The 72,089-nt window shown below is 42.5% G+C and overlaps 2 protein-coding genes across 2 annotated transcripts; one reads left to right on the top strand and one right to left on the bottom strand.

The window, feature by feature from the left end:
* The first annotated feature begins 28,172 nt into the window (after window positions 1–28,172).
* On the top strand, window positions 28,173–33,254 carry LOC127345243 (ubiquitin-like domain-containing CTD phosphatase). Its single transcript, XM_051371691.2, has 6 exons — window positions 28,173–28,544; window positions 31,521–31,665; window positions 32,232–32,346; window positions 32,420–32,483; window positions 32,578–32,752; window positions 32,844–33,254. Exons 1-6 carry the CDS (start codon window positions 28,207–28,209, stop codon window positions 33,084–33,086), a joined length of 1,080 nt encoding a protein of 359 aa, XP_051227651.1. The 5' UTR covers window positions 28,173–28,206; the 3' UTR covers window positions 33,087–33,254.
* Window positions 33,255–34,549: 1,295 nt separating this feature from the next.
* Window positions 34,550–37,461, bottom strand: LOC127345244 (uncharacterized). The gene is made up of 3 exons (XM_051371692.2): window positions 36,930–37,461; window positions 35,889–36,016; window positions 34,550–35,061 (listed from the first exon to the last, which is right to left on the bottom strand). Exons 1-3 carry the CDS (start codon window positions 37,308–37,310, stop codon window positions 34,914–34,916), a joined length of 657 nt encoding a protein of 218 aa, XP_051227652.1. The 5' UTR covers window positions 37,311–37,461; the 3' UTR covers window positions 34,550–34,913.
* Window positions 37,462–72,089: the final 34,628 nt, after the last annotated feature.

The following is a 72,089-nucleotide window of genomic DNA, read 5'->3' as shown; positions in this document are numbered from 1 at the left end:
ATAGGTGCAAAGCATATGATGCAAGAGTTTAAACATGAGCACAATAATTGCCAAGTATCACATTATCCAAGACATTTTAGCAATTACTACATGTATCATTTTCCAATTCCAACCATATAACAATTTAATGAAGAAGAAACTTCGCCGTGAAAATTAAAAGCTAAGAACACATGTGTTCATATGGACCAGCGGAGCGTGTCTCTCTCCCACAAAAGAATTTATTCAAACAAAAACAAAAACTAAAGCACACAGACGCTCCAAGCAAAACACATAAGATGTGATGGAATAAAAATATAGTTTCAGGGGAGGAACCTGATAATGTTGTCGATGAAGAAGGGGATGCCTTGGGCATCCCCAAGCTTAGACGCTTGAGTCTTCTTGATATATGCAGGGATGAACCACCGGGGCATCCCCAAGCTTAGACTTTTCACTCTTCTTGATCATAGTATATCATCCTCCTCTCTTGACCCTTGAAAACTTCCTTCACACCAAACTTCTCATAAACTTCATTAGAGGGGTTAGTACATAATCAAAAACTCACATGTTCAGAGGTGACACAATCATTCTTAACACTTCTGGACATTGCTCAAAGCTACTGGAAGGTAATGGAACAAAGAAATACACCCAACACAGCGAAAGAAGCAATGCGAAATAAAAGGCAGAATCTGTCAAAACAGAACAGTCCGTAAAAACGAATTTTTAATAAATACTTTCGTTGCTCAGATCAGAAAACTCAAAACTAATGAAAGTTGCGTACATATCTGAGGAACACGTACGTAAATTGGCATATTTTTATGATTTTTCTACCGAGAAAACAGCCCAGATTCGTGACAGATAGAAATCTGTTTCTGCGCAGAAATCCAAATCTAGTATCAACCTTCGATTAGAGGCTTCACTTGGCACAACAAAACACAAAACTAAGATAAGGAGAGGTTGCTACAGTAGTAAACAACTTCCAAGACACAAATATAAAACAAAGTACTGTAGCAAAATAATACATGGGTTATCTCCCAAGAAGTTCTTTTCTTTATAGCCATTAAGATGGGCTCAGCAGTTTTAATGATGCACTCGCAAGAAATAGTATTTGGAGCAAAAGAGAGCATCAAGAGGCAAATTCAAAACACATTTAAGTCTAACATACTTCCTATGCATAGGAATCTTGTACACAAACAAGTTCATGAAGAGCAAAGTAACAAGCATAGGAAGATAAAACAAGTGTAGCTTCAAAAATTTCAGCACATAGAGAGGTGTTTTAGTAACATGAAAATTTCTACAACCATATTTTCCTCTCTCATAATAACTTTCAGTAGCAACATGAGCAAACTCAACAATATAACTATCAAATGAAACATTCTTATCATGAGTCTCATGCATAAAATTATTACTCTCCACATAAGCATAATCAATTTTATTAGTTGTAGTGGGTGCAAATTCAATAAAGTAGCTATCATTATTATTATCATCAAGTGTAGGAGGCATAGTATAATCATAACAAAATTCACTCTCCATAGTAGGTGGCACCAAAAGACCACTATCATTATAATCATCATATATGGGAGGCAAAGTATCATCAAAGAAAATTTTCTCCTCAATTCTTGGGGGACTAAAAATATCATACTCATCAAAGCCAGCTTCCCCAAGCTTAGAACTTTCTATATTATTATCAACAATGGTGTTCAAAGCGTTCATACTAATATTACTACCAGCATGCAAATAAGATTCCATAGGTTTTTTAATTCTCGCATCAAACAATCCATGTTTTAAATCAGGAAACAGAAATAGAAGCTCATTCTTGTCCATTATGCCAAACTAGTGTAAACAAGAAACAAAAAGATGCAATTGCAGGATCTAAAGGAAATAGCTTCGAGTACTTACAACGGCGGAAAATAGCTTGGTAGCCGGGATCCGTAGTGTGAGTACCTTTTACCTTTCCTCCCCGGCAACGGCGCCAGAAAAGTGCTTGATGTCTACGTTCCCCCTCCTTTCCTGTAGACAGTGTTGGGCCTCCAAGAGCAGAGGTTTGTAGAACAGCAGCAAGTTTTCCCTTAAGTGGATCACCCAAGGTTTATCGAACTCAGGGAGGAAGAGGTCAAAGATATCCCTCTCATGCAACCCTGCAACCACAAAGCAAGAAGTCTCTTGTGTCCCCAACACACCTAATAGGTGCACTAGTTCGGCGAAGAGATAGTGAAATACAGGTGGTATGAATATATATGAGCAGTAGCAACGGTGCCAGAAAATAGCTTGCTGGCGTGTAGTTGATGGTGGTAGTATTGCAGCGGATAGTAACACGGTAAAACGATAAACAAGCAGCGATAGCAGTATTTAGGAACAAGGCCTAGGGATTACACTTTCACTAGTGGACACTCTCAACATTGATCACATAACAGAATAGATAAATGCATACTCTACACTCTTGTTGGATGATGAACACATTGCGTAGGATTACACGAACCCTCAATGCCGGAGTTAACAAGCTCCACAATAATGCTCATGTTTAAGTAACCTTATGGTGTAAGATAGATCAATAGACTAAACCAAGTACTAACATAGCATGCACACTGTCACCTTCATGCATATGTAGGAGGAATAGATCACATCAATATTATCATAGCAATAGTTAACTTCGCAATCTACAAGAGATCATGATCATAGCATAAACCAAGTACTAACACGGTGCACACACTGTCACCTTTACACACGTGCAGGAGGAATAGAACTACTTTAATAACTTTGCTAGAGTAGCACATAGATAGTAGTGATACAAAACTCATATGAATCTCAATCATGTAAAGCAGCTCATGAGATTATTGTATTGAGGTACATGGAGAGAGATGAACCACATAGCTACAGCGGAGCCCTCAGCCTCAGGGGTGAATTACTCCCTCCTCATCATGGGGGCAGCGATGGCGGTGAAGATGGCGGTGAAGACGGCGGTGGAGATGGCTCCGGGGGCAATTCCCCGTCCGGCAGGGTGCCGGAACAGAGAGTTCTGTCCCCCGAATTGGAGTTTCGCGATGGTGGCGGCGCCCCTGGAGTCTTTCTGGAGTTTCGTCAATTGGTATCAGGGTTTTCGATCCAGGGGCTTTATATAGGCGAAGAGGCGGCGCAGGAGGGTCGAAGGGGCGACGACACCATAGGGCGGCGCGGCCAGGGCCTGGGCCGCGCCGGCCTATGGTCTGGGGGCCCAGTGCCCCCTACGGTCCTTCCCGGGTGTTCTGGATGCTTCCGGTGAAAATAGGAACTTGGGCGTTGATTTCGTCCGATTCCGAGAATATTTCGTTACTAGGATTTCTGAAACCAAAAACAGCAGAAAACAAGAACTGGCACTTCGGCATCTTGTTAATAGGTTAGTTCCAGAAAATGCACGAATATGACATAAAGTGTGCATAAAACATGTAGATAACATCAATAATGTGGCATGGAACATAAGAAATTATCGATACGTCGGAGACGTATCAAGCAGCGACGGCGACCTCCTTCCGCGGCGGTTTACTCCGGCGAGATATCGAAATACGGCTACGGTTGATGATTAAGCGAGCGAGATGGTCCCTGAGATGCGCAAGAGTCACCTGAATATGCTGGTGGGCTCGGTGAGGCTTGAGGTGGCCGGAGACGAGCGCAATTTCGCCATTGCCGGCGATGTGCTGCGGAAGGGATCGACGAAACTAGCCGGCTTGAGGAAGATTCAGCACGATTCCTTCCTCCCAGATGCTCTACGGCGTCAGGCGCTCCTCCCAGAGCTCACGATAAGCTCCGGGATGGCTTGTACCGTCGGGTTCGTCATCGACGCCGGCGACAGTACGTGGAAGAATGTGAGAGATAGAGAGGTTCTGGGAAGAAATGGATGGGCGGCAAGGTGCTAGGGTTTCCTGGCGGTGCTCTAGGAATATTTATAGGGCAAGAGAGGGTCTGGTTCGTCGGCTCGCCGGCGGTACTGGCCGAGATGCGATGGCGACGGTGAGCTGCATTCGGGCGTGAATCTTGATGCGGAGGGGATAAGACGGACGCGAGAGATATAGGGTGGAGTTCCAGAAGCTTCTGCGGCGTCCAGGGCGTCCTTATCGTCGTCGAGGACGTGGCCGAGCTCCTCCTCTGCGTTGTCGTCTCCGGAGAAGAAGAAGGAGACGATGGCTTGCCTCGCACGAATTTTGAAGCAAGCCGAAATGGTATCTGGGCTGTTTCGTTGATGGGCTGGGCTGGTGACATGGGTTGCTGCTGGGCTGCGATGGCCTGCTTCGGTGGACAGGTAAGTTTCCCTCCTTTTCTTATTTCAAATTTTATTTGCTGTTTTTATTTTCTGTTTTGATATATCTATTTGAATTCAAAGTTGAATTCTGTTTTGTTTTACAGGTTCTAAAATATTTGAACACTAATACATTTTGATAATGATGCTTGCTGCATTGTTTTGTTTTTAAACGACATTTATTAATTGATTAATTTTAATTCTTATGAGACACAACTCAAAATTTTAAAATAGTTATAGATTTAGGGTTCAATTCAATTACTTTAAATTTAGGAATCAATTCTGTTTTAAAAGATCTGAAATTAAGAATATGTGAATGGTGAACATATTATATTTTGCAAGTGCTTAACCATATTGATTATTCACATATAAATTAATTATGGCTTGGGTTATTACTTGTGATCCATGATTCACAAGTTAGGATATAATATTTCATGTGGGGTGGATCCTATATGAAAGGGTTTGGGGTTTTGGGAATACTTCACTAATTGAAGTAAAAATAGGCATGAGGTATGGCAGGGTTCTTATTATAATCCAAATTAATCCATGGGTTGGAATTCAAATGTAGTTTAGGGTTTAAGTAGTGATCACCAATGTGATACACAACTAGGATTAGAATATGAGCATAAGCTTTGGTTATGTTTCACTAATGGAACATGGCTCTCATCTACAAGATTAAGGGTTGGTTTAAACAAGTAAGATGTAATACTACTCTAGTATTCTCTAGGATAGACATGGCTATGGTTAGCATCTATAATCTCTCTCACTTCTAAATGTCTTGTAATAGCCTAAGGTCCTACTCAAGATATGATGATATGATCCTCTAAATATATGGTTTGCCTAGGGATTCTACCTTGCAATATTATGTAGCTTGTTCTTCAGGAAATCTGATAAACCTTCATCTTGTGGTATGCCTCCACCTCCTAGCTTCTTCATCTTGATCCTAGCTAACTCACATGGAAGGTCTCAAGTGTTTGGTTTCCTTGTAGCATGGTACAAGATGTCCAAATGGATGAAGGGTGTGGCTCTATTTATAGGCTTGGGCAAGCTCTAGTATCATGACACATAGGTGGTGACTCTTGTGTTGGTTAGATGAGTAAGGTGCTTGGTTGTCATGCCCTCATCCATAGCAATCTTTTTAGCATGAGGTGGCATAGCTTGGAAAGCAAGTCATGTAGATATTTTCATCCCATGTGGCAAGATCATTATCCTCTCATATGATTTATTTTTGGATAGCCAAGTGGCATTTGTTACTAAATATCTTGTGGATGGTTTTATTATTGTGGATGAGTCACTATATCATATTGGATTGGATTTATATTATAATATTGATCAAAAGATCAAGGTTGAAGGTTATTCCTCAAATTTGGATAGTTGGTGTTTGATTTCACCAAGGCATGATCATATGAGTTTCAAAATACTCATAGTCAGTTTGATTCAAATAGTTTGAACTATAAATCGTAATGTAAATGGATTTAGTTTTATGATATTCCATATACTTAATAAGTTATGATTTAAATAAGAATATGTGACTTTTATGCACTTTAGACCCTGTGGTTTACCTTATTTGGTAATAAGTTTAGAAGTGAATTAATTTACACACAAAGGTATTTGCTAACTTTTAAGTGTTAATAAGTTAGGCTTCGATTCTTAAAGAATGTGTTGATATAAATCTAATTCTATTTGATCTAATCCATAGATCAAATCATCTCTACCCAAAACAAGGTTTTAGCAAAGATCACAGAGAAGTTTATAGCGCTTGACTTGATGATCTACTTCAGTTCCAGCAAGTCAAGTGAAACTTCAGTTACTGTGGTAAGTTTTATTTGAAAGCGCGAAAATTCCCCGGATTTTCTATGCATGAATGCAATGCACACTTTGGTGTTCTCTCATTTTATAGCCTCTAAACCTGGGATATTACAGCCTCTCCCCCTTAAACTGAACTTCGTCCCGAAGTTCGAACGCTCTCATGTTTCGGAATATTGAAATGTCTTGAACAAATCACCATCCTTCAACTCCATGGTGATCACACTAGATATAGTTGAATATATCCCTTGTCCAGATCTTTCCTGGAGTCTCTACCGTTTGGCACTGATACTTTCTTTTATTCTATGATTTCTTCCAACATTCTAAGCTTATAGGCTTACTCTCCAAAGGTTCTTGGATTAGGACATCTTATTGTGTTAATGGGCCTTACTAATGGTTGTGGTGACATTTTCCTATTTGGGTACTCAAAGCTTGGTTCTACTAGCTGCGGTAATCCAGCTGCGATGTAATATGGCACTATGGTGTACCAGCTGCGATGTTCAAACCTTAATTCTAAAAGATTTATTTAAGGTAGGGTATTGTTTTCCCTTACTACCATAACGAAAGTAATGGTACTTGGTAAAGTATTTATAATAGGCATGATCCTGGTTGTTTAGTCCTACGAATGGATTAGACTCATTTAGTCCATCCAATCATGGCTTCTAGTTTATGCTAGTTATCTTCCTTTTGGTTTCTTTAGGTTCCATGAAAGGAATCTTTCTAATAATCATTAGTTTTGGTATGGTCAAACCCTTCAGTCTTTTGTTTTCTTAGGCTTTGCATGTCCTTCGACATTTTCTTCATCCAACTTCATCATCTTAAACTTACTTAAGTTCTCTTGGTTTCGAGTAATTACAATTACCCACTCAAGTTAAGGTCTAACCCTTACTTCCTCGAGATATGAACCTTGGCTTCTGGTCTGACAACCTCCTGAGAGTACTTTTATATGGGTAGTTCCCAACAACCTTATAAAAATAAGATCGGACTTCCTCTCAGTTCAGACCTTTTTCTCCGTCTATCATACTCCAAATAATATCTTAATACTTTTCCTTCAGCCTTCCTCTCCCCCTTGGAGTTTACTAATGATCTTCCAACTTCCTTTCTTCTAATCATTAAACTCCAAGGTTAGAAGATTAGTCTTGGTCTAGCTTATAGTTTGTACTTTCCTAGAGTCTCATGAAGAATTCTTTGCGGTGTATCCACACAATTGTGGATATCCATTATGAATCCTCCGACTAAATATTTACCAACTACGAGATACCAGCTGTGAAATACTAGCTGCGGAATCCCCCTTTCTTTTAGGGTAAAGAAATGTTCAGGCTGTGGGCTATCTGGTACCAGCTGCAGACTACCTAGTACCAGATGTGGCTTATTGGATACCAGCTGTGGCTATGTTATGGTTCTAGTCACCATCTTCTTACCAGCTGTGGCTACTTTTATAGTTTTAGATAAGATATACCTCACTTCACATTCTTTCTCTTCATGGTTATCCTATATCAGCTGCGGTCTTATTATACCAGCTGCGACTTCACTTGTCTATTTTCTTTCTTCTAGGGTTTGTTTTGCAAGATAACCACTTGTGGATACTATGAAAATAGTATTGTAAGTGACTTCACTTGCACTCCCTTCTTCCATAATGAATATGGCTCTACTTCTACTACTCCATATTCACTATTTTTCTCACTTCCGTGATACTTCCATGTTGAAGTACTCCTTGATTAAGGATAAAAGTGAGTTTGGATTGGTCCTTCCTTTAGAGTATTGTGGTTGCTTCCCACAATTTGACTTCTTTCTTCCAGTGAACCTTCATCTTATTTTTAAAATCTTCAGAATTCGTCACTTCCTCACACGAATACCTTTACCCTCTAGACCTATAACATCAAGTAAGAGCTTGATACTGCAACATGCATTTGCATATCAAAGTCAAACTTCATGTATGGATCTAGTCAAACAATGAAAATCCAATAAAATCCAAGAAAATCCAGCTTTGTGCTTATAATACACATCCTTATATGCCTGAATATAGTAGTTGGGTAAGACATCCCTAAACATCAGGATCAGATGTGTAGTATAAAACACCACATAAGATAGGTTTAGGTTGTGATACTTAGCATAATACGTGAATTTCTACTATTTGTCTCAACATTTATCTTAATTGCACATTTGCAATGAGACAAACTTGAAACAAAATGGCCTGGGATAGTTGGAGTTAACCTAGTTTTCTTTGAAAGTACTAACAAAATAGTATACCATATATATGTGCTATTGAGGACTACTTCCTAAAATATAATTAGTTCTAACATGTCTACTCTAAACACATGATTGTTTAGAATATACCACCTATAACTCTAGGATTTCTCTGTGTGATATGCTCTAAATAAGCCTTCTTCAAATTAGGGACGATGGTTCTAACATACTTGGTACAGTTATTAGGATTTTAAGGCCTAAGCTTTCGAACTATTCCCTAAATCCTACTCCTTATCATCCTTTTGTTATCGTACTTATGATGTTCTACTCCATCATACCATGATTCTCAAGTGAATCATATATGATTACCAACTTTACCATGAAAAGTAGACTTAAATACTCCTATCACTCTTCCTTACCTCCTATGATTGACTCATCATAGACATATACTACCTTATATAACTTATCTTCCTTACTTAATATTAGTCATTTGACTTTTTAAATGACTCTTACTTAACCATACTTGTATTGGTATACTTCTTCCAATAGGATATCTTCCTTATGGTTGTATCCTCTCTTTGGGCTACCATGTGTTGTATACCCACTGTGGTCTACTACCACCCTTTATCTTAAGCTTCAATGGTGTTCTAATTATTTGGAATGAAGCAATATAGCTAATTAACTTCACTTAAGAAAGACAGATAAGAAAGATTGACTCAAGTGTGTCAGGATTATTCTCAAGTGAATACCCATCTCAAGTCAAAAGAATAGTTGGTTTAACTAAGACATCTTCCTATAGACACTACCAAAACCTATAGGTCTCCTTTAAAGGGTTTTAATCCTAGGGTCAAAGCATTTGCTCTGATACCAGCTGCGGTGACCCAGCGTACCACTGCATGGTGTAGTACACAAGTCGTTGACATAACACAAGTGAAACACCGTTCCACTCATATTACATCTCTCAGAGTGGTACAACAGAAACATATGCGAGTCCAAGGTATGTCTATAGAAGTACACACGAACTGTTTACATAAGATCCACACAGCCTCCTACTTTACAGTGAGGTAAAACTTCAAATAAAGCTCCAGAAGAACGACTCGTAGTCTATCTTATAGCTAACTCAAGTTTAAGAGCTAATTGGCTTGCTATAGAACTCTAGCTACTTAGGTGCTAGGATTAGGGAAAGGTTCCCTTTTATTTCTAGTCTAGGTTTCCATAATAGCTGATGCAGAAGTTGACTCCATTGACTTCTTTGATTGGATTCTTCATCTTGTTGCAGTTGACCTCTTTGTCTTCGAGTTCCACGGTAGTTTCTCCTTCGGTGACTTGATCTAAGAAGGGGGTTCAAATGGGATAGAATGAGTACGAGCGTACTCAGCAAGTTCATATTAGGAAATATGTGTATCATGCACTAGCTACAGCCATAGACCAGAAAGTCATAGCCAATGCAAGTTTTTGTAAACATTTCTTCAAAAGGTTTATTTTATTCTGAAAACTATGCCCGTCAGTCTTCACAGGTTGACTAGAACTTCGTGGAGTTCTGATGGCGTGTAACTCACACGTTCGTTGGGAACCCCAAGAGGAAGGTATGATGCGCACAGCAGCAAGTTTTCCCTCAGAAAGAAACCAAGGTTTATCGAACCAGGAGGAGCCAAGAAGCACGTTGAAGGTTGATGGCGGCGGGATGTAGTGCGGCGCAACACCAGGGATTCCGGCGCCAACGTGGAACCTGCACAACACAACCAAAGTACTTTGTCCCAACGAAACAGTGAGGTTGTCAATCTCACCGGCTTGCTGTAACAAAGGATTAACCGTATTGTGTGGAAGATGATTGTTTGCGAAAACAAGAAACGATGTTGCAGTAGATTGAGTTTCAGTAAAGAGATTTGGACCGGGGTCCACAGTTCACTAGAGGTGTCTCTCCCATAAGACAAACAGCATGTTGGGTGAACAAATTACAGTTGGGCAATTGACAAATAAAGAGGGCATGACCATGCACATACATATCATGATGAGTATAGTGAGATTTAATTGGGCATTACGACAAAGTACATAGACCGCCATCCAACTGCATCTATGCCTAAAAAGTCCACCTTCAGGTTATCATCCGAACCCCCTCCAGTATTAAGTTGCAAAGCAACAGACAATTGCATTAAGTATGGTGCGTAATGTAATCAACAACTACATCCTTAGACATAGCATCAATGTTTTATCCCTAGTGGCAACAGCACAACACAACCTTAGAACTTTCTGTCACATCGTCCCAGTGTCTATGCAGGCATGAACCCACTATCGAGCATAAATACTCCCTCTTGGAGTTACAAGCATCTACTTGGCCAGAGCATCTACTAGTAACGAAAAGCATGCAAGATCATAAACAACACGTAGATATAACTTTGATAATCAACATAACAAGTATTCTCTATTCATCGGATCCCAACAAACGCAACATATAGAATTACAGATAGATGATTTTGATCATGTTAGGCAGCTCACAAGATCCGACAATGATAGCACAATGGGGAGAAGACAACCATCTAGCTACTGCTATGGACCCATAGTCCAGGGGTAGACTACTCACACATCACACCGGAGGCGACCATGGCGGCGTAGAGTCCTCCGGGAGATGATTCCCCTCTCCGGCAGGGTGCCGGAGGCGATCTCTGGATCCTCGAGATGGGATCGGCGTTGGCGGCGTCTCTGGAAGGTTTTCCGTATCGTGGCTCTCGGTACTGGGGGTTTCGTCACGGAGGCTTTAAGTAGGCGGAAGGGTAGGTCAAGAGGCGGCACGGGGGGCCCAGACCATAGGCCGGCGCGGCCAGGGGTGGGGCCGCGCCGCCCTAGGGTTTGGCCACCCCGTGGCCCCTCTTCGTTTCATCTTCGGACTTCTGGAAGCTTCGTGGAAAAATAGGCCCCTGGGCTTTGATTTCGTCCAATTCCGAGAATATTTCCTTACTAGGATTTCTGAAACCAAAAACAGCAGAAAACAAAGAATCGCACTTCGGCATCTTGTTAGTAGGTTAGTTCCGTAAAATGCACGAATATGACATAAAGTGTGCATAAAACATGTAGATAACATCAATAATGTGGCATGGAACATAAGAAATTATCGATACGTCGAGACGTATCAGCATCCCCAAGCTTAGTTCTCGCTCGTCCCGAAAGGTAAAACGATAACACGTATAATTTACGGAGTGACATGCCATCATAATCTTGATCATACTATTTGTAAAGCATATGTAGTGAATGCAGCGATCAAAACAATGTATATGACATGAGTAAACAAGTGAATCATAAAGCAAAGACTTTTCATGAATAGCACTTCAAGACAAGCATCAATAAGTCTTGCATAAGAGTTAACTCATAAAGCAATAATTCAAAGTAAAGGCATTGAAGCAACACAAAAGAAGATTAAGTTTCAGCGGTTGCTTTCAACTCATAACATGTATATCTCATGGATATTGTCAACATAGAGTAATATAATAAGTGCAATAAGCAAGTATGTAGGAATCAATGCACAGTTCACACAAGTGTTTGCTTCTTGAGGTGGAGAGAAATAGGTGAACTGACTCAACATTGAAAGTAAAAGAATGGTCCTCCATAGAGGAAAAGCATCGATTGCTATATTTGTGCTAGAGCTTTGATTTTGAAAACATGAAACAATTTTGTCAACGGTAGTAATAAAGCATATGCATCATGTAAATTATATCTTATAAGTTGCAAGCCTCATGCATAGTGTACTAATAGTGCCCGCACCTTGTCCTAATTAGCTTGGACTACCGGATCATCACAATGCACTGTTTTAACCAAGTGTCACAAAGGGGTACCTCTATGCCGCCTGTACAAAGGTCTAAGGAGAAAGCTCGCATTGGATTTCTCGCTATTGATTATTCTTCAACTTAGACATCCATACCGGGACAACATAGACAACAAATAATGGACTCCTCTTTTATGCATAAGCATGTAACAACAATTAATAATTTTCTCATTTGAGATTTGAGGATATATGTCCAAAACTGAAACTTCCACCATGGATCATGGCTTTAGTTAGCGGCCCAATGTTCTTCTCTAACATATGCATGCTTAACCATAAGGTGGTAGATCTCTCTTACTTCAGACAAGACGGACATGCATAGCAACTCACATGAAATTCAACAATGAATAGTTGATGGCGTCCCCAGTGAACATGGTTATCGCACAACAAGCAACTTAATAAGAGATAAAGTGCATAATTACATATTCAATACCACAATAGTTTTTAAGCTATTTGTCCCATGAGCTATATATTGCAAAGGTGAATGATGGAATTTTAAAGGTAGCACTTAAGCAATTTACTTTGGAATGGCGGAAAATACCATGTAGTAGGTAGGTATGGTGGACACAAATGGCATAGTGGTTGGCTCAAGTATTTTGGATGCATGAGAAGTATTCCCTCTCGATACAAGGTTTAGGCTAGCAAGGTTATTTGAAACAAACACAAGGATGAACCGGTGCAGCAAAACTCACATAAAAGACATATTGAAAACATTATAAGACTCTACACCGTCTTCCTTGTTGTTCAAACTCAATACTAGAAATTATCTAGACCTTAGAGAAACCAAATATGCAAACCAAATTTTAGCATGCTCTATGTATTTCTTCATTAATGGGTGCAAAGCATATGATGCAAGAGCTTAAACATGAGCACAACAATTGCCAAGTATCACATTACCCAAGACATTAATAGCAATTACTACATGTATCATTTTCCAATTCCAACCATATAACAATTTAACGAAGGAGAAACTTCGCCATGAATACTATGAGTAGAAACCAAGGACATACTTGTCCATATGCTACAGCGGAGCGTGTCTCTCTCCCATAAAGTGAATGCTAGGATCCATTTTATTCAAACAAAACAAAAACAAAAACAAACCGACGCTCCAAGCAAAGCACATAAGATGTGATGGAATAAAAATATAGTTTCAGGGGAGGAACCTGATAATGTTGTTGATGAAGAAGGGGATGCCTTGGGCATCCCCAAGCTTAGACGCTTGAGTCTTCTTAGAATATGCAGGGGTGAACCACCGGGGCATCCCCAAGCTTAGAGCTTTCACTCTCCTTGATCATGTTGCATCATACTCCTCTCTTGATCCTTGAAAACTTCCTCCACACCAAACTCGAAACAACTCATTAGAGGGTTAGTGCACAATAAAAATTAGCATATTCAGAGGTGACACAATCATTCTTAACACTTCTGGACATTGCATAATGCTACTGGACATTAGTGGATCAAAGAAATTCATCCAACATAGCAAAAGAGGCAATGCGAAATAAAAGGCAGAATCTGTCAAAACAGAACAGTTCGTATTGACGAATTTTAAAATGGCACCAGACTTGCTCAAATGAAAATGCTCAAATTGAATGAAAGTTGCGTACATATCTGAGGATCATGCACATAAATTGGCTTAATTTTCTGAGCTACCTACAGGGAGGTAGACCCAGATTCGTGACAGCAAAGAAATCTGGAACTGTGCAGTAATCCAAATCTAGTACTTACTTTTCTATCAACGGCTTAACTTGGCACAACAAAACACAAAACTAAGATAAGGAGAGGTTGCTACAGTAGTAAACAACTTCCAAGACACAAAATAAAAACAAAGTACTGTAGGTAAAACATGGGTTGTCTCCCATAAGCGCTTTTCTTTAACGCCTTTCAGCTAGGCGCAGAAAGTGTGTATCAAGTATTATCAAAGGGTGGTGCATTCTCAGCGGGGTGTGGAGTTTTCTCAACCAGGCATAATATATTAGATACATAAGTTTTAGCATCTCCCTTTTCCTTAGTCTTAGGCGTGCTACTCTCATCAAACAAATTTTCAGGAACAAGCCAAGCATAGTTATTTTCTAGTGCATCATTCATAGCTAAGAGTTTACATGGTATTGGTGCTTTGATCTCCCCACCATCATCAATATTATTAGTGTATCTTATTCTATCCATGTCCATCTTTTCAAGGAGACTAACAAAATTAGTATGTGAACCAAGCATATTAAATTTAGCAAAGACCTTTCTAGCTTCTCTTGCTAGACCACCAAATTCTCTAAGAAGGGTTTCTAAAACAAAATCTTTCTCTTCCCCTTCTTCCATATAACCAAGTGTGAGAAACATGTGTTGGATTATAGGATTGAGATTAACAAATTTAGTTTCCAACAGGTGAACTAAATGCGCAGCAGCAATTTCATAAGTAGGCGCAAGGTCTACCAAGTGTCTATCTTCAAAATTTTCAATGGTACTAACATGATTGAAAAATTCTTCTATATTATTTCTCCTAACTATAGACCCACGTCCTACCGGTACGTCTTTTGTGGTAAAATTAAAAGGAAACATGATGAATTAAGTAAAGTAAATGCAAGTAACTAATTTTTTTGTGTTTTTAATATAGCAAACTAGATAGCAAATAAAGTAAAACTAGCAACTAATTTTTTTGTATTTTGATTTAGTGCAGCAAACAAAGTAGTAAATAAAACTAAGCAAGACAAAAACAAAGTAAAGAGATTGAGAAGTGGAGACTCCCCTTGCAGCGTGTCTTGATCTCCCCGGCAACGGCGCCAGAAAATATGCTTGATGGCGTGTAACTCACACGTTCGTTGGGAACCCCAAGAGGAAGGTATGATGCACACAGCAGCAAGTTTTCCCTCAGAAAGAAACCAAGGTTTATCGAACCAGGAGGAGCCAAGAAGCACGTTGAAGGTTGATGGCGGCGGGATGTAGTGCGGCGCAACACCAGGGATTCCGGCGCCAACGTGGAACCTGCACAACACAACCAAAGTACTTTGTCCCAACGAAACAGTGAGGTTGTCAATCTCACCGGCTTGCTGTAACAAAGGATTAACCGTATTGTGTGGAAGATGATTGTTTGCGAAAACAAGAGAACAGTATTGCAGTAGATTGAGTTTCAAAGAAAGAGATTTGGACCGGGGTCCACAGTTCACTAGAGGTGTCTCTCCCATAAGACAAACGACATGTTGGGTGAACAAATTACAGTTGGGCAATTGACAAATAAAGAGGGCATGACCATGCACATACATATCATGATGAGTATAGTGAGATTTAATTGGGCATTACGACAAAGTACATAGACCGCCATCCAACTGCATCTATGCCTAAAAAGTCCACCTTCAGGTTATCATCCGAACCCCCTCCAGTATTAAGTTGCAAAGCAACAGACAATTGCATTAAGTATGGTGCGTAATGTAATCAACCACTACATCCTTAGTCATTGCAGCAATGTATTATCCCTAGAGGCAACATCACAACACAACCTTAGAAATTTCATCACTTTGTCCCTGTGTCAATGCAGGCATGAACCCACTATCGAGCATAAATACTCCCTCTTGGAGTTACAAGCATCTACTTGGCCAGAGCATCTACTAGTAACGGAAAGCATGCAAGATCATAAACAACACGTAGATATAACTTTGATAATCAACATAACAAGTATTCTCTATTCATCGGATCCCAACAAACGCAACATATAGAATTACAGATAGATGATCTTGATCATGTTAGGCAGCTCACAAGATCCGACAATGATAGCACAATGGGGAGAAGACAACCATCTAGCTACTGCTATGGACCCATAGTCCAGGGGTAGACTACTCACACATCACACCGGAGGCGACCATGGCGGCGTAGAGTCCTCCGGGAGATGATTCCCCTCTCCGGCAGGGTGCCGGAGGCGATCTCCTGGATCCCCCGAGATGGGATCGGCGTTGGCGGCGTCTCTGGAAGGTTTTCCGTATCGTGGCTCTCGGTACTGGGGGTTTCGTCACGGAGGCTTTAAGTAGGCGGAAGGGTAGGTCAAGAGGCGGCACGGGGGCTGGACCATAGGCCGGCGCGGCCAGGGTGGGGCCGCGCCGCCTAGGGGTTTGGCCACCCCGTGGCTCCTCTTCGTTTCATCTTCGGACTTCGGAAGCTTCGTGGAAAAATAGGCCCCTGGGCTTTGATTTCGTCCAATTCGAGAATATTTCCTTACTAGGATTTCTGAAACCAAAACAGCAGAAAACAAGAATCGGCACTTTGGCATCTTGTTAATAGGTTAGTTCCAGAAAATGCACGAATATGACATAAAGTGTGCATAAAACATGTAGATAACATCAATAATGTGGCATGGAACATAAGAAATTATCGATACGTCGGAGACGTATCAAGTTCCTTTCCTGCCGCATTCGCAGTTCCCTTATCGGAACAGGGAGTTACAGTCACAATTCTTGATACCCTCTGCAGAGGTGCGTTACTTTACCCCACAAGAGATCTTAACCATGTTGCCGGCCGAGAGTATGTCCTCGTCCACACTTCCTTTGGTGTGAGGCCCAGTATAAGATCCAAGCCAATCACTGCCTTCTCCGCGACCCTGCAAACCCACCCTTTTGTCCAACCGTACACCCCCAGTAGACTTCTCCCGATAATACGGCTTTACTCACGGTGTACTCCGGACAATCCATCATAGATCGTAGAGCTTATCATCACTAATGGATGGGGATTTAAAAGGATTTCCCAACCTATTGCGGCAGTGCCTCCAACACCCCACCGGCTCTCCGATCCGTTGGCGTGCAGAAGGGAAAAGATACAGCTGACTTCCCCAGAGCCATTATAGATCTTATGGATAACGCGATATGTACGGCGCTAGAATCACTGGACGGCATTGGTAATTAATCCTAGGGTGATATAACCCATGCAATGGAACCTCCACCATATCAACACATACCATGGTTCCATTGCCCACCACATAGTCATATTCATAATTGTAAAATAATACTTTGCTTTTCAATGCATGAGTGATAAGTATAGTACTTTGCATATAGTTTGATACAAATAATCAAATGACATGAGCAAGCGATGAACTTGCCTTTCTTGACTGCAAGATTATGCAGGCAAAAGCTTCGATACGTGAGAACTCCAAATGCTGAAATACCATCATCGTTCGGTAAGGACAATGTTTAAAGAACTGGCAAAGATGCTATAATGCATAGTATGAGATGCAATCGTTCCGAGCGTAACCTAACCTCGATGATTTATGATGTATGAGTTGTAAAGATTTCTTTAGGGTTGGTTGCACTTTTAGAATGGTTCTCAAACAAGGTTCTTATTAGGGTTTGGTTATATTAGCATCGTAATCAAGTGATATAAGACATTATAACAATTACGAATGAATGCTGGTAAGCAGGGGGATAGGTACGCACGCATCCAGTGATTGACGCGTGGCTAACGTCGTTCGACTTGATAGTGGGTCAGTATTTTGTTTCGATGCAAGGCTAAGAAAACAGTGTTGCTTTTGTATTCTTGTTCACCATTTGTTGGTCTATACACTGCACGGAAAAGTTGAGGTGATGTGCTGATCCATGCTAGTGGTCTGATGCATGTCACTTAATATTCGTTTTGAGTTAAAAAAGGAAACAGGACCCACCAATCCACCATGCATGCTGACATGAGGCATGGACGACCATACATGCTCCTCCTGCTATAGCTAGCAGCGTGTCACGACAACAATCTGGCATGCCGCTCTACTTTCTTTAACGTTCGTCCGTGCCATTTGGCGCCAGTAGTTAATTTTGACGGGAGATGAATATCTTTCACGCATATCCATAAAAAGCTAGTGCTTGTAGGCTGTAGCAGCTTTTTTGTTGGAGGCCAGGGAACACTGTATTCGCTGTTGATATTTGTTGTTTTGCTAAGGACTGGATGCAGTGTAGGCTTGGTCGTACTTGCGTCCTTGCTCGTCATGAGTGCACACAAGGCAAAAGCAGATTCAACACCGTTTGGTCGCCGTCTACGAAATCAGAATCTTAAAGCAAATTCAACGGTGGATGAAGGGTGCACACCTATCCATGTGATCACCAAATCCACTCTCATAACAATTATACACATAAAGAATAGTGGTGGAATAATATGTAAAGAACAGTTGTCAATTTTTAAGTTCTATAGAACATGGTTGATGATTACTTATACTATACTTCAAAAGAATAACTTTTGAAGAACATGTTAGTTAAGAAATAATGAGTATTTCAAAGAAGAACTATGGCTTCTATGGTTTGATTGACATTCGTACTTCAAAAGAATAACTTTTGAAGAACAGGTAAAATAAGAACATGAACTACTATACCTAGGAGCTATGTAACCCTAGGGTTTACTATTTAGTTCATTTAGTTATATTAATAGAAACTAGTTGGGTTCTTAAATAGAATGGGTTTCTATATAGCAAGTATTGGTAAGGTTATTACTATGGTTTCCCATATACATCATATCAAAGGATGGTTATTAAGATGGTTCTATAATTAGCTATTAGGGTTTATTATAGTTTCATAATTGCTTTACTAAATAATCACTAATAGTTCCTAAGCTAAGTGGATTATCATTTCCTAAGTAGGGTTGAGTGGAATAGAAGCATATGTTGTGAATTGCTACACAAGGTTGATATTAGGGTTTATCATTATGGTGCTACTAGGGTTTGATGATTGAGGTTTATTCTCATGGTGTGGTAAATAGTAGTGGTGATCAATGGTACTAATCCAATTAACAAGTTAGGTTTATACCTAGGTGACACTAGTGGTTTATACCAGGTTTATTCAAAAATGAGACCTGATATGACAAGCTCATGTGAATTGGTTTTATGTTGGTGGATCATAAACATACATTCATTGGTTACCTATCAAGGTTCTACATGTAGAGTTGAGGTGGCTATGATCACATGGGCTAAATCCTTAGGGTTTTAGGTTTGCAACTACTATGGATGAACACATGAAATAATGAGATCAATGTCTTACTTAAATTAAAACTAGGGTTTCTAAATTATGGTACAACTCCTAAAATGATAATTGATAAATAGAGTTGTGGTTACTAATTACTTTCAATCAAAATTAGTAATGGTTTAACATTTTATTAATTTTTACAAGATTTAATAATTAGAGTAATTCTTATTTAGGTTTAATTAAGAATCAGGGTTTAATAATTGTTATTAGGTTTAAAGTATGTAACTTGTTAACTTAAGAATGTTTAAGTAAATAATTGTTGAGCTACCAAAATGATATTGGCTTTTAATATTTTCTAGCTTTATTGCTATTTAAAGAAAATAGTAAATGGTAATTTGCAAATTAGGGTTTATGAATTACCACTAATAATTAAGTTAATGCAAATATGATAAATAAGATTAATCCTAACATTTTAATTAGTTACTGAATAGTTAAAATTTAAATTTGAAACTTCACTAATTATTGGATTCAAATTTTATTTTAAATAAATGAAATGGCATAATTAATAAGGTTAAAAATAAATGAATTTTGATTTTGACACACATTTTTGTTTTATATTTTATTTGAATAGAGTTTATTTTTGTGAGCATTTTGATATATCATTTATCTTTTTCTGAGTTGAAATGAAATTTCTATGATTTTGCAAAGTTTCAGACATTTACTGGAATTTGAAATTAAACTAAATACTAAACTTACCGGTTCACTCTACACACAGAGAGACAGACAGGTGGGGCTACTGCCACGTTGGATGGCACGCAGGCAACGACTGGTCAAAGTGGACTGGGGCTGTTGACCGCACCGGCGTTTAACCGCCGGCGGCCAGGGCACGGTGGCGCCGCCGATTTGTGGCTTCCCGGGATGGGCTACTGAAGGTTTCCGACTCGCCTTGATTCACTGAACAAGATGGCGTGGTCGCCCTACTCAGGGGATCACCGGAGCAGCGACGGCGACCTCCTTCCGCGGCGGTTTACTCCGGCGAGATATCGAAATACGGCTACGGTTGATGATTAAGCGAGCGAGATGGTCCCTGAGATGCGCAAGAGTCACCTGAATATGCTGGTGGGCTCGGTGAGGCTTGAGGTGGCCGGAGACGAGCGCAATTTCGCCATTGCCGGCGATGTGCTGCGAAGGGATCGATGAAACTAGCCGGCTTGAGGAAGATTCAGCACGATTCCTTCCTCCCAGATGCTCTACGGCGTCAGGCACTCCTCCCAGAGCTCACGATAAGCTCCGGGATGGCTTGTACCATCGGGTTCGTCATCGACGCCGGCGACAGTACGTGGAAGAATGTGAGAGATAGAGAGGTTCTGGGAAGAAATGGATGGGCGGCAAGGTGCTAGGGTTTCCTGGCGGTGCTCTAGGAATATTTATAGGGCAAGAGAGGGTCTGGTTCGTCGGCTCGCCGGCGGTACTGGCCGAGATGCGATGGCGACGGTGAGCTGCATTCGGGCGTGAATCTTGATGCGGAGGGGATAAGACGGACGCGAGAGATATAGGGTGGAGTTCCAGAAGCTTCTGCGGCGTCCAGGGCGTCCTTATCGTCGTCGAGGACGTGGCCGAGCTCCTCCTCTGCGCTGTCGTCTCCGGAGAAGAAGAAGGAGACGATGGCTTGCCTCGCACGAATTTTGAAGCAAGCCGAAACGGTATCTGGGCTGTTTCGTTGATGGGCTGGGCTGGTGACATGGGTTGCTGCTGGGCTGCGATGGCCTGCTTCGGTGGACAGGTAAGTTTCCCTCCTTTTCTTATTTCAAATTTTATTTGCTGTTTTTATTTTCTGTTTTGATATATCTATTTGAATTCAAAGTTGAATTCTGTTTTGTTTTACAGGTTCTAAAATATTTGAACACTAATACATTTTGATAATGATGCTTGCTGCATTGTTTTGTTTTTAAACGACATTTATTAATTGATTAATTTTAGTTCTTATGAGACACAACTCAAAATTTTAAAATACTTATAGATTTAGGGTTCAATTCAATTACTTTAAATTTAGGAATCAATTCTGTTTTAAAAGATCTGAAATTAAGAATATGTGAATGGTGAACATATTATATTTTGCAAGTGCTTAACCATATTGATTATTCACATATAAATTAATTATGGCTTGGGTTATTACTTGTGATCCATGATTCACAAGTTAGGATATAATATTTCATGTGGGGTGGATCCTATATGAAAGGGTTTGGGGTTTTGGGAATACTTCACTAATTGAAGTAAAAATAGGCATGAGGTATGGCAGGGTTCTTATTATAATCCAAATTAATCCATGGGTTGGAATTCAAATGTAGTTTAGGGTTTAAGTAGTGATCACCAATGTGATACACAACTAGGATTAGAATATGAGCATAAGCTTTGGTTATGTTTCACTAATGGAACATGGCTCTCATCTACAAGATTAAGGGTTGGTTTAAACAAGTAAGATGTAATACTACTCTAGTATTCTCTAGGATAGACATGGCTATGGTTAGCATCTATAATCTCTCTCACTTCTAAATGTCTTGTAATAGCCTAAGGTCCTACTCAAGATATGATGATATGATCCTCTAAATATATGGTTTGCCTAGGGATTCTACCTTGCAATATTATGTAGCTTGTTCTTCAGGAAATCTGATAAACCTTCATCTTGTGGTATGCCTCCACCTCCTAGCTTCTTCATCTTGATCCTAGCTAACTCACATGGAAGGTCTCAAGTGTTTGGTTTCCTTGTAGCATGGTACAAGATGTCCAAATGGATGAAGGGTGTGGCTCTATTTATAGGCTTGGGCAAGCTCTAGTATCATGACACATAGGTGGTGACTCTTGTGTTGGTTAGATGAGTAAGGTGCTTGGTTGTCATGCCCTCATCCATAGCAATCTTTTTAGCATGAGGTGGCATAGCTTGGAAAGCAAGTCATGTAGATATTTTCATCCCATGTGGCAAGATCATTATCCTCTCATATGATTTATTTTTGGATAGCCAAGTGGCATTTGTTACTAAATATCTTGTGGATGGTTTTATTATTGTGGATGAGTCACTATATCATATTGGATTGGATTTATATTATAATATTGATCAAAAGATCAAGGTTGAAGGTTATTCCTCAAATTTGGATAGTTGGTGTTTGATTTCACCAAGGCATGATCATATGAGTTTTAAAATACTCATAGTCAGTTTGATTCAAATAGTTTGAACTATAAATCGTAATGTAAATGGATTTAGTTTTATGATATTCCATATACTTAATAAGTTATGATTTAAATAAGAATGTGTGGCTTTTATGCACTTTAGACCCTGTGGTTTACCTTATTTGGTAATAAGTTTAGAAGTGAATTAATTTACACACAAAGGTAGTTGCTAACTTTTAAGTGTTAATAAGTTAGGCTTCGATTCTTAAAGAATGTGTTGATATAAATCTAATTCTATTTGATCTAATCCATAGATCAAATCATCTCTACCCAAAACAAGGTTTTAGCAAAGATCACAGAGAAGTTTATAGCGCTTGACTTGATGATCTACTTCAGTTCCAGCAAGTCAAGTGAAGCTTCAGTTACTGTGGTAAGTTTTATTTGAAAGCGCGAAAATTCCCCGGATTTTCTATGCATGAATGCAATGCACACTTTGGTGTTCTCTCATTTTATAGCCTCTAAACCTGGGATATTACACTCATTGTTGTCCATTATGCCTTACTAGTGTGAACAAGAAACAAAAAGATGCAATTGCAGGATCTAAAGGAAATAGCTTCGAGCACAAACACAATGGCGCCAGAAAAGTACTGTTACCTGGAACCGGAGTATGAGTGCCTTTTACCTTTCCTCCCCGGCAACGGCGCCAGAAAAGTACTTGATGTCTACGGGTGCTTCTATTCTTGTAGACAGTGTTGGGCCTCCAAGAGCAGAGGTTTGTAGAACAGCAGCAAGTTTCCCTTAAGTGGATCACCCAAGGTTGATCGATCTCAGGGAGGAAGAGGTCAAAGATATCCCTCTCAAGCAACCCTGCAACCACAAAGCAAGAAGTCTCTTGTGTCCCCAACACACCTAATAGGTGCACTAGTTCGGCGAAGAGATAGTGAAATACAGGTGGTATGAATAAATATGAGCAGTAGCAACGGCACCAGAAAAGTGCTTTGCTGTCCAGGACTGACGTGTGGTTGATGGTGGTGATATTGCAGGAAGTACAGATGCAGTAAAACAGTAAACAAGCAGCGATAGCAGTATTTAGGAACAAGGCCTAGGGATCATACTTTCACTAGTGGACACTCTCAACATTGATCACATAACAGAATAAATAGATAGATGCTAGACTCTACACTCTCTTGTTGGATGATGAACACCACTAACTGTGTAGGATTACACGAACCCTCAATGCCGGAGTTAACAAGCTCCACAATATTCGATATTCATGTTTAAATAACCTTAGAGTGCACGACAGATCAACATAACTAAACCAAGTACTAACATAGCATGCACACTGTCACCTTCACGCTACGAAAGGAGGCATAGATCACATCAATACTATCATAGCAATAGTTAACTTCATAATCTACAAGAGATCACAATCATAGCCTACGCCAAGTACTACACGATGCACACACTGTCACCATTACACCGTGCAAGAGGAATAAACTACTTTAATAACATCACTAGAGTAGCACACAGATAAATTGTGATACAAAACACATTGCAATCATAAAGAGATATAAATAAGCACTTCACTATGCCATTCATAACAGTGAATAAGTATTCTGTGAAATATAGCATAAGAGACCCACACGGTGCACACACTGTCACCTTTACACACGTGGGACAAGGAGTCTCCGGAGATCACATAAGTAAAATCCACTTGACTAGCATAATGACATCTAGATTACAAGCATCATCATATGAATCTCAATCATGTAAGGCAGCTCATGAGATTATTGTATTGAAGTACATAGGAGATAGATGAACCACATAGCTACCGGTACGGCCCTTAGCCTCGATGGAGAACTACTCCCTCCTCATGGGAGACAGCAGCGTTGATGAAGATGGCGGTGGAGATGGCAGCGGTGTCGATGGAGAAGCCTTCCGGGGGCACTTCCCCGTCCCGGCGGCGTGCCGGAACAGAGACTCCTGTCCCCCAGATCTTGGCTTCGCGATGGCGGCGGCTCTGGATGGTTTCTCGTACCGTGGCTTTTCCGTATCGAGGTTTTAGGTCGAGGGGCTTCTTATAGGCGAAGAGGCGGCGTCAGAAGGTCAACGAGGCGACGACACCACAGGGGGGCGCGGGCCACCCCTGGGCCGCACCGGCCTATCATCTGGGGGGCCTGTGTCCCCTCTCTGGTGGCTCTCGGGTGTTATGGATGCTTCCGGGGATTCTAAGATGTCAAGCGTTGATTTCGTCCGATTCCGAGAATATTTCCTTACTAGGATTTCTGAATCCAAAAATAGCGTAAAACAAAGAATCGGCCCTTCGGCATCTCGTCAATAGGTTAGTTCCGGAAAACGCATAAATATGACATAAAGTATGCATAAAACATGTAGATATCATCAATAATGTGGCATGGAACATAAGAAATTATCGATACGTCGGAGACGTATCAGCAATTCAAAATGAGAGGCAAAAGCTTTATAAAGATTTACAACAACTTGAGAGTCAAGACCATAAGTAGCACTCATATTTCGAATTTTATCAGTATCCATAAAAGTTTCAATGCATTCATAATCATAATTTATACCTGACTCTCTACCTTTGTCGTTCTCCCAATCTTCAGCGTTCTCCTCAATCCGATCAAGAAGGTCCCTTTTAAAATCTTCTTCGCTGCGTGTAATTGATCCAGAACAAGTAGTATCCAACAAGGTTTTATCTTGAAAAGAAAGTCTTGCATAGAAATTATCAATGATGATATTACCAGGAAGCTCATGAATGGGGCATTTGAGCATTAAAGACTTCAATCTCCCCCATGCTTCGGCAATACTCTCTCCATCATGAGGCCAGAAATTATATATGCGGTTCCGGTCTTTGTGAATTTCACTTGGAGGATAGAATTTAGAATAAAATAGAGGCACAATATCCTTCCAATCAAGAGAATCCCCATTCTTCAGCAATTTGTACCAATGTGCCGCTTTACCGGACAGCGACATAGAGAATAGTTTCTTCCTCACTTCATCCATAGAGATACCTACACACTTGAATAACCCGCATAATTCATGCAAAAATAGTAAATAATCTCCAGGATGGACAGTTCCATCCCCTTCATAGCGGTTATCCATAACACGTTCAATAATTTTCATAGGTATTTTATATGGAATACTTCCAACAGGTGGATTTAAAATATCATAAGCATCATTAGAGTTATCGCATATGGGAGATAAAGTATTATCAGAGCAAATTTTCTTCCCTAAAGATGGGAAGCTAAAAAGATCATAAAAACTAGCTTCCCCAAGCTTAGACTTCTCCATAGCATTAGCAGTGATTGCGTTCATACTAATAACATTGCTACTAGCATGCAAATAAGGTTCCATAGGTTTTTTAATTTTCGCATCACACAATTCATGTCTTATTTCAGGAAATAGATTAAAAAGCTCACTGTTGTTTTCCATTACGCCTAAGTAGTGAAAAATAAAAACAAGAAACAAAAAGATGCAATTGCAGGATCTAAAGGAAATAGCTTCGAGCACTCACACACCGGCAACAGTGCTAGGAAATAGCTTAGTAGTCGGAGGATGTGAATACCTTTTACCTTACCTCCCAGCAACGCGCCTTTAAAATAGCTTGATGTCTACGCACGCTTCTATTCCTCGTAGATGTTGTTGGACCTCCAAGAGCAGAGGTTTGTAGAACAGCAGCAAGTTTCCCTTAAGTGAATCACCCAAGGTTTATCGAACTCAGGGAGGTAGAGGTCAAAGATATCCCTCTCAAGCAACCCTGCAATTACGATACAAGAAGTCTCTTGTGTCCCCAACACACCTAATACACTTGTCAGATGTATAGGTGCACTAGTTCGGTGAAGAGATAGTGAAATACAAGTAATATGGATGATTATAAGTAGTAATTGCAATCTGAAATAAAAATGGCAGCAAGCAAACATGTAACAGAACAGTAAATAAACGGTGATTCGATATTTGGAAACAAGGCCTAGGGATCATACTTTCACTAGTGGACACTCTCAACATTGCAATCATAATTGAATATAAATATCAGCACTTCATCATACTACTCTCTTATTGGATAGAGAACTCAAATTCATTGGGCAAGTGTGCAAAAGCACACCTCAAAGGCGTATTCCCAAGTACTAATAAACACCCCACACCGTCACCGTGAGCATTCATATGAGGTACTAACACACCACAATTCATAAGGGAGTTACACACGGCGTACACACTGTCACCATTACACCGAGGTCACAGTAACCCCAAAGTTCACATAATTAAGCACTTGAATAGCATATGACATCTAGATTACAAAGCTCATCATATGGATCTCAATCATGTAAGGCAGCTCATGAGATCATTGTATTGAAGTACATGGGAGAAAGAGATGAACCACATAGCTACCGGTAGAGCCCTCAGCATCGGGGGAGAACTACTCCCTCGTCATCATGGGAGACAACGACGGCGATGAAGATGGCGGTGGTGTCGATGGAGATGGCTCCGGGGGCAATTCCCCGTCCCGGCGGCGTGCCGGAACAGAGACTTCTGTCCCCCGAACTGGAGTTTCGCGATGGCGGCGGCGCCTCTGGAGTCTTTCTGGAGTTTCGTCAATTGTATCGAGGTTTTAGGTCACGAGGGATCTTATAGGCGAAGAGGCGGCGCAAGGAGGCGCCTGGGGGGCCCACCCCATAGGGCGGCGCCCCCCCTTTCGTCTGGGGGCCCCATGCCTCCCCTCCGACTCTCCTTCGGTGTCCTGGTCCGTCTCGGTGAATTATGATGTTTGGTCTTTGTTTCGTCGAATTCCGAGAATATTGCCCGAACAGCCTTTCTGGAACCAAAAACAGCAGAAAACAGGAACTGGCACTATGGCATCTTGTTAATAGGTTAGTTCCGGAAAATGCATGAAATTATTATAAAGTGTGAGCAAAACATGTAGGTATTGTCATAAAACTAGCATGGAACATCAGAAATTATAGATACGTTGGAGACGTATCACGCCTCCACCTCCCCCGGTCCAGAGCTCCGACGAGGAGGACGATGAAAGCACGAACAACGTCATCGACGTGGCCATGGACGCGAATTTCATGGCTGACGTGGAGCAGGAAGCAGAGGAGGAGCGAGCGTCCCACGCGGTGTTCGGCGCCGAGCAGGAATGCGGCAGGAAGGAGGCGACCGCAGAGGACGACTCCTCCAAATTCGAATGGTCCTCTGACTCTGACGGGCCTGGCCAGGAGGAGAAGGCGGCAAAGCAGAGGGCTTTAGTCGAGTTCATCGAGACGCTCAAGAAGACCGAGGATACCGCCAACGAGGCGCTGCGGCAGCGGCTGCTAGAGGACGCGGCGGCTCACCGAGCTGTAGTGGCCGCACGGCGAACGGAGCGGCGGGCGATGGAGATGCTGATAAGGAGGGAGGGAGGGAGGCAATGATGGAGCTGGGCCATCGGGCGAAAAGTAGCCTAGGCTTGTTTATCCTTTATTTCATGCTATTTTATGCTTTTCACTTGAATGAAAAATATTGTTGGAAAAACAATGTGGTTCGCTCCGCTGGAAACACACCCAGACGCAAACAGACACGCGGTGAAAAAATGATCATTTCATATTTGCGAGACGAGGGAAACGGACGTGCTCCGTTGGAGATGCCCTCGTTAAAGGTTTTTCTATGTCTCAAGTCAGTTGAGATTTTCTTAAGTCTAACTTATTTATAAAAAAGTGCTTGAGTTGCACTTTTCTGTTAAAAAGTGCAATTGCACTTTTCTGCTAGAAATGTATAACTGGATAGAGTCGCATTTTTATTTTACACTTTTCTGAAGTGACTAAGACTTAAGAAAATCTCAGTCAACTGATACATAGAAAATACCTATTTATTCCCTCCTCTCTTTTAATTTTTGATGATTTTGTTATGTTTTCATTTATTTTTTGAGAGATATGTTTCCATATCTAGCATACGCCTCCGCTTTCAGAGGACCCGTTACGCCTATCCACCAAAGACGCGCTCCTATTCATTCCCTTCTCTCCAAAGCTACGGACTGTTGAGGATTCAGGGTTCAGACCCCATACACCACCACTACCAGGCCCATGTCGGAGGCGTCCTCGTCCTCCTCCTCGGCGGCCGCCCCGCCCCCGGCCCCGGCTCCGGCCCCGGCTCCGGCGCTGGATCCGGAGGCGATTGCCCTCATGGCGGACGAGGCGCCGCCAGAGGAGATGACCTTGGTCCTTAAGTGGAACGGGAAGGAGTACACGGTGCGGGCGATGGGGGACGACACGCTGCTGGAGCTCAAGCGGCGCATCAGCGAGCTCACCGACGTGCTCCCCAAACGGCAGCGGCTCCTCTACCCGAAGATCATGCTCAACGACGACTCCGTCCTCCTCTCCTCCATCCCCTTCAAGCGCAACTTGAAGATCACAATGATTGGGTAAGCGCGATCCCCCCCTTCCTCCTCGTAACTCTGCCTGCCTAGTCGCTTGGTTCGGATTCAGAACAGTGCAATCGCGTAGAAACGGACTGTGGTTCTGTAATCCTCCACCGGAACGCTAGGTTTGGGCTCTGCTGAATCGACGGGAGATGCGCGTTTGGTGTGGATCGAGTGCTGATGCTATTATGGCTTTCCGATCCGAGCGGGCGAGATTTTGAGTGCTCTGTGAACCAATCGCTAAGCCCTAGCTTGTTTGATCTCTGCTGTTTGCGTCGAGATTTGAACTTGTTGCTTTGTTTCGTATGGTCTGGGATAGTGGAAGTGGCGTATTTGATGGCGGATTTAGGCATTTAATGTGGTCGTATCTGAGAAACAGGAAATGTTCGTCTATTTGACAGTTTAGACGAATGAATGGGGAATAATGTGGGTGGTGACAGCAGAAGCGTGAATTCAACTGGCGCTGATAGATTAGAGAGTATGCGGTTCTCAGCTGAGAAGAGTAAAATTACCTGCCCAGACCTTATGCCCTGTAGTTTTAATGATACTAGACGATTCCCCGCGCGTTGCTGCGGGTATTTATAGATTGATTCTAATTAAAAGTAATATAAAACTAATCAGCAAGGAAGAATATGCGTAACAGTTGTATGATTATAAACAGGTAAGAGAGCGACTGTGATCTTTGCTTAAAGGTGATGAGAGTTTTTGTACTATCAATTACGTGAACACATCTTCTCAGAATAATATTAAAAAGAAGAAAGTAATACATCTATATGAAGAGCAACGTGTTTTTCCTCTAGCGGCAGTCGTCAGTTCAAATGGTTGGACAGCAGAAATGAGCAAGAGCAAATATGTCAGCTGTCAGCATTGAAATCCAATATTCAAATGCACCGTCTCGGAGAGGATGTGCTCAGCTCTTGATTGCGTAAGATGTGGTACCTGCAACTAAATTCGCGGTGATGATGACGTTGAGTTGGCATAGCAAAACAACTAAAGTAGCCAGATGATCGGAGAAGATAACATCTAGATAAAGCCAGAGATCAATAGAAGAAGTCCACTTCGTTTTTATCTGCAAAGAAAAGAGAAGCAGAAGTCGGAACACAAACGAATGATCAAACATATATGCAATACATCAAAGAGTTTTAATTTCCTTAGCTCAATCACTTCATAAAAATGACACGGGACATGTCCGCGTCTCGCGCTGATAAAGGGAAAGAAGTTTGAGGGAGATGTAGAGCAGAGAGCGTGATCACGATGATGTACAGACCATAGATGAGGACTACCCAAGGACCAGTACCCAATACTTATACATGGTGTCATGATTAATGGACAGGGAAGAAGAGAGTAATCATGAGTTACTAAAACGTTTGGGCTTTTTCTTTATTCATGCTAGTGGAACAAATGGAAACTGAGTTGTCATGGGATATGAACGGGAGGATTGTGAGAAGGTAATGCTTTGAAGAGGAAGGGAAAGAACGTGTCTGGCCAAGTGGAGTTGGATGCGGCATAGCTGATGATCATGAGAACGCAAATCAACGGGAGATGATTAGAATCAGACGGATGTGATTATCTTAGTGATGTGGATAGGCTGCATGTGAAGATAGACAAAATAAATAACCCTCTAGTGGGGTTTTTCTTTATAAGAGATATAGATTTGGGTGTGCTGCATAAGCATCTCACTTGGACTTGGAGTATGTTTAGTCCACCCCAACCATGTGAAATCTTTGCCTTGCTGGACAATTGTTACTAATGCTTTTGTAACGAACATTGTTGATCTATTTTTCACTCTTGGACAATAACAGCTAGTTATTCTTGAAATTCTGGAGATCTGATGTTCTTCCAAGTTATGATAACATTTGGTTGGTCAGATATGCAGGCTAGCAATGCGGGCCTTGAGTCAATGTGTTATAGAGATGGTAACCGAATTTTAATGATGACGTAGGAGCAGTCTAGTCTGTTTGGATGGTTCTATGGTGGCATTTTTTTTTCTTCGGCCCCTTTGTGTGTATAACTAGTCGAATGAACAAAGTTTAGTTTGGTCAACAACACCATCAACAACATCCAAGCCTTTTTCCCAAGCAAGTTGGGCTAGGCTAGATATGAAACCCAACAGGAACACGAGGAAACCAAAACAAGGAGAGAGAGATTAGGAATAACCGGTCCCAAGCCGGATGAAGGAGGAGGGTGGTGATAGGCTTGGCGAGCCAACCTAAAAACCAGCCATTCCTATGGATATGAAAAGTTCAGTTTGGTCAGCTCCTATATATATTCTGTTTTATGGTGTTACCTACCCGTCATGTTTTCCTATACTTGCCAAATTGTTTAGCTTATGGATCATTACTGCTTGTTGAATCGTATTAAGTTGCATAAGTTTGCAATTTAGTTTTTCGTGAAGGGCTAAATGCATGCTAGTGGAATACTTATATATAGTGCACAGTGAGGCAATTGATTTAGTTCACATAGACCAATCATGAGTACAGACTACTTCCCTGTACAGCGAGCTACATATTGGATGTGGAGTGTGGATTGGTGAATAACATTCTTCCATTGGAGATGGCTATGGTGCCACTTGATTTTTTTTTGAAAAAACCTTCCAGCTGTAGGATGATTAGTGGATGGTGGAGAACGTGTATTTTGAGTGCGTGGGCATGTACCTTACTTGCATGCTTGCGACCTTTTAGTAAGTCATTTCAAGTTGGGAGCTGGATTGTTTCTTTGAGACAGAATAGTGGTATAGCTGTGAAGTATGTTGTGTGTGAGAGTGAATCTGTTCTTAATGTTACTTTATCCTTGAGCACATTACAAATTTAAGGTTCTTTTCAACAGTTCGAATTCAAATCACTCTTGTGGTGCATGGTACCTCAAGCGACATGCTTCGGTTCAAAATTTTAATTTGTGAACTATAAAATTTCCTTCTATATGGAAGGTGCCTACTGTTCTCTTCGCAGTAATTTGTCTACATGTTGTCTTTGCACTCAGTACTGTCGAAGAAGAAATATATGTGGACCAACCAGATGATCCAGAGGTAGTCGATGATCATGAATTATTCAAGAGTGAAGTTACTGCTATCAAGGATAATGAAGTCTACAAGAAAAAATTAAAAAGACGTGCAAGCCAGTATAAGGTGTATTTTCTTGTCATGTTCATTTCCTGTTATATGCTCTTCCATATGCCTGCTTGTATGGTTCTACACGTGTATCTATTGTCTTAGTTCTGATACTCATGGTGCTTTCAACTCTGTTCAATCTATGTGAGATCAGTCCAACTTCCTGCATGATTTGAGCTTTGAGTAGATTAAACATTTTTGTAAGACTTTACTGTGTGACTTGCCATCTACTAAAGCTTTGTGAGTCTTCTCGAGTAGTAGTACAATGAGTGCTTTTCTTGTGTTGCTTTACTTGAACATAGACTTGGGTAGTTTATGGAGCAACAATCTGTTAAACATAATTGTGGTCTGTATTTTCTTTATTTTGATCTACTTCTGGTAGACTGATACTGTCGAGATAACAACAGAAGCAATCAGCCAATCACTGTAGGAGTCTGTTTGGGCCTACCTAACTGTCCTGTTAAACTATTTGTAAGATGAATTTGAGGTGTGATGAAAAGGCTTTTGTGTACTGTATTTCTTCTCCTTATTTATGGTGATTCTCTAGGTGTGTTTAACATATCTTTCTCTGTCTATGCCTGTAGTTCAAGCTCTTGAATCCATGCCGTGAAGGAAAACGATTGCTTGTGTTAGACATTGACTATACTCTGTTTGACCATAAGTCTCCAGCTGAGAATCCTATGGAACTCATGCGTCCGTGTAAGGATACTTTTCCTCCCACTCTGTTGTGTGTTCCAGTCAGCAATTGTTTGATGCCATAATCCCTTCGCAGATCTTCACGAATTTCTCACATACGCATATGCAGAGTATGATATCATGATATGGTCAGCAACAAGGTTAGCCTTTTGCTACCCTTAGCTATCTGTTAACCGATCATGATTGCAGTCTGAGATGGTTATAATGATTTTAATATTGGACCCTGGAATGCAGTATGAAATGGGTGCAGTTGAAGATGGAGCAACTTGGCGTTCTTAGCAATCCCAACTACAAAATCACTGCTCTTATGGATCACTTGGCGATGATAACTGTGCAATCTGACAAGTATTATGCAAACAAAATTTTTGACTGCAAGCCTCTTGGTATTATCTGGGCTAAGTTCCCCGAGGTTCGCATTCTGTGCTTAAATTTATCAGTAATGAATGTGCTGTTTTCTGGAGGAATTATCTGATCATTGCTTGTGGCTCTTCCATACACAGTTCTACAATGAAAAGAACACGATCATGTTTGATGATCTCAGAAGGAATTTTGTCATGAATCCACAGAATGGCCTTGTGATCAGACCATTCAACAAGGCCAGTAAGAACAGAAGCCGTGATAAGGAGCTGGTACATCTTACGCAGTACCTGCTCGCCATTGCGGAGCTAGAAGATTTCAGCAAGCTGGATCACGATGCCTGGGAATCCTTCATGGAAAATGGCAAGAGACGCCGACACAGGTAGTTTCCTTCAATGTAGTGATCGGCAGGCAGAAACTTCTAGAGGACCTACCTTTTTTTGTCAAGGTCTTATCTTTTATGTACACATACTAGTGCACCGGAATCACCCAGGAAACTTAGTATCTACTTAAAACTCACTCCGAAAATATCCATATGCTTGATCTGAATTCAACTTTTTTTTGCCATATTGCACTTGTTTCTGAGGCTTCAGCTGTGGGTGCGTTTTCAGTTTCAACAGAAACTGCTAGCTCTGCGCTGTGGTTTGTTTTGTGAAGGATGCACTGTGGTGATTTGATCATGCCACGACTACCTGGCCTCCAGCTTTGCATGGGCGCGCAGTGTTTGCAACAGTTCGTAGGGTAGTAGAATCATTAGCATACCCTGGACCTCCCATGGGTTGGCTTGACTGGGCCGAGTTACTGCTACTGCCAGTGTGTTGGTGATGACTGACTGCTGAGGCTAGCATCTGTCTTACTGGCTCACCCAACGTATCATTTCGAGTATCATAATGATGCCGCAGTCTTACCAGTCTACGGCATCTGTATGTATAGGAACCAGGACAAGTTATTATGGTCCCTGGCTAGCTGTTGCCGTGTTCAGTGTCCCTCGGCAAGCCGAGTATCTTGATAAAGATGGCCTGCGTCCTGAATCTTACTCTCTCCATTCACTAATATAAGATGTTTTAGCTTCTTGTAGATCCATCTAATTTAGTATGTACCTAGTTTACTTTTAGTGTGTAGATTCACTCATTAGGATGTGTATCTAGTCCACTTTGAAATGTCTAAAACATCTTGTATTTGTGCACGGAGGGAGTACATTGGTTTTATTTCATGTTTGTTTCGAAGAGGAGTCACGCTGTTTTTGTAGATAGCTTAAACGAGGCCCTTCGAAGGATTTTATTTAGGTTACCATGTTAACCGGTGCGTTGCAACTACTACCTTCATTCTAAAGTAAGTGTTGTAACTTTTTTAGATACGGATGTATCTACACACTGAATCCATAAGGTTGCGACACTTACTTTTTTAACTGGGGTAGTACCTGATTTGGGTTAGGTCCGATGCATCGCCATCCGCGCCTTCATCTGGCAATCTTTGAGTTGTATGACCTGTTGCTCCCCAACCCCATGACAATCAGCGGAGATGACCCCACGGGCCAGGCCACGGGTGTGCTGGGATTTCAGTGAAGGGATTCCTCCAGATAACAGCGCCATGTGGACCACGGCCGTGCCTAGCCAAGCCAATGTACCACTGCGCCGCGCGTCTTGCTCCAAAACTTTGAGTGAATTACAACAGGTCGAAATCAATGTCAGTTGTGGTCTTTGGACGTATTCCTGATGCCAAACTCGTCCCTCTTAGGTTTGTATTTTTTTGGCATCTGATATATTATAGTGGCTTTGTTGGGCGTGCACAAGTATAAAGAAAACTTGAAAATATACCTGACGAACACATAAACACGCTACAGACGCACTGCAGTATAAGCATTGGTCATTTATGCAACATGACACGACGGTACAACACGGTGCGGATTACAGAGGCTGAAAAGGAATTAAAGGAGGGCAGGCTGTAGGAGGAGGGTCAAATCTAGGACACCTTTGGGCTTTACATTTTACAACGGGACGGTACACTGACTGACACACAACATGGCCGCAGCAAGCATGGTGCACGGTCATATTTTTATTGTCTTTTATACTCGGTTAAAACAGATGGCCAGATATACGGAGGGCAGTAAAATATGATCACGCAGAAACTACACACATACAACAGATTCGGCAGCAGCAAACTTTGTAAAATCCTTCGTGGAAGAAGAAGGCTTGTGTTTGTGTGATGGATGATCAAGCCAGCAGCCAGAAGTTCTTCTGCCACCGGGTGCTGACGAGGTAGCCGCCGACGCCCTTGCTCTGCTTCCTCACCGCCAGCGTCAGGCACTCCGCCTGGCTGATGCACTGCTCCACGAACTCCTCGCTGCTGCTCCGCACCAAGCTGCAACAAAGTTTTTTTTTTGTTTCAGACACACGCTCGCATTAGCTGGTCCATTGTCAGTAGCTAGTTTTGCTATGACAGGAGGCGTAAAAGGAAACCAGTAGTGATGTCAAGGTGAAAAGCATGGCTCAGTTTCCACATGACACTGCTTTACTACATTGTTATGTTGTCCCATGAAGATGGCAACAATTATAGGTGCGTTATGTGTAGGATTCATGCTTTGTTTAGTTGGCTTGTCACTAAAGGGACAAGAAAAAGCATCTGAGATTTATGGAAAGCACATGGATCTGCAGTGTGGTGTGTTGTTTTCCGTAAAGACATGGATGGACCGCTGCTATTGAACGGTTGTGAGCCTGCCTGATTGAGTCTATCTGCCCAGGAGCCATCGCTTGTGAATGTACCGGACCCGCTCATAATTCACCATAAAAGGCTTTGCAGCGAGGCCACTTCATCCACAAGATAGATAAATTTGCTGAATTGCTGATGTTTTACGCTCACTATAGGGATAAGCTTAACTATGACAACTGGTACCACTACAGATGCAAATACTATAACATGATGATGTAGTACAGATGAAGTTTTTTGTTGGGATTCAGGATCCAGGCATGAATGACTCTGAACTACCCCCATTTTAAAACTACTCACTGCAGCGCAGAGTATAGGCTGACATCATGATAGATTCTCCCGGCCGGCTGCTACTCAAAGTTGACCCTAGCCTCCCATTTTTAACACACACTCACATACTGACATACACCCAATAGTACTAGGGATAACGTAGATACAGATACAGTAATGTATGGTGTGAGACACTGAGACGAGATGCTTACCAGCTTAGCCAGCAGAAGGTGGAGGGCTTGGTTTGGCTGAGCACCAGCACGGAGGCCTCCAGCTTCTTCACCTGGCTGAGGACGGTCGCCAGCTTGGGGCCTTGGATCACCAGCGCTTCGATCTCCACCTACCAAAACCAGACATTCAACATCCCTCTTCTTCACACGCAATCGGACACAGGAATAGTTCAGGCACGTACTGTCGAAACATTTATGCAGTTGTGTGTGTACTACACTACTATACATTGAGATCAATGTTGCATTGAGATTCTGACTTTTGGTTGAAGCAAGCAAATCACGGCCGACGCTAGGGGTTGGGTTTCGTAGCTCCCTTGTTTATGGCCGGTTTAGGGGGGATTTTGCTTGGGGCTGTGGGAACCTTGGAGCCCCCACTGGCTTGTTTTTTTCGTAATCCTTTCTTTATGCGGGCTGAGGGACCTTTTGGGCAATGATCCACACAGCCATGAAAAGTGGGCAATGATTCCCTTTTCATGTGTGTGTGTTACTGATCTGATCTGTGAATATAAGAACCCATGGACGTATTCAACATTTCACCAAAGGGTTCTCTCTCTCCCTCATGTGCATGAACTCCAGGATTAACCAGGAACCAAAACTTTACACTGTTGACTACACTTGCAGGCTATCTTTGGTCCTAGCTTGCACATACGAGCTAGTAGTAAAGCATGCTTGCATTTCAGATGATATGTACTCCCAAAAAACATTTGCTCCAGGTCTAGTTTCCATGAGCTAGTGGTAAAATGAAGTATAGTGCATCATTTTCTCTAGCTTGGGGGTGAAACTAAAACCTTTGTGAAGTGAACTAGAGTACTAGCAATTCTCTTGGGCATGCCTCCAGGCGCATGCTTCCAAAAGGAGTGCCGAAAACAAGCTAGAGACACGCTCCTAACAAATCAGCAAACTGGAGTAGCAGAGCACAGGTAAACTAGCTCCAACGAGTGCACTCGGATAGCTAGCCAGAATCACACCACGGTTCTGATTTTCGTGGCAACAGAAGAAGAAGAATGGAGAAATGGCACGTACCTCGGGCCTGCAGGCCTTGCAGAGCGTGCCTAGTGAGTTTGCGAGGGAGGGTGCCATGTCGTCGTCCCCTCCGCAGTGCGGCAGGACGTGGAGCAGCGTGAGGAAGTCGCCCCTGTTGGCGACGTGCGTGAGCGCCCACATCATGGCGTGCTTGGCCCCGGAGCTGTCGTCCACCACCACCATCACCCGCTTCCGCCCCGCCGCCTCCGCCTTCCCGCCGCCGACGTACCCTCCCCTCCCCGCCTTCTTCTTCGACCACCGCCTCGACCCCCTCCTCCTGCCACCGCCGCCGCCGCCGCTGCTGTAGCCCTCCTGCGGCGTCTGCAGCCCGTTGCTGGAGCTCAGCTGCCTCAGGAAATGCTCCCCGGCGCCGCTCGCCATCTATCTACGGCACGGTGGCAATGCCGCTGGCCGTGCGCGCTCAGTCTGCAGGGGGAGTGGGTGCGACACAGTGCTCGTTAAGTGTGGAGAGAGTGGCACGGAGCTGGGCGAGCCGAGCGGTATAAAGATGGAGAGGCCGGAGGAAAGGACAAAGCCGCTTAAAGAGAGGAATCGCGGAGGATGGATGGATGGATGGACGCCTCGTAGTAGAGACTAGAGAGTGGTCACGAGCGCGCGAGCTCCACTTGTACGTACTACTGCAGAAAACAAAACAAAAAACTGAAAACCTAGAGCCTGATTAATTATGGTTTCAGAGTAGAGTAAGAGTACTTAACAGAAACAATGACGCAAATAGAATACTGCAGAGAGATTTGCTGCGCATTTCCAAAAAAGATGAGGCGCATTATCGTTTGATTCGCTCGATTTTGGACTGGATAGCATACACATTTCACATGCGTACGGGCGTTTGTTGCAATCACGGTTTCATGGAGAGAATATGTCAGGTAGGGTTCGTCGGCATATATACAAGGTTAGCTCCAAAACGAGATGGATTGGTCAATACGGCATCAATCGTAATGCACGGAGTTCTTGGCGCTACCTAAGCTAGCATACTTCCATGCTTATCGCGTATCGGCGTACGCATCATCAATTCCAAATGCTTTGTTAGTTTGTTACTCCTCCTACTCCTAGTGGATCGATCTTGTTGCACGTGCTACCCCACCTAGCACCTACATGCAATATTTTTGGGCTTAATCTGCTAGCTCGGGCAGTGAAGCTAAGACCAAGCGCTGCTCTTAGCACCTGTAAAATATACTACAGTGTAGCCTAGTTAAATCTAATTCAGGGACCAGCTAGCAAATTAGCACTGCAAATCAACACACCAACTCATGGTTCTGACAGTTCACACACTTGTAGCTGGATGCACACGCATACATGATTGTCCAATTCACTTGAGAAGGGTGTACATGACTACGTGTTGGTTGAGAGTTGAGACATGCGTGGTGTGGCCCTTGCTGCAGGGTGCAGATTCTCACTTTCTCCCTCCTACATCGTCCCTGTTCCTAGCTTCTAGACTGCTAATACAGACACTCCCTTGTGACGAAATAGCCTCAGCATTTCTTTCATGGAGGCATCATAACCGAGGGCGACGGGATCGATGCTTGGACGATCTGCAGAAGGTGACCGGAAATGGCAATCGCAATGCAATGCTTCATTCATGCGCGCCACAGCTCATCTACTGCAAGCTCTACTAAACGCCTGCGCTTTTACAGAGTTACGTACGTGCTGCTGCTAAAAATTTGAAGCTTCTTTTGTATATTTTTGAGGCTACGTCTGGTTTGAAACTTAACTTTGAAAAGAGTGAGGTGATGATTACTCCGGTGGATGATGTTAAAGCTCAAAGTTTTGCTGATTTGTTCAATTGACAAAAAGGGGATTGGCCCATCAAATATTTGGGTACTCATGTGTGTGCCAGAAGGACTACACTGGCTGAGATGGGGTTTCTTGGTGAGAAAAACAAAGAAGAAAATGAGTGGTTGGGTTGGGAACTCCATGTCTATTGGTGAAAGATTAATCAAAATTGATGCATCTTTACCCAATGTTGCTGTGTACCAGATGTGTATGGGGTTGTTGCCTAAGACCAATATTGAAGAGATGGATAGACCTATCAGATCTTTCTTCTGGGCTGGCAGTGACAAGAGAAAGTACCATTTTATTAAATGAAGATGGATTTGCAAATCGAAGAAAAAAGGTGAACTGGGCCTGAAGGATTTATGCAAATTTAATATCAATTTAATGTGTAAATGGTGGTGGAAACTTGAGAGTGGAGCTGGTCCTTGGCAGGAGTTTATGAGAAGGAAATATTTGAGAGGTGTTGGTATATTTTATTTTAGGAAAAGACATGGGGACTCCCCTCTTTGGTTTGACATAATGCAGGTGAAAAGCCTATATCTGTGTGGGAAAAGAATGCATGTTGGCAATAGCAGACTGACCAGTTTCTGGTGTGATGTTTGGTATGGCCACTCTCCCCTGAAAGATAAATTCCCTAAGATCTATAATATTTGTAGGGAACAAGACATTACATTTGTTGCTGCAGCTGCTATGGATTGGGGTTTCACTTTTAGGAGATGGATGCCCCATGATCATGAAAGTATCATGCATATGTTCTTCAAATGTGATGCGGCCAAGTATTTTTGGAGCTCTGTTGGACAGGAGATGAATGCTGGTCTGGCTGCATTCTGTTGGGCAATTTGGAAGTTGAGAACAAAGCATGCTTTGAAGGAATATTGTTTCGGTCTCCCAGTGAACTAATTAGTTACGCTATTGTTTTCATGAATTATTGGGCAGGTTTACACAATGAAGCTGATGCTGGGAATATTAGGTTGGGTGCGGATAATCTCTTGCGACTGACATCCATGGCTGATGGGTTAGGATCAAGAGGAGCGGCTACTGGGAATCCTCCGTCTTCTTCCCGCCTACTGGGTAGTGGAACTGATGATGACGGTAACGACATGGATATTGATCACACAGATGGGTAGATGGGCAGTGATATCAGTACAAAACTGGGAAGAATAGAAGATGGTTTCTGGATCCAGATCGTTTTGGTTCACCGAGGTAGTGGTTATTCATTGATGTGCTAGTGCTTAAGGATGTGGATATGGTAGTTGTAAGAGCAAGATTCATACCCCAAGTTTTGTGTGTTTGATGACAACACTTGAGTAATCTCACTGTGTGCCTTGAGTATCATTGTTAGATTTGCAAGTACACGGTGACCTCGCCGGACGCGTCAAGATCGGAAGACTGAAGCGTAGTTGATAGGTTTTCTGGTTTTGTGTGTGTCTAGTGAGGTAACATGGTTGGAGAGAAAAAGGGAAGAAGACCAGATTTAGCCAGGCCGGTACTACCGGTACCTGTAGCGGTAGTACCGCTACCCCTATAGGTACCGCCCTCGGTACCGCTCTGAGTCTAAGCTGAATTCGTCCCCCAGAACATGCTGCGGTACCCCTGCAGTACCTGGGGCGGTAGTACCGCTCACGGTACCGCTTAGGTACCGTAACGAGTTACGGTCGTACCGCCCTGGTACCGCTCTGGTACCGCTTTGGATCCAGTAAGGTCTGGACCCTATTGCGGTACCTCAAGCGGTACCTCGTGCGGTAGTACCGCTCTGCGTCCTTTGACCAGATCTGGGAGGATTTCGAACTCAGAGCGGCAGTACCGCTTCCCAAAAGCGGTAGTACCGCTTAGGCCAAATCTGGACATAACGGTTGGATTTGGAGGAGCCTATTTAAGGGCCCCTTTTGCCCCAACACGATTTTATTTCTTCCCCCTCTCTCTCCTCCATTGTTGCTGAGCTTAATCCTTGAGGTTCTCCTTCCCCATCCAACCAATCATGCCCAAACTTTGAGGATAGGTGGAGGAGACCCCGATCTATAGTTCTACCAAGAGAGATTTCACCAATACTAGCTATTCCTTAGTGGATCTTGGTGGTAGGGTTCCTTTGGTGGATCTTGGAGAAGAGTTCCTTTTGTGGAGCATTGGAGAATTCCTTTGGTGGAGCATTGGAAGAGTTCCTTTGGTGGAGCATTGGTGATGGGTTCCTATGGTGGAGCATTGGAGATGTGCAGCTATGGAGTCTAGCTTGGTGATGTACTAGATCCATAGGGTGTTGGGAGCATCCTTGTGAGTGGAGCTCGCCCCAACCTTGTGAAGGAATCACCGCCTCGACCGGTGCCTTAGTGGAAGAGGGAGAGCACCTCCGTGGAGCTCTCTCGAGGAAGAAGGTGAGGCCTTCCTTCGTGGTGTGGCCGCCTAGTCTCTTGTGTGAGACTAGCACCTCCTCAACACAGACGTACTTCCTTTAGTGGAAGGAACTGCGGGAAACAAACCTCGACTCGCCTCGCGCCCCCCGGTTGTCTCGCTCCTTACTCTCGTTATCTTGTTGTTTCCTTTACTTGTTGCACTCGCCCAATATTCATTGTAGGATCACCCATATTGCTAAAGTTCACACCTTTACCTTCCGCTGCATAAAAATTGGAAAAGACTAAAACTTGCCGTAGCGCCATTCACCCCCCCCCCTCTTGTTCGCTACGATCCATTCAAGTGGTATCAGAGCAAGGTTTTCTTGCTCGGGCTTTACCGCCTAAGAAATGGCCGAACAAGAGGCGGATAAGAATGGGTCACCTTCCCTTGTGCCACCCGCTCCATCATCGCCCATCGATTCCACGACGGCTACGTTGGATGACCTCAAGAAATTGGAGTCATCCATCGTTGCCCAAATGAAGGCGATGATGATGGAGTTGGTTGTACAAAAACCAAACCCTCCACCAAAAGCAAGTGCCGAGGATCCGCCACCAAAAGCTAGCACCCTTCCTCTTGTTGATTTTGTCGCGGAAGCGACAAAAGATCCACAAAAGGAAGGGCTTGGGGATACCGGCACTTCAACAAAAGGGAAGGATGATGACACACCGGTTGAGGAACGTCAAGGGAGTTATCATGCGGTGCCACCACCAAATGATTACACCATCAACGTTCCGATACCGATGCCGCATATCTTGTCGCATGGTTCACCACCGTCTCTTGAGTCAAACAACTTTGAGAATTGGCAATTCTTAATGCGTTCACATGTTCGCAGCGCTTCTACCGAGCTTTGACGTATCATTGAGGAGGGCTATTCACCACGAGATCCCAAGAAATTGACAAGGAGAGATGTGGTGGATGATCAACTCAACGCCACCGCCATCAACATGATTCATATGGCCATCACCCCCAAGGATCGCGCTCATATCCGCTCGCTCAAGACCGCCAAGGAAGCATGGGACAAACTTGAGAAGCTCTTCCTCTGCAATGCAAGCATCCAAAGCTCCCGCTTTAATGAAGTGAACAACATTGCCGACAAGTTTGTCATGGTTGAAGGAGAGACCCCCGAAGAGATGTATCGACGCCTCATCGCTCTTGCCGTGCAAATGCAAGATCTTGGAGCAACGTTCGTGGATGACCATTGGATCAAGCGCAAGTTCTACAACGCTCTCCTCCCTTATGAGGAAGTGAAGTTGACGGCCATCCGCCAAAACGCCTCCTTCCGTGCTATGACATCCGATGAAGTCCTTAGCGAAGTCATCGCTTTGGACATCTCCAAGAAGAATGCAAAGGATCTTGTTGCTCGCGCCCACAACTCCCGCAAGCCCAACCTTGCATTGAAGATGAAGGTGCATGAAGCTAGTGAAAGCGATGAGGATCCCGTTGAGTGGGGATCGGATGATCTCAAGGTCAACTACCATGAGCACATGGCTCTCGCCGCCAAGAAGTTTTGGGATGTAAACATGTCCCAGAACACAAGACCAAGGAGATCACGTGATTCTCCAAGAAGACTCTCCAAGAGCCCAAGAGAAGGGACAAAGGGAAGAACATGCTACAATTGCGGTGACAAGAATCATTTTGTTGCGGATTGTATGTTTGAGAGAAGAGAAGATCATTGTCAACACCCGGATTTTTAAGTCCAGATGCCTATTATGCCATTCCTCGCAATCCCAGGAATATTGTTTTTGCGAGACATAATAGATTGATATCACAACACATCATTCATTACAACACATAATCGTCTTACAAATAAAGGATCACATGATCCAGTCTTATTACAATAATAGAAGTTCTATTGATCCATTACATAACACAGAGCGGAAGCGAAAATAGCGTAGTAGTAGTCCATCTATTCCACAGGCAACTGTTGACGTCAGGAGTGATCCTAGTTGTCGTAGACGTCCTGCTGTCCTTCTTCCGGGTTCTGGTACTCTTCTTCATAGTCTGGCCATTTGAATAGCCAGGGACACAGCCATGAGTACTTTAAAGTACTCGCAAACTAATACTAAGGTAAAATACTATCAACTATAGTAAGGGGGTTCTAAGCTCTAGTTTCATTTGCATAAAGCCAGTTTTATTTCATAAACACTTTAATAATCAAAGCCTCTTCATTTAACTAACTCAAGTGGGAACATTAGTGTCATTCCCACAACTCAGTTGTGATTCAAAGTCATAGTCCCTTTTCAAATCACAAGTCACCATTCATAGTTTTAGAAAAATGTCTGATGACGGAACAGTATGGCCTTTCCAACTGTCCATAACCGCGGACGCGGCTATTCGAATAGGTTTAACTCTGCAGAGGGTGTACACTTGCGCCACAACAATTGCAATAGTTCGTCAGGGGTAACTGGCCCTGATTTATCGTACGCAGTACGCGAACTACCAATCCTAACCTTTCATTTACATATCCTAGTATAGGCACCTCTCCCCATGAGCTTAGCCTCCCAGTGAAGACACGCGGTCAGCCTGGGAACTGCACAGGGCTTGGGCCGAACATTCACCTCATTTCACGTCATTTCACATCATTCCTTCTGTAGAGGCAGCCTCCAGCATAACCCCGATGACGCTTGTTCAGAGGAAACCCATACTAAGACACATAAATTTCCAGCTAAACCTTACCCAGATTCAGGTATTGTGGGGGTACTTGTAAAATTGGAATGGTATCGCATCCGAACCCAACCATCAGTTTTGTAAAATTCACCAAGTCATTCACAAGTCATATTCACCTTCAAAATCTTTCAATAGAATGACTCATCATTCCAAGGTTTTCAAAGTCATTTCATTTCACAGTTCCCAACTAGAGTAGTCACTTTTAGGGTTTAGCACTAGCATCTAAGTATGAGGGGTGCTAAGTAATTTGCTTTGCTTCTAGGCTAACCTTGATACTTTTGTACTAATCCACTACTAACCAAGTGAAACATAAATCAAGAAATACTTTGATAAAACAAAAGTAAGTAAAGCTTGTAAAGTAAAACTGGGAAATAGGATCATGAACATAAAATAAATGGGGAAGGCCTTGCTCATGGTGAGCTTTGCACTTTGCAAGAGTATTATCTTGCCTTGATTGGTGAGGTGACCAAAGTGTTCTTGCTCTTCTTCTTGGTAGAATACCTCTTCCTCTTGATAGTCTCCGGTACTAGCGTCTATAAACGAATACGAGAATACAATCACCAAACAATACTTAAGTACTCTTAATTAGCCTTAGTGGCTCACACAAATGATCTAACATCACTACTTAACATTAATTACAAAATTATGCTAGGGTTTCCTTATTTAGTATTAGGAAAAATAATTTCCTCTTATTGAAATTGAAGTTAGGGTTTCTCTTTAGTTTGTGAGAAATAATTTCCTCTCATTGAATCTTCTTAAGATTTAATCTTCTCAAACAACCAGGGATGATCACATGTTCACCAAGGTCAACAATTCACACTCATCATTTGAGAAACAAGATTTAAAGGAGATTCATTATCTCATGTGATTTAAATAACCCTTGCAATTTCAATTCTATTTTGGTTTAAATTTCACAAGTAAGCAAGTATGAACCTATGCAGTAGAGGTCATCACATTACTTCATATTACTTGAGAAAGATGATTTAAATGAGGTGCCACACCTCATAGATTTAAATTTCTAAAATTTTAAATAGTTTAAATGGGCTAGACATTGACTACATAGCCAATAACTTGCTTCTAGCCCATGATCATGTACAGAACCCATATCATATTTTTGCATAGTAAATTAGAGTTTGTGAAATGTGAATTATAGCAATTGGATTCACTTCAAAATTCAAATTTGTTGATTTTCTAGATTTATTTGAATACTGAAAAGTCTCTAACTTGTCCATTTCACTATTCAAAACCTACACAAGCTATGGGGTTGAAACCAGTGGGGTTAGATGGAGCATTTCATGGGCTTTCCATCAATATAAAGTTTGTCCAAGATGGTCAAGTAGATTTGAAATTATTTGATTCCTAGCAAAGCATTTGTGAGCAAAATATACTGAAATGTTTAAATCCTAATTTGAAATTTGAACGCGGCGGGAAACTAAATGGGCCGGCCCAGCTGCGCAGTTTGCACGCGGGCCGCCTGACTAGTGGGACCCAGCCGTCAGCGCATTATAACAGCGAATCGGTATGATCGACTGAGGGCCGCAGGATCATAAGACGATCGAACGGCCCACGCTCATCGTCGTCGACGGCGAGAGGGAGGCTCTGGCGCGGCGAGGGGAGGGGGTCGATGGCTCACCGGCGGCGCGGCGGTCGTCGGAGAAAGGCTGCGACGGCGTTGTCGAAGACGGCGAATCTCCTGGTAGTAGTGGCGTCCTCGGGGACGGCGTCTATCACCGGCGAGCTTCGGCGACGGCGCACGGGCAGTGATCTTGCAATTTGAGCTCTACGGTGGCTAATCGAGCAAGTGTGGTGGTCGAGACGAGTCAGTGTGAGGAGGGGAAGCAGATGGTGTGATCGGATTGAGGGGAGGGGCGCTCCTTTTATAGCTGCGGGAAGTGCTGCGAGGTGCCGTGGAGGATCATCGACGAGCTCGTCGTTCCAGAGCGGCGAAGGGGCAAGCGAGGGGCGCAGTGCGTAGGCGACGTCTAGGCGGAGCTAGCGCGCGTGATGGCACGTCAAATGATGGACTACGGCGTGCAGGAGGGGTCGTCGACCTTGCAGTACCGCGGCGGGATAATCTGATCATGGCGACGGCGATGTATCCTCCGCGTGCAGATGGTCGTGTCTAGGTGCTAGCAGATGCGTAGGGGTGTGCGCGTGCGAGAGGAGAGAGCTAGGGAAGGACGGGGCTAACGGGGCGACGAGGTGTACTGGCGCGTCCAGGGCGTTGTCTGGGCGCGCTCACCGCGTGCCTGGCACGTTCTGGGCGCGTCTGGGCTCGCCTCGTTCGGCCAATGCCAGGCTTGATTCGATCCAGGGAGGGTACAGGCGTGCTCAGGGAGGTGCAGGGAAGCTTGCTGACATGGTGCTCGAGAGAGGGAAGGGCCAGAGAGGTTGAGTGCTTGGGTGGCCGACATGGTACTTGGCATGGCCAAAACTTGATCATGGCTTCACTTTAAACAGAGCAAAAGGGTTTGGTTCGATGCAGAGGAGGTACCAGGGTGTGATGATCACAAGATTAAAGTGGTGGAGGCTAAAATCCAGTGGATATAAGCATGCATGTCAATTTGCAATTCATGCCTGCCAGGTGTTTGATAAAATGGCCGCATGAAGCTTTTGGTCAAATTTTGGAATTCTTTTTGGTGGATCTCACTTATATAATTTATGTGATGGAATGGTGGTGGTGGTGTTCATTTTGGAGCTGTTTTGCAAAGATTTCAAAATGTGGTCATCTTCACATAGTTTCAACATCACCACTTGTCCAAACCCTACTGGTCAACCTGGTCAACATTAGCAAGGGTGGTCAACATGAAAGTTGTTCACCATGACAAGGTCTTGGATGACATGGCAAGAGTTGACCAAAGTTGGTTGAGGAATCAGAAGATAAATGGGTGCAAAGTGGTGAAGAAAATAAAAATGGGACATATGACCATTATCATATGTGAATTGAATTTGAGATTTTCTTTGATTTGATTCGTGTTTCTTTGATGCAATTGTGTTTGTTTATCCTATATAAGTATTTTACAAGCAAGATATCAAGCAATGGTGGCCTTTAATGAAGATTTGCAAAATTGGCCTTATGTGTATGTGAGTGAAATTGGGATTATCTCATAAATTGATTTCTCTTCATTTGATTTGACTTTTCTTGACTCTAATGTGATTCTTATTAGTTTAGAAGCATTTTCAAACCATTGACACCATTTCAAATGGTCTTGTTCAAAGATTTGCAAAAATGGCCATAACACATAAGAGGTGATGTGTCAAATTTCATTATTCTTGTTAATTGTTCATCTTGCTTTACTAGGGCGTGGATTAGGGTCAATTTAGTATTAGATTAGGTTTAGAGATGGTTTCACTTCATTTGGTCAAGGTTTAGAGTCATAGGGCAAGAATTGGGTATTATGGCTATGTGTCACATATGCCTCTATGCATATGTTGCATTTGATTTTTTCTTTGACTTGGCTTGACCCAATTGGGGTTGTTGAGTGTTGAAATGGTATATAGGAGTGATCCAACCATTCATCACAAGTCCTAGGGTCAAGGTCCTCAATTTCACAAATTTGCTACTTTACTCTCATATGCCTCTATGGTATTTTTAGTTTTCTTTTTATTTTCTTTGGTTTCAACTTGGAAATGGTTTGAGAAGTACTAGACAAGGTTTATGAAGGTTTTCCAAACCTCTAAACAAAGTAGAAAGGTCTAGGGTAAGATTTGTAAAAATAGCCATAGGCACATATACTTTTTTCTTATTTAATTTCCTTTTATTTTATTTTAACTAGGGTGATGAAAAGAGGGGTGAGGTTTAGGGTTTAAGGTTATTCAAAGTACTATAACAAGCAATCATGGCAATAGCACAAGGATTAAGCAAGATTACTATGGATCAAACTTAATTGAATAAAAGTTTTTGTTGGTTCCAAAATTTGGAACTAGGGAAGTTCATTTGTTTTATTTTGAAATTTTTGGGATGTTACAATCATGGTGGAAAGCTTATCCCAAAGGATAGGTACAAGCCACTCTCCAAAGGATTCTCCAAGTTCTCCCCAAGGTCCGATGACGACAAGGTCTCCTCCAACAAGAAGCCTAGAGCCTTCATCATTCGTGAAGAGTACACCTCCGATGAAGAGGGGGAGCATGAGGACAAGCGCTCCAACAAGGAAGGAGAGGGAGTGGCCGCCATCGCCATTTCCACTCCCTCCAACTCTCTCTTTGACTCTCCTAATGAGAACCTCGTCACCAACAATGCTCAGTGCCTTATGGCAAAGGTATCCACGGAGATTCATGTTGGGGCTCTCTTATCCCAACTTGGTGCGGCACAAGACCTTATCGAGAAGAGGGAGAAGTTGGAAAGGGAAGCGGCCTTTGAGCTTGCCAATCTCAAGGAGGAGCTTGATGATGAACGGAATCTTCGCATGTGTCTTGAAGCTAGTGTCATCGTTCTTGAAGACAAGAATGAAGCTATTGTTTCACGACTCACCAAGGATCGAGACCATGCTCTTGAGTTGGTGGGTGACCTCAAGAAGAAGCTCTTGCTCGAGGAAGCCAACAAAGAGAAAGATGATGAAGACCCCAATTCTTGCCACGATGAGCTTGTGGATCAAGTCACTTCCTTGAGAAGGCACAATGCTCTTCTCTTGGAAGTCAATGCTCTTCAAGAAGAAGCCTTGGATGAATACTACCGCTTGTTCAAGGAGAAGACCTCATGTTGCAACCATGAAGAAGAAATTGCCGCTCTTGAGATCACCAAGGCCAAGCTATTGAGTTTGAGTAGCAAGCAAGAAGAGTCGTTGGAGGAGTGTCTCCGCATGAGCAAGGAGAAGGATACGTGTTGCGATCATGAGGAGGAAATAGCCGCCTTGAAGAGAAGGGAAGCCAAGCTCATGGAGGTCAACTCCATGCAAGAAGAAACCTTGAAGGAGTACTTTCCTTTGAGCAAGGACCGTGCATGTTGCATTCATGAAAGCGACATTGCCAAGATGGAGAATGACAAGTGCTTGCTCATGAAGTTGAACGCTCTCCAAGAAGAAGCTTTGATGGAACACTTCCGGGTGAACAAGGCAAAAGAGGTCCAAGTGTTTGATATTTGCCATCCACACCCGGAGCATGAAGATGAAGTCAATCGCTTGAAGGCCAAGGTTGATAGACTCCAAGTTCAAGCCAAGTACTTGGAGGGAATCATTGAAGCAAAAGATGGAGCCAAAGAGGGCTCGTGCAATGTAGGAGGAGTGGCTACCACGCCAAAGAGAAAGAGGAAGAGGAGGACCAAGAATAAGAAGGACAAGGAGAACATGGAGACCAACCTTGAAGGGAGCTATGCTAGCTCAAGAAGAGATGGAGTACCCAACTCCGCCTCTACGCGTTTCGCCGGCTCTAACAACCCTTCTCATGTTCTTTTTGTTGATTACTATGGACATATTCGTGCTCGCTTTATTGGTCCTCAAAAGGATAATGTTGATTGTACTATTTGGGTTCCCAAACCCCTTGTTACTAACATGCTAGGACCCATTGAAAAATGGGTACCTAAATCCAAGACTTGATTCCTTGTAGGACTATGCTTCCGGTGGCGCTAAATGGGTGGTTGATAGTGGAGCCACAAGTCATATGACCGGAAGCAAGGATATTGTTGTCGACCTCGTGCCTTCTCTCTCTACCGTTTCATATGGCGACAACACATGCTCTAAGGTATTGGGTCTTGGCAAGGTGGTGGTAACACCCGACATTTCACTTGTGAATGTCCTCCTTGTCGAGACCCTTGGTTACAACTTACTCTCCGTTCATCAAATTGCTCGTATGGGTTTATGCACATTCTTTGATGAACATATGGTGGTCCTCTTGTGGAGCAAGACACTCAATGTAGCTTTTGTTGGATATGTAGAGAACGGTTTGTATGTTGTTGATTTCTCCGGAAAGACAACGTCTTCCGCTCTTTGCCTATTCGCCAAAGGTGACAAGGGTTGGTTATGGCATCGCCGACTAGCCCATGTCAACATGAGGACCTTGCAAAGTCTCCACAAGGGTGGCTGATAACCCACAAGTATAGGGGATCGCGGCAGTCTTCGAGGGAAGTAAAACCCAAATTTATTGATTCGACACAAGGGGAGGTAAAGAATACTTATAAGCCTTAACAACTGAGTTGTCAATTCAGCTGCACCTGGAAAAGCACTAGCAACAAGGGTGATGTGAAAGTAGCAGTAATATAAGAGCAATAGTAACAGTAACACAGTAGCAGTAATAGTAACACAGAGGTAATGGCACCAGAAGATAGTTGATACTACTCCTAATGACATGTAGAACGAGTATATGATGATGAGAGATGGACCGGGGTTCCCAGCGATCTACACTAGTGGTAACTCTCCAATAACAAGTGACAAGTGTTGGGTGAACAAATTACAGTTGGGCAATTGATAGGATTGATAAGGCATTAAGAAAGAACATCAATTCATTAATCATGTAGGCATGTTTTCCATATATAGTCGTACGTGCTCGCAATGAGAAACTTGCACAACATCTATTGTCCTACCAGCCGGTGGCAGCCGGGCCTCAAGGGAAACTACTGGATATTAAGGTACTCCTTTTAATAGAGCACCGGAGCAAAGCATTAACACTCTGTGCAAACATGTGTCCCTCACATCACCGCCATCCCCTCCGGTTGTCCCGATTTCTGTCACTTCGGGGCCTTTGGTTCCGGACAGTGACATGTGCATACAACTTGTAGATACAATCTAAGCAATAAGTATAGAGCTCAAATCTAAGATCATGCCACTCGGGCCCTAGTGACAAGCATTAAGCATAACAAGATTGCAGCAACAATAACTTCACAAACTTTATAGATAGACTAATCATAATGTATCATCCATCGGATCCCAACAAACACAACACCGATTACATCAGATGAATCTCAATCATGTAAGGCAGCTCATGAGATCATTGTATTGAAGTACATGGGGGAGAGAATACCAACTAGCTACAGCTAGAACCCGTAGTCCATGGGGGAACTACTCACGGAGCATGATGGAGGCGGTGGCGTCGATGGAGATGGCTTCCGGGGGCACTTCCCCGTCCCGGCAGGGTGCCGGGACAGAGACTTCTGTCCCCCGAATTGGAGTTTCGCGATGGCGGCGGCGCCCCTGGAGTCTTTCTGGAGTTTCGTCAATTCGTACTGCGTTTTTAGGTCGAAAGGGGTTTTATAGGCGAAGAGGCGGCGCAAGGGGGCACCTGAGGGCGCCTCACTATAGGCTGGCGCGGGCCCAGGCTAGGCCGCGCCGCCTTATGGTGTGGTGGCCCTCTGGCCCCTCTCCGACTCTTCTTCGGTGTTCTGGAGCCTTCCGGGAAAAATAGGAGGTTTGGCGTTGATTTCGTCCAATTCCGAGAATATTGCCCGAACAGCCTTTCTGGAACCAAAAACAGCAGAAAACAGGAACTGGCACTGTGGCAACTTGTTAATAGGTTAGTTCCGTAAAATGCATAAATACATTATAAAGTGCAAGCAAAACATGTAAGTATTGTCATAAAACAAGCATGGAACATCAGAAATTATGGATACGTCGGAGACGTATCAGCATCCCCAAGCTTAGTTCCTGCTCGTCCCGAGCAGGTAAACGATAAAAAGAATAATTTCTGTAGTGACATGCTACTTACATAACCTTGATCATACTATTACAAAGCATATGAAATGAATGAAGTGACTCAAGGCAATAATCTATAGTTGCTAACAAATAGATAACATATAGCAAAACTTTTCATGAAGAGTACTTTCAAGACAAGCATCAAAAGTCTTGCGCAAGAGTTAACTCATAAAGCAATAGATTCAAAGTAAAGGCATCGAAGCAACACAGAGGAAGATTTAAGTTTCAGCAGTTGCTTTCAACTTTCAACATGCATATCTCATGGATAATTGTCAACATAAAGTAATATGATGAATGCAAATAAGCAAGTATGTAGGAATCAATGCATAGTTCACACAAGTGTTTGCTTCTAAGATGGAAGGAAGTAGGTAAACTGACTCAACATAAATTAAAAGAAAGGCCCTTCGCAGAGGGAAGCAGGGATTAAATCATGTGCTAGAGCTTTTTAAGTTTTTGAAATCATATAGAGATCATAAAAGTAAAGTTTTGAGAGGTGTTTGTTGTTGTCAACGAATGGTAGTGGGCACTCTAACCCCCTTGCTAAATAGACTTTCAAAGAGCGGCTCCCATGAAGGACGTTATCTCTACCAGCAAGGTAGATCATCCCTCTTCTCTTTTGTTTACACATGTACTTTAGTTTTATTTATGGTTGACACTCCTCCCAACCTTTGCTTACACAAGCCATGGCTAACCGAATCCTCGGGTGCCTTCCAACAATCTCATACCATGGAGGAGTGTCTATTTGCAAAATTAAGTTGCTTACTGATGAATCAGAGCAAAACATGTGAAGAGAATTATTAATGAAGTTAATTAATTGGGGGCTGGGAACCCCGCGCCAGCTCTTTTTGCAAAATTATTGGATAAGCGGATGAAGCCACTAGTCCATTGGTGAAAGCTGCCCAACAAGATTGAAAGATAAAACACCACATACTTCCTCATGAGCTATAAAACATTGACACAAATTGAGAAGCATTTTGAAGGTTTAAAGGTAGCACATGAAGTATTTACTTGGAATGGCAGGAAATACCATGTAGTAGGTAGGTATGGTGGACACAAATGGCATAGTGGTTGGCTCAAGGATTTTGGATGCATGAGAAGTATTCCCTCTCGATACAAGGCTTAGGCTAGCAAGGCTATTTGAAGCAAACACAAGTATAAACCGGTACATCAATACTTACATAAGAACATATTGCAAGCATTATAATACTCTACACTGTCTTCCTTGTTGCTCAAACACTTTTACCAGAAAATATCTAGACCTTAAGAGAGACCAATCATGCAAACCAATTTTAACAAGCTCTACGGTAGTTCTCCGCTAATAGGTTTAAACTACATGAAAAAACTTAATCATGATCTACTTGAGAGCTCAAAACAAGTGCCAAGTGACAAATTATCCAAGACATTATGAGGCATTTTCTGTTTCCAACCAAATAAAAATAATTATTGTAGCTTCCAACTTTTATCATTGAACATTAAAAGTAAAACGAAGAACAAGCGTTCATATGAAAAAGCGGAGCGTGTCTCTCTCCCACATAAGGATTGCTAGGATCCGAATTTATTCAAACAAAAACAAAAATAAAAGCACACAGACGCTCCAAGTAAAGCACATATGATGTGACCGAATAAAAATATAGTTTCAATAGAAGAAACCTGATAAGTTGATGAAGAAGGGGATGCCTTGGGCATCCCCAAGCTTAGACGCTTGAGTCTTCTTGAAATATGCAGGGATGAACCACGGGGGCATCCCCAAGCTTTGACTTTTCACTCTTCTTGATCATATATCATCCTCCTCTCTTGACCCTTGAAAACTTCCTTCACACCAAACTTCTCATAAACTTCATTAGAGGGGTTAGTACATAATCAAAAACTCACATGTTCAGAGGTGACACAATCATTCTTAACACTTCTGGACATTGTTCAAAGCTACTGGAAGGTAATGGAACAAAGAAATCCATCCAACACAGTGAAAGAAGCAATGCGAAATAAAAGGCAGAATCTGTCAAAACAGAACAGTCTGTAAAGACGAATTTTTAATAAATACTTCCGTTGCTCAGATCAGAAAACTCAAAACTAATGAAAGTTGCGTACATATCTGAGGAACACGCATGTAAATTGGCATATTTTTCTGAGTTACCTACAGAGAAAACAGCCCAGATTCGTGACAGATAGAAATCTGTTTCTGCGCAGAAATCCAAATCTAGTATCAACCTTCGATTAGAGGCTTCACTTGGCACAACAAAACACAAAACTAAGATAAGAAGAGGTTGCTACAGTAGTAAACAACTTCCAAGACACAAATATAAAACAAAGTACTGTAGCAAAATAACACATGGGTTATCTCCCAAGAAGTTCTTTCTTTATAGCCATTAAGATGGGCTCAGCAGTTTTAATAATGCACTCGCAAGAAACAAGAGTAGAGGTAAAAGAGAGCATCAAAAAGCAAATACAAAGCACATTTAAGCCTAAAATGCTTCCTATGTAAAGGAATCTTGTAAATAAACAAGTTCATGAAAAGCAAAGTAACAAGCATAGGAAGATAAAACAAGTGTAACTTCAAAATTTTAAGCATATAGAGAGGTGTTTTAGTACCATGCAAATTTCTACAACAATATTTTCCTCTCTCATAATAATTTTCAGTAGCTTCATGAATAAACTCAACAATATAACTATCACATGCAGCATACTTTTCATGATTTCCAAACACATAATTTTTATCAAGCTCAAATATAGTAGGATTAAAACTTTCAAACTCACTTTTATCAATAATATAACAAGGTGATCGATCAATCTCAAGAGATATGGGACTCTTAAATAAAGTCAATACTTTTCCAATCCCATTTTCATTAGTAGTACAATTAATATTATCAAGTAACATAGGACCATCATCTAGAGCTTTATCATAAACATTTGCCAAGCAAAATTCTTTAGTACCATGCATTTCGACATCAGGCACAAACAAAGCATTATCATAAGATTTATCAAAGTAGCATGGATTATCATATATAACAGTAGCATAATTATTCTCACAAGTTTTACTCATAGGTAATATTTCAAGAGAATCCACAGGAACATAACATTCAACCTCTTTCGGTAAGCATGGAGGACAATCAAATAGTGTAAGAGATAAAGAGTTACTCTCATTAGAAGGTTGGCATGGGTAGCTAATCCATTCTTCCTCCTTTTGTTCGTCGCTCTCCTCTTCTTTTTCATCCAATGAGCTTTTAGGTTCATCAATTTCCTCCTCTTTTTCATCCAATGAGCTTTCAGGTTCATCAATTTCTTCTTCCACAGGTTCCTGCAAATTGTGAGTGCATTCTTGTGCATTAATGAGTCTCTCTTTATAATCAATGATATAAGGATTATTATTATAACTTTCATTGAAAAAATTAAGGATAGAAGAGACATAATCTTTAAGGTCCTTACAAACAACACAAGTTTCGTAATTCTCAACCATGAAGGATTCTATCTCAGAGGCTCCCATAAATACGACAAATTGTTCTACCTCTTCGAACCCATAATGAATATAGCAATTCCGATTATAGCTCTTAATAAAAAATTCCTCACTAAAGCCACATTGAAATTTAAGATGTTCAGTATCCTGTTGAGAGCAACAGTTTATATCATGGCGTTTAAGCAAGATTTTAGCCATTGTATTCAATTTTTCTATGACAACACTCATTACTTCACCAGTTCTTGATTTTCTATAATTATTATAACATTCTATAAGCTCCAAATAGGTTGTTGGTTCTCCCATAATAGCAGTTTTTAATTTTTCGATTTTTCAAATTTTTATGGATTTTTGGGTATAAAATAAAACAAGACAAAAAGAAACTAAGCAAAAGTAAACTAAGCAAAATAATACTAGACAGAAATAAACTAAGCACAAGTAAACTAGGAAAAAGTAAACTAAGCAAATCAAAATAAAATAAAACAGAGAGAGAGGTAGAGTGTACTCCCCAGGTGAACTTATGAGTAGAGCTATGCCTCCCCGGCAACGGCGCTAGAAAACAGTCTTGATAACCCACAAGTATAGGGGATCGCGGCAGTCTTCGAGGGAAGTAAAACCCAAATTTATTGATTCGACACAAGGGGAGGTAAAGAATACTTATAAGCCTTAACAACTGAGTTGTCAATTCAGCTGCACCTGGAAAAGCACTAGCAACAAGGGTGATGTGAAAGTAGCAGTAATATGAGAGCAGTAGTAACAGTAACACAGTAGCAGTAATAGTAACACAGAGGTAATGGCACCAGAAGATAGTTGATACTACTTCTAATGACATGTAGAATGAGTATATGATGATGAGAGATAGACCGGGGTTCCCAGCAATCTACACTAGTGGTAACTCTCCAATAACAAGTGACAAGTGTTGGGTGAACAAATTACAGTTGGGCAATTGATAGGATTGATAAGGCATTAAGAAAGAACATCAATTCATTAATCATGTAGCCATGTTTTCCATATATAGTCGTACGTGCTCGCAATGAGAAACTTGCACAACATCTATTGTCCTACCAGCCGGTGGCAACCGGGCCTCAAGGGAAACTACTGGATATTAAGGTACTCCTTTTAATAGAGCACCGGAGCAAAGCATTAACACTCCGTGAAAACATGTGTCCCTCACATCACCGCCATCCCCTCCGGTTGTCCCGATTTCTATCACTTCGGGGCCTTTGGTTCCGGACAGTGACATGTGCATACAACTTGTAGATACAATCTAAGCAATAAGTATAGAGCTCAAATCTAAGATCATGCCACTCGGGCCCTAGTGACAAGCATTAAGCATAACAAGATTGCAGCAACAATAACTTCACAAACTTTATAGATAGACTAATCATAATGTATCATCCATCGGATCCCAACAAACACAACACCGATTACATCAGATGAATCTCAATCATGTAAGGCAGCTCATGAGATCATTGTATTGAAGTACATGGGGGAGAGAATACCAACTAGCTACAGCTAGAACCCGTAGTCCATGGGGGAACTACTCACGGAGCATGATGGAGGCGGTGGCGTCGATGGAGATGGCTTCCGGGGGCACTTCCCCGTCCCGGCAGGGTGCCGGGACAGAGACTTCTGTCCCCCGAATTGGAGTTTCGCGATGGCGGTGGCGCCCCTGGAGTCTTTCTGGAGTTTCGACAATTCGTACTGCGTTTTTAGGTCGAAAGGGGTTTTATAGGCGAAGAGGCGGCGCAAGGGGGCACCTGAGGGCGCCTCACCATAGGCTGGCGCGGGCCCAGGCTAGGCCGCGCCGCCTTATGGTGTGGTGGCCCTCTGGCCCCTCTCCGACTCTTCTTCGGTGTTCTGGAGCCTTCCGGGAAAAATAGGAGGTTTGGCGTTGATTTCGTCCAATTCCGAGAATATTGCCCGAACAGCCTTTCTGGAACCAAAAACAGCAGAAAACAAGAACTGGCACTGTGGCAACTTGTTAATAGGTTAGTTCCGTAAAATGCATAAAAACATTATAAAGTGCAAGCAAAACATGTAAGTATTGTCATAAAACAAGCATGGAACATCAGAAATTATGGATACGTCGGAGACGTATCAGTGGCCACATTCTCGGACTAAAAGAAGATGTCTCTTTTTGCAAGGATCGTGTTTGTAGGGCTTGCGTACAAGGAAAGATGCATGGAGCTCCTCACAAGGCCAAAACTATCATCTCTACCACAAGATGCTTGGAGCTCCTACATGTTGATCTCTTTGGCCCACCATCTCATGAAAGTCTTGGAGGAAAGAAGTATTGCCTCGTCATCGTTGATGACTATTCACGCTATTGTTGGGTATTCTTCTTCAAGTACAAGAGTGAGACTCAACGGACCATGATGGAGTTTGCCAACCAAGTTCAACGCAAGTACGACAACAAGATCCTCGCAATAAGGAGTGACAATGGAACGGAGTTCAAGAACTACACATTGGATGACTTCCTCGGCGAAGAAGGAATCCAACACCAATACTCCACGCCATATACTCCCCAACAAAATGGGGTCGTCGAAAGGAAGAATCGAACCTTGATCGAAGCCGCTCGAACCATGATGATGGAATACAAGTCCAACTACAATTTTTGGGCGGAAGCTATCTCTACCGCATGCCATGCTACTAATCGCCTCTACTTTCGCAAAGGTCTTGAGAAGACACCGTATGAGATCCTCACCGGCAACAAACCTAATGTGTCATACTTCAAGATCTTCGGATGCAAATGCTACATGCTTGTCAAGGACACTCGCCTATCCAAGTTTGATTCAAGAGCTCAAGAAGGAATTTTTGTTGGTTATGCTACGGATTCTCACGCCTATAGAGTCTTCAACAAGTCAAGTGGACGGGTTGTAGAGTCTTGTGATGTGACGTTCGATGAAGATGATAGATCTTTGGAGGAGCGAAGTGCTTCTTGTGAGAAAGGAGATGTAATTCCCCCGGATACCATAGGAAGGATGGGTGTTGGCATTCGCCTACCTCAAAAGCTACCTTCTATGAGTACCGGGGAAGGACCAAGTTCCACCCAAGTGGAGCCATCTACACCACAAGGCCAAGCTTCTTCCGTTGATCTAACAAATGCAAGTCAACCTCTACAACAACCTCAAGTTCAACCCCAACCTCAAGATCTACCTCGACATCTACAACAACAATCAAGTCCAAGTTCACCTCAACAAGCTCAAGAACAACATACACCGCAAGCTCGTCTACCACAACACTCAACATCAAGTGACCAAGGTCAAGCTTCAAGTTCTTCTCCGAATGGTTCGGGGACAATCCTCATGGACAATGATATTCCCTATACCCCCGTGCCATCCGTATCTCATGACAAAGTTGCCACTTTCAACGACAATGGAGGTCAAGGCGAGGACCTAAACCGTGATGAAGGCCAAGAGGACTCACAAGAATCATCTCCTTTAGCCGACACTCGCCGTGAAGACCCCACTACAAGACATTTGCGTCTCAAGTCTCATTCCTTGCAAAACATCATTGGTGATCTAAAGAGAAATGTCACCACTCGGAGGCAACTTGCAAAATTTTGTGCGCACCATGCCTTTGTCTCTAGGGTGGAACCACTCAAAGTTGATGATGCTCTCAACGATCCCGATTGGTTGAATGGCAATGCAAGAGGAACTCAACAACTTCAAGAGGAATGATGTATGGACTCTCATGAAGCGACCCGATCATTGCCGCAATGTTATAGGCACCAAGTGGATCTTCAAGAACAAGCAAGATGAAAGTGGCACGGTCATCCGCAACAAAGCAAGATTGGTGGCACAAGGCTATTCTCAAGTCGAAGGCGTGGACTTTGGTGAAACCTTTGCACCCGTTGCAAGGCTCGAGTCCATCCGTATCCTTTTGGCCTTTGCCTCACATCATGGCTTTAAGTTGCAACAAATGGATGTTAAGAGTGCTTTTCTTAATGGTCCTCTACATGAGGAAGTATATGTGAAGCAACCCCCGGGGTTCGAGGACCCCCATTTCCCGGACCATGTCTTCAAGCTCAAAAAGGCCTTATATGGTCTCAAACAAGCTCCTAGAGCTTGGTATGAGCATCTCAAGGAGTTGCTTGAAGACTGTGGTTTCGAAGTGGGGAAAATTGATCCCACTCTTTTTACTAAGAAGGTCAATGGGGAGCTTTTCGTATGCCAACTCTATGTAGATGACATCATATTTGGCTCTACTAACACAAAATTCAATGATGAGTTTGCTATGTTGATGACAAATAGGTTTGAGATATCAATGATGGGTGAACTCAAGTACTTTCTTGGGTTCGAGATCAAGCAAATGCGACAAGGCACCTTCATCAATCAAGCGAAGTACCACCAAGACATGCTCAAGCGCTTTGATATGAAGGATGCCAAGGGGATTGGAACTCCGATGCAACTCAAGTGTCAACTCACTCTTGATGAGGCCGGCAAGGCGGTGGATACCAAACTCTACCGTTCGATGATAGGTTCGCTTCTCTACCTTTGTGCCTCACGCCCGGATATAATGTTAAGCATTGGTATGTGTGCACGGTTTCAAGCAAGTCCAAAGGAAAGCCACCTTGTGGCGGTCAAAAGGATCCTTCGATATTTAGTTGATACCCCACACTTCGGACTATGGTACCCAAGGGACACGGACTTTGCATTGGTTGGTTTCACCGACTCCGATTGGGCGGGCGACAAGATTGATAGGAAGTCTACCTCCGGAGCATGTCACTTTCTTGGAAGATCTTTGGTGTGTTGGTCCTCGAAGAAGCAAAATTGTGTCTCCATCTCCACCGCGGAAGCCGAGTATATTGCCGCGGCGAGTAGTTGTGCTCAAATCTTAGGGATGAGGCAAACCTTGCGGGATTATGGACTCGAGTATAGCAAGGTGCCTCTTTTGTGTGACAATGAGAGTGCAATCAAGATCGCCTACAATCCGGTTCTTCATGGCAAGACGAAGCACATTGAGATACGGAACCACTTCATCCGGGACCACATTGCTCGCGGAGATATTGTACTATCCTATATTGGCACCAAGGAGCAATTGGCGGACATCTTCACGAAGCCCTTGGATGAGAAGCGCTTTATTGAGTTGAGGCATGAGCTAAATATCATTGATCCATCGAACTTTGCTTGACCGTCGTGCGCACATACCGATCTTACCGTCTTATCTAGATGAAAGGCACGCATGGACATAGGGGGAGTGCGGTTTAAATACATTGAGCTATCCCTCCCCCCATAATGCATAAAGAAATCCAAAACATTTGCTATTTGTCAATCAAGTGACTTATGAGCTTCATGTTGAGCTGTAGTCCGTGAGTCCTGGATACATCTACGCGACCTCACAACTACTACACTCTTACACGGTGGCTTCGGCCACCAACACCCCCTCTTTGAGGGTTTTTCGGTTCTTCGTGAACTTGTTTTGTCTTTCTTCTTTGCCTTCTTCTTCTTGTTTTTGAGAACCTCCCTCAAGTTTGTTTTCTCGTGATTTTTGCAAGCTTGGTTGAATGTTCTTTTTCTCCATCTCTCTAGTTTCGTTACCCTCCTTTTTGGTGTTCCGATGCCAAAGGGGGAGAAGTTCCTAGGGGGACCTTGGTTGTTTATAGCCGTTTGGTTCTAGTTGCTTATCTTGTCCTATGGCTACATCAACAATCCTATGGAGGCATCTTATTGTGAGTTTGGGTATTCTCAAGGCTATGGTATGATAACTTCACCCAAATCTCCATGCATGATCTTATGTTGCCTCCATATTGTGCATATGCTACTTGAACACGTCATCTATCTATGTTGCATATGTGCTTGGTTTGTAAAAACTAGGGGGAGTGATGTCTCTATAACATGTGTATTTGTATTCAAATACATATTCATGATATGCACATGTGTAGGGGGAGCTCCGTCGAGTTTTTGCAAATCTAATGATCTCATCATAATATCATATGTTATTGTCAACTCTTGTGTTGTCATCAAACACCAAAAAGGGGGAGATTGTAAGAGCAAGATTCATACCCCAAGTTTTGTGTGTTTGATGACAACACTTGAGTAATCTCACCGTGTGCCTTGAGTATCATTGTTAGATTTGCAAGTACACGGTGACCTCTGATACGTCTCCAACGTATCTATAATTTCCGATGTTCCATGCTTGTTTTATGACAATACCAACATGTTTTGTTCACACTTTATATCATTTTCATGCATTTTCCGGAACTAACCTATTAACAAGATGCCACAGTGCCAGTTCCTGTTTTCTGCTGTTTTTGGTTCCAGAAAGGCTGTTCGGGCAATATTCTCGGAATCGGACGAAATCAACGCCAAACCTCCTATTTTTCCCGGAAGCGTCCAGAACACCGAAGAAGAGTCGGAGAGGGGCCAGGGCCACCACACCACATGGCGGCGCGGGCCGAGGCCTAGGCCGCGCCGGCCTAGGGTGTGGCGCCCCAGTGTGCCCCCTGCGCCGCCTCTTCGCCTATAAAAGCCCTTTCGACCTAAAAACGGTACCAATTGTGAAACTCCAAAAAGACTCCGGGCGCCGCCACCGTCGCGAAACTCCAATTCGGGGACAGAACTCCTCTCCGGCACCCTGCCGGAGCGGGGAAGTGCCCCGGAAGGCTTCTCCATCGACACCGCTGCCATCTCCACCGCCATCTTCATCACCGCTGCTACTCCCATGAGGAGGAGTAGTTCTCCATCGAGGCTCGGGGGCATGCCGGTAGCTATGTGGTTAATCTCTCTCCATGTACTTCAATACAATGATCTCATGAGCTGCTTTACATGATTGAGATTCATATGAGTTTTGTATCACAATTCATCTATGTGCTACTCTAGTGATGTTATTAAAGTAGTTCTATTCCTCCTGCACGTGTGTAAAGGTGACTAGTGTGTGCACCGTGTGGTTCTTGTCGTAGGCTATGATCATGATCTCTTGTAGATTGTGGAGTTAATTATCATTATGATGGTATTGATGTGATCTATCTGGTTATATTGATCTATCTTACACTATAAGGTTACTTAAACATGAGCATTATTGTGGAGCTTGTTAACTCCGGCATTGAGGGTTCGTGTAATCCTACGCAATGTGTTCATCATCCAACAAAAGTGTAGAGTATGCATTTATCTATTCTGTTATGTGATCAATGTTGAGAGTGTCCACTAGTGAAAGTGTAATCCCTAGGCCTTGTTCCTAAATACTGCTGAGTTACTACTGCTTGTTTATCGTTTCTTTGCGTTACTACTGCTGCAATACTACCACCATCAACTACACGCCGGCAAGCTATTTGCCGGCACCGTTGCTAATGCTCCTATATATTCATACCACTGTATTTCACTATCTCTTTGACGCACTTGTGCCCCTATTAGGTGTGTTGGGGACACAAGGGACTTCTTGGTTTGTGGTTGCGGGGTTGCATGAGAGGGATATCTTTGACCTCTTCCTCCCTGAGTTCGATAAACCTTGGGTATCCACTTAAGGGAAAACTTGCTGCTGTTCTACAAACCTCTGCTCTTGGAGGCCCAACACTGTCTACAGGAAAGGAGGGGGAAAGTAGGCATCAAGCACTTTTCTGGCGCCGTTGCCGGGGAGGAAAGGTAAAAGGTACTCACACTCCGGACCTCGGCTACCAAGCTATTTTCCGCCATTGTAAGTACTCGAAGCTATTTCCTTTAGATCCTGCAATTGCAACTTTTTGTTTCTTGTTTACACTAGTTAGGCATAATGGAAAACAACAAAAAAATTGGTGAGCTTTTTAATCTTTTTCCTGATTTAGAATTGTTTGATGCGAAAATTAAAAAACCTATGGAACCTTATTTGCATGCTAGTAGCGATGTTATTAGTATGAATGCAATTACTGCTAATGCTATGAAGAAGTCTAAGCTTGGGGAAGCTAGTTTTTGTGGTCTTTTTAGTTTCCCATCTTTAGGGGAGAAAATTTGTTCTGATAATGCTTTATCTCCCATATGCGATAACTCTAATAATGCTTCTGATATTTTAAATCCACCTGCTGAAAGTATTCCGTATAAAATACCCATGAAAATTATTGAACGTGTTATGGACAACCACTATAAAGGGGATGGAACTGTCCATCCTAGAGATCATTTACTGTTTTTGCACGAATTATGTGGGTTATTCAAGTGTGCAGGTATCTCTATGGATGAAGTGAGGAAGAAGCTATTCTACTGTTTCACTGCAGTAGCGGTAGCATTGGTATAAATTGTTGGAGAATAGGCATTCTCTTGGTTGGGAGGAAATTGCATCTCTCTTTTATTCTAAATTTTATCCTCCGCATGAAGTGCATATTGATAGGAATTATATTTATAACTTTTATCCTCGTGATGGAGAGAGTATTTCTCAAGCGTGGGGAGATTGAAATCACTAATGCTCAAATGTCCCATTCATGAGCTCCCGTAATGTTATTGTTAACAATTTTTATGCGAGGCTTTCAGGACAACACAAGGACTATCTGGACGCGTGTTCGGAGGGATCTTTCACAAGCAAGGAGGTTGAAGCTAGGTGGGATCTTCTTGATCGGATTGAGGACAACGCTGAAGGATGGGAGAACGACAAAGGTAAAGAGTCGGAGTATAAATTATGATTATGAATGCATTGAAGCTTTTATGGATACCGATAAATTTCGAAATATGAGTGCTACTTATGGTCTTGACTCTCAAGTTGTTGCAAATCTTTATAAATCCTTTGCTTCTCATTTTGAACTGCCTAAGAAGAATTTTGATAAGTATCATGAACCTTTTAAAGAGGCTTGCATGAAGAATGAAATTGTTGTTAATTATTGCCATAAGCATGCTCAAACTCCTAAGAGTGCTATTTCCTATAAGCATGTTAATTTTTGTGGAATACATAGACCATGTGGAATTAATCAAATCAAAGATGAATATTGTATCCATCATGCTAATGAAAAAACTAGAAAGTGGTTTAGGGCTCTAGATGATCTTGGTAAAAAAGTTTGTGCCCTCTATCCTTTTATTTGTGAAGTTTGCCATGAAGTGGGTCATTTTAATTTTCAATGCTCCTCCAATGATAATTTGAACCCAATGAGTGCTGCAAATTTGTATTGTGATGATGAAATTACTCCTAATCAGCATGATGAACTTACTTTATTTTCGGGGTGTGAAGAACTGTCGAGAAAAATCTCTTTGTTACATATGAGTGATCTTGATATTAATGATGTCCTGCATGGGTGTTTTTCTTATTGCATTGATAATAGCCATACAAATACTTACATACAAAATATTTTAGAAGATGACACCTTGCCAAAATATGATAGGACCGCTGTGTGTTTTCAACTAATTAACGAAAAGGAGGGATCCTCCCAAGTTTCTTCTATTGTTTCTGAAAGTAAATCAGGTTATGCGGACAAGCCACCCTTCAAGCCTCTTCTTCCTGAAGAAGGGAACGAGGAGAAGGAAGAGAAAAAGAAGAAGAAGGGAATGAAGAAGAAGAAGAAGAAGAAGAAGAAGAAGGGGAATAAAAAGAAAGAGGTAACATCATATCCCCGCGTATATGAGATAACAATAGGTAACCGTAAGTATGTTGCTCCTAATGATTATTGTGATAATGAATCTGAATATGATGATCTTCCTATGCCCTTTACATACATTAGCAATCATGATTTGAATGAGCACACTACTTTTGATATTGCAAATCTCTGGGAAATTAATTCTGAAAATGATGACAATGTGCCTCCGATCTTTGATGATTATTATAAAGAATGCTATGATATAGGTTCTAACTATCCTTATGAAACTTGTCATAGTCATGATTGGGTTACCAAAAACAATTCTCTTAATATGCAACTTGTTTACCATGTTCAAATTCTTGATAATAATCTTGCTCCAATTACTATTAATGAGAATAACTCTTCTTATGCCAAAATTAATGATACTTCTATGCATATGAACCATGATAAGAATGTTTTAAGTGATGGGTATATTGTGGATTTCATCAATGATGCTACTGAAAGTTATTATGAGAGAGAGAAATATGGTTATATGCATCTTAATAATATTAAGTTTCCCTTCTTTATGTTGAGAATCTTGAAGTTACTCGTGTTTTATCCTCTTATGCTTGTCACTTTGTTCTTCATGAATTCATTTGTGTACAAGATTCCTCTTCATAGGAAGCATGTTAGAATTAAATTTGTTTTGAATTTGCCTCTTGAAGCTCTCTTTTGCTTCAAATACTATTTCCCGCGAATGGATTATTAAAACTCACTTTGAGCCCATCTTAATGGCTATAAAGAAAGAACTTCTTGGGAGATAACCCATGTGTTATTTTGCTACAGTACTTTGTTTTATATTTGTGTCTTGGAAGTTGTTTACTACTGTAGCAACCTCTCCTTATCTTAGTTTTGTGTTTTGTTGTGCCAAGTAAAGCCGTTGATAGAAAAGTAAGTACTAGATTTGGATTACTGCACAGTTTCAGATTTCTTTGCTGTCACGAATCTGGGTCCACCTCCCTGTAGGTAGCTCAGAAAATTAAGCCAATTTACGTGCATGATCCTCAGATATGTACGCAACTTTCATTCAATTTGAGCATTTTCATTTGAGCAAGTCTGGTGCTATTTTAAAATTCGTCAATACGAACTGTTCTGTTTTGACAGATTCTGCCTTTTATTTCGCATTGCCTCTTTTGCTATGTTGGATGAATTTCTTTGATCCACTAATGTCCAGTAGCATTATGCAATGTCCAGAAGTGTTAAGAATGATTGTGTCACCTCCGAATATGTTAATTTTTATTGTGCACTAACCCTCTAATGAGTTGTTTCGAGTTTGGTGTGGAGGAAGTTTTCAAGGGTCAAGAAAGGAGGATGATATACTATGATCAAGAAGAGTGAAAGCTCTAAGCTTGGGGATACCCCGGTGGTTCATCCCTGCATATTTCAAGAAGACTCAAGCGTCTAAGCTTGGGGATGCCCAAGGCATCCCCTTCTTCATCGACAAATTATCAGGTTCCTTCTCTTGAAACTATATTTTTATTCGGTCACATCTTATGTGCTTTACTTGGAGCGTCTGTATGCTTTTGTTTTTGTTTGTGTTTGAATAAATGCTTGTGTGGGAGAGAGACACGCTCCGCTGGTTCGTATGAACACATGTGTTCTTAGCTCATAATATTCATGGCGAAGGTTGAAATCGCCGTTAAATTATTATATGGTTGGAATTGGAAAATGCTACATGTAGTAATTGGTATGATGTCTTGAATAACTTGATACTTGGCAATTGTTGTGCTCTTGTTTAAGCTCTTGCATCATATACCTTGCACCTATTAGTGAAGAAATACATAGAGCTTGTTAAAATTTGGTTTGCATGAGTGGTTTCTCTAGAGTCTAGATATTTTCTAGTAAGATGTTTGAACAACAAGGAAGACGATGTATAGTTTTATAATGCTTGTAATATGTCTTCTATGTGAGTTTTGCTGTACTAGTTCATGCTTGTGTTTGCTTCAAACAACCTTGCTAGCCTAAACCTTGTATCGAGAGGGAATACTTCTCATGCATCCAAATCCTTGAGCCAAACAACACTATGCCATTTGTGTCCACCATACCTACCTACTACATGGTATTTTCCGCCATTCCAAAGTAAATTGCTTGAGTGCTACCTTTAAAATTCCATCATTCACCTTTGCAATATATAGCTCATGGGACAAATAGCTTAAAAACTATTGTGGTATTGAATATGTAATTATGCACTTTATCTCTTATTAAGTTGCTTGTTGTGCGATAACCATGTTCACTGGGGACGCCATCAACTATTCATTGTTGAATTTCATGTGAGTTGCTATGCATGTCCGTCTTGTCTGAAGTAAGAGAGATCTACCACCCTATGGTTAAGCATGCATATTGTTAGAGAAGAACATTGGGCCGCTAACTAAAGCCATGATCCATGGTGGAAGTTTCAGTTTTGGACATATATCCTCAATCTCATATGAGAAAATTATTAATTGTTGTTACATGCTTATGCATAAAAGAGGAGTCCATTATCTGTTGTCTATGTTGTCCCGGTATGGATGTCTAAGTTGAGAATAATCAATAGCGAGAAATCCAATGCGAGCTTTCTCCTTAGACCTTTGTACAGGCGCCATAGAGGTACCCCTTTGTGACACTTGGTTAAAACATGTGCATTGTGATGATCCGGTAGTCCAAGCTAATTAGGACAAGGTGCGGGCACTATTAGTATACTATGCATGAGGCTTGCAACTTGTAAGATATAATTTACATGATACATATGCTTTATTACTACCGTTGACAAAATTGTTTCATGTTTTCAAAATAAAAGCTCTAGCACAAATATAGCAATCGATGCTTTCCTCTTTGAAGGACCACTCTTTTACTTTTATTGTTGAGTCAGTTCACCTATCTTTCTCCACCTCAAGAAGCAAACATTTGTGTGAACTGTGCATTGATTCTTATATACTTGCTTATTGCATTTGTTATATTGCTTTGCATTGACAACTATCCATGAGATATACATGTTACAAGTTGAAAGCAACCATGAAACTTAATCTTCCATTGTGTTGCTTCAATGTCTCTACTATGAATTTATTGCTTTATGAGTAACTCTTATGCAAGACTTATTGATGCTTGTCTCGAAAGTACTATTCATGAAAAGTCTTTGCTATATGATTCACTTGTTTACTCATTGCATTTACATTGTTTCGAATCGCTGCATTCATCTCATATGCTTTACAATGGTATGATTAAGATTATGTTGGTAGCATGTCACCTCAGAAATTATCTTTTATCGTTTACCTACTCGAGGACGAGTAGGAACTAAGCTTGGGGATGCTGAAACGTCTCGAACGTATCTATAATTTCCGATGTTCCATGCTTGTTTTATGACAATACCAACATGTTTTGTTCACACTTTATATCATTTTCATGCATTTTCCGGAACTAACCTATTAACAAGATGCAACAGTGCGATTCTGTTTTCTGCTGTTTTTGGTTCTAGAAAGGCTGTTCGGGCAATATTCTCGGAATCGGACGAAATCAACGCCAAACCTCCTATTTTTCCCGGAAGCGTCCAGAACACCGAAGAAGAGTCGGAGAGGGGCCAGGGGGCCACCACACCACATGGCGGCGCGGGCCAGGCCTAGCCGCGCCGGCCTAGGGTGTGGCGCCCTGTGTGCCCCCCTGCGCCGCCTCTTCGCCTATAAAAGCCCTTTCGACCTAAAAACGCAGTACCAATTGACGAAACTCCAAAAAGACTCCAGGGGCGCCGCCACCGTCGCGAAACTCCAATTCGGGGGACAGAACTCTGTTCCGGCACCCTGCCGGAGCGGGGAAGTGCCCCCGGAAGGCTTCTCCATCGACACCGCCGCCATCTCCACCGCCATCTTCATCACCGCTGCTACTCCCATGAGGAGGGAGTAGTTCTCCATCGAGGCTCGGGGCTGTACCGGTAGCTATGTGGTTAATCTCTCTCCATGTACTTCAATACAATGATCTCATGAGCTGCTTTACATGATTGAGATTCATATGAGTTTTGTATCACAATTCATCTATGTGCTACTCTAGTGATGTTATTAAAGTAGTTCTATTCCTCCTGCACGTGTGTAAAGGTGACTAGTGTGTGCACCGTGTGGTTCTTGTCGTAGGCTATGATCATGATCTCTTGTAGATTGTGGAGTTAATTATCATTATGATGGTATTGATGTGATCTATCTGGTTATATTGATCTATCTTACACTATAAGGTTACTTAAACATGAGCATTATTGTGGAGCTTGTTAACTCCGGCATTGAGGGTTCGTGTAATCCTACGCAATGTGTTCATCATCCAACAAAAGTGTAGAGTATGCATTTATCTATTCTGTTATGTGATCAATGTTGAGAGTGTCCACTAGTGAAAGTGTAATCCCTAGGCCTTGTTCCTAAATACTGCTGAGTTACTACTGCTTGTTTACTGTTTTACTGCGTTACTCGTCGCAATACTACCACCATCAACTACACGCCAGCAAGCTATTTGCTGGCACCGTTGCTACTGCTCCTATATATTCATACCACCTGTATTTCACTATCTCTTCGCCGAACTAGTGCACCTATTAGGTGTGTTGGGGACACAAGAGACTTCTTGCTTTGTGGTTGCAGGGTTGCATGAGAGGGATATCTTTGACCTCTTCCTCCCTGAGTTCGATAAACCTTGGGTATCCACTTAAGGGAAAACTTGCTGCTGTTCTACAAACCTCTGCTCTTGGAGGCCCAACACTGTCTACAGGAAAGGAGGGGGAAAGTAGGCATCAACCTCGCCGGACGCGTCAAGATCGGAAGACTGAAGCGTAGTTGATAGGTTTTCTGGTTTTGTGTGTGTCTAGTGAGGTAACATGGTTGGAGAGAAAAAGGGAAGAAGACCAGATTTAGCCAGGCCGGTACTACCGGTACCTGTAGCGGTAGTACCGTTACCCCTATAGGTACCGCCCTCGGTACCGCTCTGAGTCTGAGCTGAATTCGTCCCCCAGAACACGCTGCGGTACCCCTGCAGTACCTGGGGCGGTAGTACCGCTCACGAGCGGTAGTACCGCTCACGGTACCGCTTAGGTACCGTAACGAGTTACGGTCGTACCGCCCTGGTACCGCTCTGGTACCGCTTTGGATCCAGTAAGGTCTGGACCCTATTGCGGTACCTCGTGCGGTAGTACCGCTCTGCGTCCTTTGACCAGATCTGGGAGGATTTCGAACTCAGAGCGGTAGTACCGCTTCCCAAAAGCGCTAGTACCGCTTAGGCCAAATCTGGACATAACGGTTGGATTTGGAGGAGCCTATTTAAGGGCCCCTTTTTCCCCAACACGATTTTATCTCTTCCCCCTCTCTCTCCTCCATTGTTGCTGAGCTTAATCCTTGAGGTTCTCCTTCCCCATCCAACCAATCATGCCCAAACTTTGAGGATAGGTGGAGGAGACCCCGATCTATAGTTCTACCAAGAGAGATTTCACCAATACTAGCTATTCCTTAGTGGATCTTGGTGGTAGGGTTCCTTTGGTGGATCTTGGAGAAGAGTTCCTTTTGTGGAGCATTGGAGAGTTCCTTTGGTGGAGCATTGGAAGAGTTCCTTTGGTGGAGCATTGGTGATGGGTTCCTATGGTGGAGCATTGGAGATGTGCAGCTATGGAGTCTAGCTTGGTGATGTACTAGATCCATAGGGTGTTGGGAGCATCCTTGTGTGTGGAGCTCGCCCCAACCTTGTGAAGGAATCACCGCCTCGACCGGTGCCTTAGTGGAAGAGGGAGAGCACCTCCGTGGAGCTCTCTCGAGGAAGAAGGTGAGGCCTTCCTTCGTGGTGTGGCCGCCTAGTCTCTTGTGTGAGACTAGCACCTCCTCAACGCAGACGTACTTCCTTTAGTGGAAGGAACTGCGGGAAACAAACCTCGACTCGCCTCGCGCCCCCCGGTTGTCTCGCTCCTTACTCTCGTTATCTTGTTGTTTCCTTTACTTGTTGCACTCACCCAATATTCATTGTAGGATCACCCCTATTGCTAAAGTTCACACCTTTACCTTCCGCTGCATAAAAATTGGAAAAGACTAAAACTTGCCGTAGCGCCATTCACCCCCCCTCTTGTTCGCTACGATCCATTCAGTAGTGGTAGTTCATTGATGTGCTAGTACTTAAGGATGTGGTAGAGGTAGTTCATTGATGTGCTACTGCTTGTCATGTAGGCGATCATATCATTGGGCTCCCCTGATCTTTCTGCTTCTACTATCAATGGTCATCGTTGTCTGTTTAAAAAAGCATGACATGATTTGGAAACCCGAGCTTTCAGAGTTTGTGCTAAACCGGTTGGTTCAACTCGTCCATAGCGGTGTCTGTTTTAACCTGGGATTCAAAGAGGAGGAAATGAAGAAGATCGCTGCTGATGTTTTTGCATTCGCTGGCATACATGTGACCACTCTTCAGATCTACAACCACATCAGAAACTAGAGGACCAAGTGGAGCGTCATACTCAAGAATAAATCCGATCGCACTCTGGATTGGAATAAAGATGATTGCTGCTTCTATGCTGCTGATGAAGAGACGACGCATGAGTACATTCAGGCAGTAAGCTTCATTGAGTTCCTTCATAGATCTGAAAGTATGTCAATGCCATCCGCACCAAAAGTTGTTCCATCTGGATTGCAACGCAACCCGAGGCATCATCAGTATGTTGGGACCTCGATCACGAACTATGCTCAGATGAAGACGATTTGCACGCCTCGGTTTGTCTGCATGGCGCGGCTGTTCCAACCTAACTTGCTGGTCAGGACAATCGACTTCATTGTAGACAACGAAGAAGAGTATGCCGAGTACCGTAAGCTGCAGTCAGCGGAGAGGAGGAGTTGGCTTAGGACCTGGCTACGCAAGCAGTTTCCTGCTTCGTGCTTGTGCTTCCTTCGTCATGATCTGATGATTTTTGGAGGTGCTCTCGTATCCCTTCATTAACTAGGACTTGCTTGAACCCGATCACCGGTCTGTAATGATGAACTTGTTCGAGGTGGTATATACTAACCCCTCGTGTGATAAACCTGTGATGTCTCACGAAGTATAGTTGCTTCGCTCGTCATGCATCGCCCAGTAGGGTAAGTACGTACTTGTTGTGTATTACCAGCAACTTTTGATAAACTGAATCTAGCTCAATGTGTTTTTATTGGATAACACCACCACTCTAAGAAAATGGGTTACCACATCACACTCATATCTACAACCAAACAGAGTGTGGGTTGCACGAACATGGAAGAGTCGTCTGTGCAAGTATCCAAACAAAAGGTCGTCCACGCTACCAAATAACACGCGTTTTATGGCCCATACCCCGTTCGCGACGCGTAGGTACACCCATCTCACTGACGTAATGGTGCATGAATTAGGTCCAGCCAACCCAACACGCCCTTGGTGTTTTTCTGGCGAGAGCACCCAAACGGAAACGGGAAATAAAAGCCGGCCGGCGAGAACTGGAGCGAGCAATCACGTGCGTGCGTCGTTTGTAAACTCGATCTGCTACTTGTATAAGTGCCTGAGAAACTGGAAGGGCAGACCTCACACGTACCAATGCTAAAACAGTAGACCTGCTATCAAACGTCTATTCACGCACGTTACGGTGTACCTTGAGATCCTCATTTGATCAGTTCTGAAAAAACCTTTTAATGTGCAAAACAAAGAAAAAATTAGGTTTGTACGCAGACTTGAATATTAGAATAGCAAATGGATTCTTCAATGCCATGGTTTCAATAAGCACAAGGGAGCCCGACCTTGAACTCCCCTACCATTGCAAC

This window comes from Lolium perenne, chromosome 3 (genome assembly GCF_019359855.2).
Source record: "Lolium perenne isolate Kyuss_39 chromosome 3, Kyuss_2.0, whole genome shotgun sequence".
NCBI classification, from domain to species: Eukaryota; Viridiplantae; Streptophyta; class Magnoliopsida; order Poales; family Poaceae; genus Lolium; species Lolium perenne.
The sequence above is the reverse complement of the archived record's forward strand: the minus strand, read 5'-3'. Positions and strand labels throughout refer to the sequence as shown.

What these genes read in the sequence shown, in the direction of transcription:
- LOC127345243 (XM_051371691.2), top strand. Translation starts at nt 28,207, where the DNA reads ATGTCGGAGGCGTCCTCGTCCTCCTCCTCGGCGGCCGCCCCGCCCCCG. An exon ending in GACGTGCAAGCCAGTATAAG is followed by an intron (nt 31,666 to 32,231) that starts GTGTATTTTCTT and finishes CTATGCCTGTAG; the next exon opens with TTCAAGCTCTTGAATCCATG. An exon ending in TCTGGGCTAAGTTCCCCGAG is followed by an intron (nt 32,753 to 32,843) that starts GTTCGCATTCTG and finishes TTCCATACACAG; the next exon opens with TTCTACAATGAAAAGAACAC.
- LOC127345244 (XM_051371692.2), bottom strand. Translation starts at nt 37,310, where the DNA reads ATGGCGAGCGGCGCCGGGGAGCATTTCCTGAGGCAGCTGAGCTCCAGC. An exon ending in GCAAGGCCTGCAGGCCCGAG is followed by an intron (nt 36,017 to 36,929) that starts GTACGTGCCATT and finishes TGGTTTTGGTAG; the next exon opens with GTGGAGATCGAAGCGCTGGT. An exon ending in ACCTTCTGCTGGCTAAGCTG is followed by an intron (nt 35,062 to 35,888) that starts GTAAGCATCTCG and finishes ACTTTGTTGCAG; the next exon opens with CTTGGTGCGGAGCAGCAGCG.